This window comes from Microcaecilia unicolor, chromosome 11 (assembly GCF_901765095.1).
Source record: "Microcaecilia unicolor chromosome 11, aMicUni1.1, whole genome shotgun sequence".
Classification (NCBI taxonomy): Eukaryota; Metazoa; Chordata; class Amphibia; order Gymnophiona; family Siphonopidae; genus Microcaecilia; species Microcaecilia unicolor.
Window position 1 is genome coordinate 203,103,954 of NC_044041.1, and position 67,855 is coordinate 203,171,808.

Here is a 67,855-nt window from a genome sequence, read left to right on the forward strand (position 1 = left end):
GTACCTCATAGTCTATCTCAAGATACCGGTGCAAGACACACCAGTGACACTTCAGTGTTTATTTCTGAGATACAAGTAAAAGTTAAGATACTGTCCCATAAGTGTGAGGTTTCCTCTTTTTTATTTTAGCCTACATATCAATCAGCTCCTGGCAGGACCTGCCATTTTTTAAACTCGCTTCAGTGTATTGTGTGTTAGCAGTTGATTTAAGCAAGTCTGGTTCAGGACTGAAATACTGAAAGTTTTTTTTTAAGCTGGTTCCTTATAAGCTGAGAATGTCCAGCATCAAAATGCTTGGGTGAATGAAGGCAGGAAGGAGAGAGGCATACAGCTGGTGTGGAGGGAGGAGGAGGAAAAGCTGGATCTGTATGGATCTTACCAGCTAATTGATAATAAGCTGCTTCACCCTCCTGACACCCTTAAGAAACAGCTGGGTCCCCTCCCTGCTGAAAACAGGGTTCTGGGATGGCTTGTTAATTGAATCTTTGTTAGAAGATTTTTGTGATTTATTGGTATTTTATCAGACTAATTGCTGCAGGAAATACAATAGTAAGAAAGCCTGGAGCTAAGTAATATGTAACTGAGCTTCCTCGGAGCGATTTGTGCCTAGCAAATCCGTGTGGGAAGCTTTGTTTAAAAAAAAAAAACAACTTTATTCAGGAGAAATGTTTAGTTGTGATGTCTGGTGTAGAGCTGAATGTTTTTATAACATATTATAACACTGCAGGAACTCATGTTTAATAAATGAGAAATTCAAAGAATAGCTGTTTAATAGAATCAAATATTCCTTTAATTAACAACAGGAGTTAATGATGACTGCTTCCTTTTTAAAATTTTGCTTAACTGTGTTTTCTATATTTTATAACTTTAAAAAATTGTTTTAGAATTGTTGCCTTTTTGTTGTAATATGCTTTAAATGAAAATGTATTTCTAGGAAATGTGAGCTATTAAAAAAAAAAAAAAAAGATAAAGCTAAGCCTGCTGGGTAGGATGTTGCTGTAACATGGCATTCTAAAAGAGCCTGTGGAAGACACATTGGGGCCCTTTTATTAAGCTGCATAAGTGTCTACGTGCGCCCAACATGTGCCAAAATGGAGTTACTGACCAGCTACCGCGTGGCTCTTGCAGTAATTTCATTTTTGGAGAAGAGACGGCTGAGGGGAGACATGATAGAGGTATATAAAATAATGAGTGGAGTGGAACAGGCGGATGTGAAGCGTCTGTTCACGCTTTCCAAAAATACTAGGACTAGGGGGCATGCGATGAAACTACAGTGTAGTAAATTTAAAACAAATCGGAGAAAATTTTTCTTCACCCAACACATAATTAAACTCTGGAATTCGTTGCCGGAGAACGTGGTGAAGGCGGTTAGCTTGGCAGAGTTTTAAAAGGGGTTAGACAGTTTCCTAAAGGACAAGTCCATAAACCACTACTAAACGGACTTGGGAAAAATCCACAATTCCAGGAATAACATGTATAGAATATTTGTACGTTTGGGAAGCTTGCCAGGTGCCCTTGGCCTGGATTGGCCGCTGTCGTGGACAGGATGTTGGGCTCGATGGACCCTTGGTCTTTTCCCAGTGTGGCATTACTTATGTACTTATGTCTGATACATGCAACCGAAAAAAAATGTATTTTCAGGCACGCTTATCGGACGCTCGTCAAGTGGTATTTGATGCATGTAGGTAATTACTGCCTGGGTACTGTGTTAGACTTTACCGCTAGGTCAATGGCTGGTGGTAAGGCCACAGAGCCAAAATGGACAAGCAATTTTGATTTTTCCACATGTCCATTTTCGGCAAAAATGTAAAAAGGCCTCCCGGTGGAGGTTGTGGAGACGAGGACTGTGTCAGAGTTTAAGAAAGCATGGGACATGCATGTGGGAGGATGGGCAATTTCTGCCGTCTTATGTCTATGTTTCTAGGTGAACTTCCTTAGTATCCAAGGTGAAGGAACAAGAACTTTGGAACTCTGTGTCCATACTTTCCCGTGCAAGGAGCCAAAATTCTTTTCATAAAGGAAATGGTCTAAAATGAAGGGACATGCCTAGTTTGATCAGTAATTTCTTTGCACCAAATGTGTTTTCTATGTACCAGTCTTCAATGGAAAGCAGCCACTCAGGCTGACTCTTGAAAGGACAATCTTGTTCCACCCCCAAAGGCATCACTTTAAACTTGGAGGGTCCTGATTTTTGGTGATTTTCAGCGTAATTTCTAATGGAGCATTTCTGTACATCAGAAAATCACCAAGTCTGCATGGGTGTAGTGAGTGATGGAAGGCAGAGCCGTGTGTGAGGGTCTTGGTGCTGGAGCAGATGTGAGGTGAATGAGTACAGCTTGTGTGTGTATGTCTGAAATAGGTATTTGGTGGGGGAGGTACAAGTCTGCGTAGACTGTTTCACTCTTTGCCTGACGTGGGTAAATTATTAATCATGCACTTTCATCAGTAACAATTTTAAGAAAGGATGCGTAAACACCGATGGGAACTGAAATCTTTTATCTTAAGTGATTGCACTAAACCTCGCTTCAGACTCGGGATGAAGGAGTCTTTTTGTGCAGCTTTTCTAGCACAAATGCTGATGAGTTAAATGCCACTGGCAGCTGCCACAACAGCATTTAATTGGTAGGATCCAGCAACTCACCTGTGCATAATAGGCAGAGAGCTATTACCACCCAAGGGAAAAAAACAAAGTAATTCAGAGGGTAGGCCTCACGCTGCAAGGTGAGCAGGTTACCTATTAACAGGTAAATGGCAGCAGAGCACTGAGGGTGATACAGACTGCAGAATCAAAATTAGACTTTTGCTGCACCGATGTGTGGGGGGGGGGGGGGAGGGCAAGATTCCCTGGGCCCGACCTCCAAGGGGGGAGGCCATGTGCCGTGGTCTGTCTCTCTCAGGACGGGCCCATCCAATTTGGGGTTAGGCCCACCTGAAATCAGTGCTTTGTAGGGTGGCTGGCAAAGATCCACAAGCCCCACCAGCTCAACATTTCCCCCCAGCAGAAAGAACACTTACACCCTGTCCAATGCCAGCACTGTCATTGAGCCATAGCCACTGCTGCTATACCCCTTGCACATGCTCAGAGTCTGGCCATGTCAGGGGTTCTCCCGAACACACACTACCAGCAGCTGCACAGGGTCTAAGGATTTTTGCTGCTGGGAGGAGGTCTTCGCCTGGTGGGGCTTGCAGATCCCCACCAGCTCAGAGTGGGGAGGGGGGGAGCTCCTTAAGGGAGATGAGGAGGGCAGGGAAGAGATGAGTTTTGGGGGCCATGCTGTCTTTGGGCTCAGGTGGGGCAGGGGTGGCAATGATGGCTGCCCAAGTGTGTGTGTGGGGAGGGGGGTGAGCGGGAACAGTGGCGGCCTGAGTGGCAGAGGCAGCTCTGCCTCTTGACGGCCCTGTCGCTAGCCCCCTGCAGCACTCCAATGCGTGGGGCTGACCAGGTCCGGGCCACTGCTATGCCATTTCAGTAATGGACCCTTAAAAAAAAAAAATCATTTAAAGCTAGAATGGGAAATTAAAAAATCACCCCCCCCCCCCCCCAATCCCCTTCTTGAGTTGCCAGAGTTTCAAGCCAATCTGGTCCTCATCAGGGACCTAATACCCTCTTTTTAAAGCAGTTCTTTCCTTACCTAGATCACTTAGCAGCAGATCTTCCAGTCTCATCCTCCTCCGGTATCACTGTCATTCATTAAACTGTACAAAGGCCGTCTCCTATAGAAAAAGAAAAGGCAAAGGGGGAAGTTCTACACCGTGATACCTAAATAAGGGTTCCACAATGAGGCAAACTTAGCGCCAATTCTGTAACGGCATTGAGACCCAAACCATTAAAGAATACAGGTGCAAAGCGGCTTGGATAGAAATACTTTTCAAACAAATAAAGGAAATATTTTTTCACTCAATGTACAGTTAAGCTCTGGAATTTGTTGCCAGAGGATGTGCTAACAGCATTTACCTTTTTGAAGCTGCTTCTAACTCCTAACTCCTATTTACTTGTTCAGTGTCCATGTCTGATTTATCATTCCCACCTTAAGTAATTCCCTTGTCCTTTTATTTGTCTGGTTTAGATTGTAAGCTCTGTCAAGCAGGGACTGTATCAAACCTATAAATGGCAAGTGACCGACTCACCTGCAAATGCGCAGTAGAGACTTCCCTCTCTGTCCCGCCCCCGCGTCAAGACGTGATGACGGGAGGAGGGGGGCGGGACAGAGAGGGAAACTGCGCTGAAGGGAACCGCTGACGTCGCTACCGCTCCCCCCCCCCCCCCGGAGTCGCCACCACCCCCCCTTCACCCGGCCCGGGCCCTCTCTTCGTTATTCAACTTACAGCAGCGCCGAAACAGCAGCAAGCAGCAGCTCCCGTTGGCCTTCCTTCACTGCCTGTGCCCCGCCCTCGCCGACGTGACGTCACACGAGGGCGGGGCACAGGCAGTGAAGGAAGGCCAACGGGAGCTGCTGCTTGCTGCTGTTTCGGCGCTGCTGTAAGTTGAATAACGAAGAGAGGGCCCGGGCCGGGTGAAGGGGGGGGGGTGGTGGCGACTCCGGCGTGGGGGGGGGGCGGTAGCGGCTACCTTGGGGGGGGGGGGGGGGGGGGACATGGGGGGTCTCAGAAGGGGGGGGGCCTTGGAACTGGGAGGGCTGGACTGAAGGGGGCCTTCCAGCTGGCTGGGAAGAAGGGGGGGCCTTGGAACTGGGAGGGAGGGAGGGAAGGAAGGGGGCCTTGGGAGCTGGGGGGGCCTTGGGAGCTGGGGGGCCTGGGGCCTTGGAACTGGGAGGGAGGGAGGGCCGGGGGCCTTGGGAGCTGGGGGGAGGGCCTGGGGCCTTCGAACTGGGAGGGAGGGAGGGAGGGAGGGCGGGCAGGCAGGGGGCCTTGCAGCTGGGAAGGGGGGAGGACTGGAGCCTTGGAGCTGGGAGGGAGGGCAGGGGGCCCCTTACAGTTGTGAGGGAGAGCAGGGGGCCTTGGAACTGGGAGGGAGGGAAGGGGGCCTTGGGAGCTGGGGGGGAGGGCCTGGGGCCTTGGAACTGGGAGGGAGGGAGGGAGGACAGGGGGCCTTGCAGCTGGGAAGGGGGGAGGACTGGAGCCTTGGAGCTGGGAGGGAGGGACAGAGGGGGCCTTGGAGCTGGCAGGGAAGGAGGATGGCAGGGGGCTTTGCAGCTGCAACGGGAGGGGGGCCTTGGGGAAAAAAAACATTCCAATACCCGCCCGTTTTTACGGGCTTAACGGCTAGTCTTACATGTTCAGTGTACAGTGCTGCGTATGTCTAGTAGTGCTGTAGAAATGATAAGTAGTAGTAGTAGTAATCTTTGGGCTTCCGGAATCTTGCCACTCTTTGGGATTCTGTATGGAATCTTGCCACTCTTAGGGCTTCCGGAATCTTGCCACTCTTTGGGATTCTGTATGGAATCTTGCCACTCTTTGGCATTCCGGAATCTTGCTACACTTTGTCCTTATCCCGTAGAGCTTACAATCTAATCAAGACAAACGGGACAAATGTCCATCAGGGACTGTCTCTTACATGTTCAGTGTACAGTGCTGTGTATGCAGGGGTGTGCTGGTAAATTTTTAACAACGGGCTCTCTCTCCTGACATAGCCTGCCCTGAAATTTGGGGGGAGGGGAGAATACATGCCTCTGTCTCCCCTCCCTTGTGCGGGCACGCTAGGCATACCTTTGTCAAGCCCCACCAGCCAATAAATGGACTGCCACCATTCTCTGCTGTTTGTTTCTGGCTCTGAGCAGCATGCTGGAACCTTCTTGTGCTTGCATGAAAAGTCCCAGCCTGATGCTCAGAGTCAGAAACAAGGAGCAGGGAGCAGCAGCAGTCTATTTACTTGGCTGCTGGGGCCAGCATCACTGCCAGCAAAGTAAAAGAGAATTCAGGAGGGGGCCCAAGCCCACATTTTGGGAGTCAGTTGTTAAAGTAGCCATGGGGAGGCCTACTTTAACAACCGACTCCCAAAATTCTTAAAAACAAACGGCTCTCGCGAGCCCTTGAGAGCCTGCTCCAGCACACCACTGTGTGTATGTCTAGTAGTGCTATAGAAATGGTAAGTAGTAGTAGTAATCTTTGGGATTCTGGAATGTTGCTACTCTTTGAGATTCTGCATGGAATCTTGTCACTCTTTAGGATTCCAGAATCTTGCTATTCTTTGGGGTTCTACATGGAGTGTTGCTACTCTTTGGGATTCTGTATGGAATCTTGCCACTCTTTGGGATTCTGGAATCTTGCTACACTTTGTCCTTATCCCTTAGAGCTTACAATCTAATCAAGACAAACGGGACAAATGTCCATCAGGGACTGTCTCTTACATGTTCAGTGTACAGCGCTGCATACGTCTAGTAGCGCTATAGAAATGATAAGTAGTAGTAGTAGTGGTTTAAAAAAGGTTTGGACAAGTTATGGAGGAAAAGTCCAAGTCTGCTATTGAGACAGACATAGGGAAGCCACTGCTTGTCCTGGGATTGGTAGCATGGAATCTTGTTACTCTTTAGGATTCTGGAATGTTGCTACTAATGGTGTTTCTGCCAGGCACTTGTGACTTAGATTGGCAACTGTTGAAAGCAGGACACTGGCTTAGCTGGACCATTGGTCTGACGCAGTATAGCTATTCTTCTGTTCTTAGCTTAGGCATGAACACTTATGCCAGGTCAACGGCTAGCATAAATTGCCATAGCTAAGTGCGCCATGCAGTGTGCGCAGCTAACTATTCTCTAACCTCAGGAAAAGTAGCCCCACATCTACAGGAGACAGAGAAGATGAAAGACGAAACCAGTTGCTAAACGTAGCAGAACACTCACACGGAACCTAAATTCGTCCTGATAAAAATCGCAAAGGTGTCATAATAAATATTGATCTTACATAAGCAATTATGCTCAACCATGTCCAGCTAGTTAGTAAGACGTAATGTAATATTGTTTACTGGATACTGAACAGTTCCACTGTAAGTTATTACTAATTAATGTTAACTAATCTTTTCATAACATCATGTCAGTAAAGTGGGTTATAAATGCCAAATTAAATGTGTCATGGCGACACCCCCCTCCCCCGCTCTGCCCACAGGTACAGCACACTTCTGGTTACACATTTTATAAGTTGGGCACCAGTTTTATAGCATAACGCCAAGCAGGGCCATGTGTATTGGGCAATTAATGGTACCACTCTTCCACATCGTTGGCATGCAGCTGTCAAATAGTTTTAGGATTGCCTTTTAAATCAGCAGCCTTGCTAAACCAGGATGATTGAAAACACTGCTATGTCTCATATGCATCTGATTAGCTCACTGTCCAGGAGACTTTCTGGAGAGCTAGAGATGTTTTATTTGTACTTAAACCATATTTTGAGACAATTAATAGGGAAAACCCCACCATCCTGCTTTAGAGAGGATATGACGTTACATGGCAAAGTATTTTCATTGACTGGTTTTCAGTAATGGTGCAAATTGGGGGGGGGGGGGTGATAAACATAATGGGCTTGCATCTTCCCAGCTCATGCTGTGAAACTTCTGTGAGGCCATGTACAGGTACCAATGTGGGCAAGAGCGGTCTTCAAATACATGTAATTTAAGAGCATGAGATGGGCATTCTTCGGACACAGCTACTGCAGTCTCAGATCCACAAACCCAGGGTGTATCATGGCTTGTATTCTCTGTTACGGCGCTGGGGCTCCCAGATTATATTTTTCTTTCCACCCCCAGCATGGAATTTTTACTTCATCCCATCCTTTGATTCAAGGAGTCCAGGGTGGTATCCTGGAGTCCAACTAGAGCCATGAGGGTACAGGTGTGAGAGTGAAGGGGAGCCTTGTCTTCCCTATATGTTCAAACCATAGAAAATCCAAATGGATTATACACCTTTCAAAAGAAAAGTACCAAACCCAACACAAGCAGATATAAATACCTTGCACTGGACATGTTAAAACATTTTGATTTAATTACACATAAATAAATATTTACATGACTTTGTAACAGTTTAGTCCTTTCTGTGCTGGTGTAGAACCTTTTCTTTCTAACATTGTAAAAGACAGGGGCCTTGGCTGCCACCCAAACGGGTTCTGAACCCAGATTACAAGCTGCACAAATGTGAAATCAAGGTTTCCTTTCAAAGAGTTTGACGGCGTGAGACCTTAGAAACCTGTCCGTATACAAGAGCCATTTTTCCTGTCCTCTGTTCTGGAAAGAGATGTTAAAAAAAAAATCCATAGCCAAAGAACGTAATGTGCGTTGTATTTGTATAATTGCTTTCTCTTTTGAAACTGTAAACAGTATGAAAGTGCCTGATCCCAAAGTGGTACAAGTTGATGCTCTCTCTCTCTCCTCCTTGGAAGGGAAACTTGGTTAAAAGTGTTGTCCTTGTTTCCTGGGTTTGCTGTTTCCTCCCAGGTTTAATCTAAACCATCCTCCCAACCACCATCTGTTTCTAATTTTGTCTTAAATAAAGAGAGACAAAGAATTTGTTTACACATCTTTCCAATAGATCTTGCTCATGACAGAAGCTTCTCTTTGTAAAGAGCATTTTGCACATGACGGTAGGTGAACTCAGTACTCTGTGTTCTGTCTTGTTCCATCATCGGTCCTTTCCAGTTGAGTGTGGCCTTGATAGTCTGGGATTCAATTCAGTTTCATCTTATATGCAATGTGTTCATTTCTTAAAACACAATTCATGGGTTTTTTTGTGCATTTTCAAGCTGGATTGTTTTTAAAGTTCAAATTTATTGTCACTTTCTGTGTTTTGTAGGTTTGTTTTTTTTTTTTAAATATTCTCCCCCCTCCCCAATGTTTTTGGCAGGACCAGGCCTCTCCTCTTACAGACTGGAAGATCTGATTCCCTCCCCCACCCCCTGCCTTCCCAGTTGTGGATGCCCCAGGGTGGAGGGGGGTTATTTTCGATGCTTCAAATCCTTATCTGAGGTTTTGGAGTCTCCGACCACATGGCCATTGCCTGTGCTACTCAGGAACATTTTATCCACACCTTTCAATGACTCCACCAGGTAGTTCTGGAAGGCTGTGAGAGCTGCACAGAGCGCTGGTCCCCCAAAGCCATGCGTGATCAAGCTAAAGTGAGTGAGGCAGCTCTGTACCCCAGGCTCCAGGATCAGAGATGGGCGGCTGTTCCCCAGTGGAGAACGATCCTGAGCCATAAGGTCTGCAAACTCTTTACAGATTTGCCTAAAGAAGAAAGGAGGAGAAAAAAGGAGATCAAAGTGAGAAGGTTGCACTTGGTATTTCTCTCAGCTGCATCTCTGTTAGCTAACTTTAAGTGAAGGGCTTCAGGCTGCCAAAGTGGCTACACCTGCCTTTGCCATTGTCACCTCTCCCTGAGGATGTTTCCCATTGTACTTCTACTACTTATCATTTCTATAGTGTTACCAGAGGTAGCCTCCCCTCACATCACTCTCATCCCAAATACTGTGCTACAATGGGTCTCTCCTCCCACCACTGCCTTTATGCTGCTGACTGTAATAATTTGCTGGACTGCTCATGTAAGAAAGCAAAATGGTTTACGATGTATTATAAAGACAGAGAGAGAAAAAAAACTCCTGGCAGCATTCTCTTATTTCTAACTCTAACCTCCCACTCCCCAAATTGTATATACCTAGTTACTGTCAGACATAACATGCTACGAGGGTTAAGGAGATAACTATGCACAATATTCCCCGTACAGTTTTCTGTATAATTTCAGAGATCTGTCAGTATAATACGTTGCATGGCATTGTGGACCCTGTCACTGCAGCGTAAACACAGAATAATGCGGCACAGGATACCCCCCCCCCCCCCAGATGCATTAACTGTCCACAAGTCAATGAGTCAGCAGGCAAAGATACTGGCCAGAGGGCTGTAAGTTCAATGCTTAATATTGTTAACATGGCAACATTTAATAAGTAGAAAAGAGCTGGGAGATCCAAAAATGATTTGGGGGGATTCTAAGGGGTTAAGGAGGAGCTTTGCTTTATAGGTAAAGAAAAAGTTGCTGCAAATGAGAGGGGTAGGATAGAGAAGTGAAAAATGTAGGTACAGTAAAGAGATGATAAAGAAAAGGATGCATGCAGTTGAAATGTGTTAAGAAAATTCTGACGATTATCTAAAAGGAATGACCACAAATGAAGGCGTACTTGAGAGGAAGAGGGGAAAGGTGCCTGATAAATCTGGTCAAAGGAAAATGAGATGTGCAAGTTAACTATTCTTATACTGGAGGGCAGGAAAGAGAGCAAAGCAAGAAGCCCAAAGACATTAAAAAGGTGAACGTCTAGAAATGTGGACAAAGAGCTGCCCAGTGTTGCATTGAAGACAGCAACTGCTCGGAACGAGTATTCACTTTCTAGGAAACTCTGTAACTTGGAGCCTTCTGAAACTGTAGGGTGAAGCTGAACGTGACTGGAGGACTGTCCCCCGTGTGCAAACGTCTTCCCACTCACTTGGTAGCCAGCAGCATGTTTTTCCTAGCGTGGAGCTCTGTGGGGTCAGAGTGCTGACGGCACAGGTATTCCGCTGCTGCCTTCGCAGGGAATTCTGTCTCACACACATAACCAAAATCCCGGGCGAGATGAATGGCTTCCCCTGGAAAGGAGACAGAAATGAAAGGTCAGTCCACAATTGAGACCTCTTTGAAGGTTTTGGGGGGTTGTATCAGATCCCCTACCAACAATGGATGGTCAAGTTAATGCTTTGATTCAGAAGACATTTTCGAAGCTTAGGCAATTACAATGAATAATAAGTTCTTTTCTATTTGACCAATTCAGGATTATAGTACAATATTACATACTAAATTCCATTCCTGTATATAAGCTCAGATTGGTCGTGTATATTACGTTCTAGACAGTCAAGCTGCAGTATTCTGAAATGGTGAATATTATATAGTGTTAACATACTGCTTCAAGGACTGCATTGCTTACCTGTTAATCTTATACAATATTCCAAATTAAGCTGTATGGTTTTTAAAATATTACTTGGAAAGGCACCGTTTATACATGTCTCATTTATTATTAGTCTCTTCCTCCTTTAGAAGGTCATGGTTTAAAGAAAAATTGTCTCTGAATGAATACAATCTTTTCCACAGAAGAACAACCATACTGAGTCAGACCAATGGTCCATACAGCCCAGTATCCTGCTTCTAAGGTCACCAGTAGTTGGCAGAAACCCAAATAGTAGCAACATTCCATGTCTGTCTCAATAGCAGACTATGGACTTTTCCTCCAGGAATTTATCCAAGCCTACTGCAAAATAAATAAATATAGTAAGCCTTAGGTGGGGATACTTGTCAATCCATTGGAAACGTGTGACATTTTGTAGATTTCAGATATAGATTTAGTGACCTCTGCAACATTGGTTATATCCCTGGTTTGTTGTGATTCCCTATTCTGTATCATGTGAGGGTCTGTCCATATTCTGCTAGAATGTAGTATCTGTGTGGGAATCTAACAGTCCAGATTGTTCTAGTTTCCCAGCTGCTCTGATCTGGAATGGACTGCCATCTGGATTCAAAACGACTGCGTTTTGTTTCATGGAAAACTGAAAACTCATCTTTTTAAGGTATCTTTGGATATTTAAACTCATTATTACATAATGTTATTTAGCTGATATATTTTGTTTGCGACATCCTAGTAACGTGGATAAATTTGTTGTGATCGGCATGGAACCTGGATGGTGATGATGAGATACAACTTTCTGTGTTAATACAGTATCTTACAGGCTGAAGATACTGGGTGAAGACATTCACACAGACCTAAGGAATGAAACTGATCCATCCATATTCTAGCACCAGCGTGACACATGCTGCTATTAGGCCAAACTGAGCAAATTCCAGCTTGCTGAAACAGGGATGACCAGCAAAATCAGAGCAAGCCTTAGTAATTCACACACGTTAGCACTGTAGGAATTCTTTTGCATGAGAAGATAAGAAGGAATTCCGCCTACATAGAATTTCTTTTGTAGTTAAGAATAAGTAATTTGTTGAAAAGCCCATCAAATGTTTCCAATTTCTACGTTGGTTTCCAAACACTCACACCGTTTTGGTGAAAGGGGATAATACTGAAAATGTGTTTTTTTAAGAAACAAGTTGGTCAAAGCCCATGGACAGGTGAACAATGCAATTAAAGATGGCCATTACACGGGGCAATGTGGAGATATTCCTGCATATCCAATAAAAACATTAATCAATAAGTAGCAGACACAGCACGGTTTGCTAAGGTATTGTGTGTGTGTTTGGGGGGGGGGGAGGGGTTTACTGTGCTATAGCTAGTTGTCTTGGCTTTCCTGTCCTCAGTCCTTCACTTTTCTTTCCTTACTTCCCCTCCCACCATCCCTATCACTGGCTGAAGATGTGACATTAGAGGAATCAAGTCTATACTGAGACTAAAATGACTGTTTCATACCAAAGAGAGCAGAAGGAGAGAGAATGACTTGTTTAAAAAACAAGGGGTTATTTATCAAATCTATTCTTTAATGAGGAGATGGGGGAGGGGAGAACATGAGGGAAGGTTTCTTGTCCCCCACATTGAACAGTATAAACTGAAGTGCCTAAGGGGGCTTGTAGTAAGCATCCATCATGGCACAGCAGTGCCCACCTATTGATTAATTGATTGGTCCGCAGGCACCCCCTGAAAATAATCTGAGCTGATAGGAATTGATTGCCCTGCATATCCTAACCCCACTTCAGACAGACAAACTCATTTGGTTTTCCCCTGCTGCTTCTCCATATTAAATCATCCATCCTGATGGCATTAAGCTAGTTCTGAGAATCATCCCGTCTTCGGGAATGGATGCAGGGCACAGTGGCATAGCCTTATTTGGAATGCCATGAACCTTGGCAAACAAGATTCCTCAATTAGCAGCGATCAGAAGTGCCCATGTGGGAAGGCAGTGATGGCTTTTGCTTTCAGCCATGATTTGATAAATATATACAACGGTTTTCTGTGTAGGGCAGATTATAGACAACAGTTGGCAAAGAGATGGGCACCAATGGTTGAAGTCAAAGTTATAAGTCAATATTGGGTGAGTGAACTTAAACTTTGCAAGATTCAGCTTAATATGTAGACTTGGTTAAGAGGCATCAGAATAGTGGGTTTTTCTTTTTTCCTCCCTTTCCTTCCCTTTAAATGCCAAGACAAAGCAGCAGACAGTGGTTTAGACAGTATCCTTTCCTGAGAGGTGGTGGTGGTGGGTGTTTTCAGATATTGCTAGTTGGCGTGGGGCATGGGGGAATAGAGAATATCATTGGTAGCCTATAGCACCAAGGAGAGAAGAGGATGAGAGGTCAGCCTAGTGAGACCAAAACGGACCATGTAAGCACCTTGGACTTTCAATGGAGATTAGAAACTGCCTGTTTACTGGCTGATCTCTGTGCTGGGATCACTGAGCCAAAGGTGTGGCTTTTGGTACATGACAGAGTGAGAGGCCAGCAACTTGCAATTTCAGGAGAGCTCAGTGGACATTAAAAACCAGGAGAAAGGGAAGGTTGGAAGGGCTGCAGAGAGTCACATGCCATCACCTACTGATGAGTGTACTACCACAGAGTAAGGTGGTTTGGGGGGAAGGGAGAGAAGAGGGGGTGTTGAAAATGAGAGGGTTGGAAGGGGTTTTATGGAAGGGAGACATGGGATAGAGGGTATTACACACACTGGAAGGATATTTACCTATATAGCATTGGGCCCATGAAACAGCCACTTGTTTGGATTACATTTTTTCCCATCAGGAATGATTTCCTAGAGTGACAACAACAGATACTGGCCAACTGGTGATCTCCAATCATACCCTCATATGGGTAGACATTGAGTATTCTCAAAATATCTTTATAATGAAGAAAGTGTGCTGCTGCGGCTAGGAAAGCGAATAGAATGTTGGGTGTTATTAGGAAGGGTATGGAGTCCAGGTGTGCGGATGTTATAATGCCGTTGTATCGCTCCATGGTGCGACCGCACCTGGAGTATTGTGTTCAGTACTGGTCTCCGTATCTCAAAAAAGATATAGTAGAATTGGAAAAGGTACAGCGAAGGGCGACGAAAATGATAGTGGGGATGGGACGACTTTCCTATGAAGAGAGGCTGAGAAGGCTAGGGCTTTTCAGCTTGGAGAAGAGACGGCTGAGGGGAGATATGATAGAAGTGTATAAAATAATGAGTGGAATGGATCGGGTGGATGTGAAGCGACTGTTCACGCTATCCAAAAATACTAGGACTAGAGGGCATGAGTTGAAGCTACAGTGTGGTAAATTTAAAACGAATCGGAGAAAATTTTTCTTCACCCAACGTGTAATTAGACTCTGGAATTCATTGCCGGAGAACGTGGTACGGGCGGTTAGCTTGACGGAGTTTAAAAAGGGGTTAGATAGATTCCTAAAGGACAAGTCCATAGACCGCTATTAAATGGACTGGAAAAATTCCTCATTTTTAGGTACAACTTGTCTGGAATGTTTTTACGTTTGGGGAGCGTGCCAGGTGCCCTTGACCTGGATTGGCCACTCTCGGTGACAGGATGCTGGGCTAGATGGACCTTTGGTCTTTCCCAGTATGGCACTACTTATGTACTTATGTACTTATGTACATACTTGGTTAGGAGATGAAAGGAACAGCCTAATGGTTAGTGCAGTAGGTTCAGAACCTGGGCAACTGGATTCAGTTCCCACTGAAAAAAATTGCAAGTTGTTTGGAGATCTGACTCATTCGAATGTCACTGTGCCCGTATTACAGTGTTTAAAGTGTACTTGTTTAACAAACACTTTCTTCCTGCCACGTTGGGTTTCTAGCTCAGAAGGAACAAGGGCTAAAATCTGGAAGATGAACCTTCATGCGTAATTTCATGGGGTCCCTCCCCTCTTTTATAATCCTCATTAACTTGCATCAGTTTTTTCATCACGGTGGGAGTTTTTGACTAGGGATAACGTGCCAAGACTTCTTCTGGGTCCTTGGGCTGCCTCTGCAGCAGTTCCACTTCTGGCTAACACTGGGCGTGGGAAACCTGAGCCTGTAATCCATTTCCCTCTGGATAACAGCGCAGAGCACTTCCACTGAGCCAACTCAGAATGTTAATTTCTAATCTTTCAGCATAACATTATCAGACAAGGAAAAGGTATGTCTCTTGGATACAAATGCACACGGGAAGCCATGATTATACAGCCAGAAAACAATCTATGTTCTGCCAGGAAATGAGTCTAAGGTAGAAGAAAATACTGGAGAGAGAGGAGCAGGTGTGCCAGGGTGGGGAAGGTAAGCAGACGTTCTTCTGATGCTCAGGGATAAATACATTGCCCATGAGTGAAGAAGCTATATGGAGAGATGTGTTTTCATTCATCACATGTGAACAGAATTGAGTCCTAATCTAAAACTATCAGCCCTTCTTATGATTCATTTACTTTTTCAAACTAACAGAAATCTGTGGGATTGTGCCCTGCTGTAGCAGGATGGTCATGTTATGGTAGCACCAGTGGAGATCAGAAAAGCTGGTAAGAACCATCCTGGGATGCTATATAGAAATGATACTACTGAAAAAAAAGGTGTCAGCAAAAAAAATCTAATTAAATCCTGTGGTCCTGATAAAAAGTCTACTTCAGAGCACAGAAAACAAAGCAAAAAATGTTGAGCACAATCTAAAATAATTTTAAAAAATAATAATTTAAGAAATGTATTGTTAGTCCCCAAAGAAGTATTTCTTTTTATCACCCTTTGTTTCTGTTAACTTCCTGATGTCAGGATTTGCTGAAAGGTTCAGTTTGCATCTGTGCCGTCTGGAGCTGGTCTGTTTTTGTAGGTTCTGTTCTTGAATTGTTGCATTACTTTTTTCTCAAAGGGCCAAAAACAGCTTACGTAAAATTCAAAAATACAATAAAATACATAAAAGGGTCCAGTAAAAGACATCACAATTTCTGTAATAATGCACAACACACTGTATCCAAAGACAATCCCTTCTTTTGGTTGAGGGTTTCAACCTACAAGGAATCCAGTTCTCTTGAGAACCATCAGAGCTACTAGAACATCACTCACGAAAGAGAACATAGACCAAGGTCCGTCAAGCCCAGCACCCTGGCCAATTTAGGTCACCGGGAACTACCTTTCAGATCCCCCAAAATAGATCCAGCTGAAATTTAATATGGGCAAGTGTAAAGTGATCCACTTAGAGAAGAACAATCCATGATGCGTGGTTCCATATTAGGAGTCACCGCCCACAAAAGGATCTAGGTGCCATCGTTGGTAAGTTGAAACCCGCTGCTCAGTGTGCAGCAGTGACTAGGAAAGCACATAGATTGTTAAGAATTATTAGGAAAGGAATGGAAAACAAAACTCAGAATATTATAATGACTTTGTATTGCCCCATGGTGCCACCACACCTTAAATACTGTGTGCAATTCTGGTCACCGCATCCCAAAAAAGATATAACAAAATTAGAAAAGGTAGAGATGGGCTATGAAAATGATAAAAGGGATGGGATGACCGGTATAAGGAAAGGCTAAAGCGGCTAGGGCTCTTCAGCTTGGAGAAGAGACGGCTGAGGGGAGATATGATAGAGGTCTACAAAATACTGAGTGGAGTGGAACAGGTAGACGCACTTTTGAAAAGAGTAAAACAAGTGGTTCACAAGGACTAGGGGACGGACACACAATGAAGTTACTAAAAAGTATATTTAGGACAAATTGAAGAAAATGTTTCTTCATTCAACATATAATTAAGATCTGGAATTCATTGCCAGAGAATGTGGTAACAACTGTTTAGCATAGCAGGATTTACAAAAGATTTGGACAAGTTCCTGGAAGAAAAGTCCATAAACCATTATTAAGGTAGACTTGGGGAAAATCCACTGCTTATTCTTGTGAGCACAAGGCATACCAGGAAGTTGAAACCGATTATCCCTTGACAAAGCAATCTGGCGAAACAGGTCCTGTCGGGATAACGAAGGTTCCTGGATGCTCCTCAATATATATATAAGACGCACAAGATAAGTTATTTTGATAGTCAAACAGTGGCAGTCTAAATAGATAACTTCCTACTGTTTTATAAGTGTGTGCCCTAAGTACTTTCCATACCAATATATATTTTCATCAAATTTGGATGGAGGGGGTTGTCAATGATTAAAGACCGTTATGGCTGACAGACAAGAGTACTTTGTCATACATACAGCCAAATGATAACATATGAGACATCCCCAAGATTCAATTTGTATAGTACTGGGTGACTCTCACTTTTCTACTTTTTATTTTTGTATATGTTTGCTGAGTTTTGAGAACACAATAAGTAGAACGCCTAATTCTTTTGACAGTATTCTTGTGATAAGCAGCATGGATTCTATTCTACTGTTTGGGATCTTGCCAGGTGCCTGTGACTTGGATTGGCCACTGTTGGACCTTTGGTCTGCACCAGTATGGGAGTGGTTATGTTCTTATGTGCTTCTTGCATTTCCCTCAGGGATGAGTTCTAACTCTTCAAGGTCTACTTGATTCTTAACTGTTTATGGACCTGTCCAAACCCCTTTTAATGACAACTAGGTGCTCTGGCAACAAATTCCACAGTTTCATCATTGACTTTAAAAAAAAAAAAAAGCAACTTTCTCCAGTTTGTTTTAAACAGGGGCAGCAGAACACTTTTGGTTGGAGGGGCCAAACCAATCTCCAGCCCTGTTGTCCCCAGTCTCGCTAGTTGCTTATATTGTGTTGGTACAGTTTGAAGGCAGAAATAGCTGTTCCCTATTTACCTGTTCCACCCCCTCAAACTTTTAGAAACCTTTTTCTATCTCTGTCTGCTGTCCACAGAGGCAAAATCTGTTGCGCCTTTCTTCATAAGGGAGCTGGTCCACCCCCTTTATCGGTATCTTTTCCAATTGGACTAAACTTTTTGAGAGGGGATGACCAGACGTGCATGTGATATTTCAGATGCCGGTTCAGTTGCACCAAGGATCAATGCAGCAGGTTTCTCTGTTTTTATATTCTGCATCACTTTCTAAATCCAGACTTTTTTGACTGCAGTGACAGTGATTCCAAGATCATTTTCAGCCATGTAGAAAGTATAATTAAAGCTGTGCATCACTTGTCCACATTAGAAAAGGGAATGAAAGCAGAGGAAAATCAGATGGGAATGTCCAGGCTCAGAAAGCCCTGGACCAAAACAGGACATTCTCGTCGCCCCCTCCCCCTCTCTGCAAATGATAAAACCTATCTTCCTCCCTAGAGGCTGAAGACATTTCAGGTACCACAGCAGCAGTGACACTATACTGTTAAAACCCAGGCCTCGGTTCTTTTGTAGACTACAAACGAACAGAGCTCATTCTACAAATCCGTCTTTTTCCGTAACATGTAAATCAGCCTTCTATTAACTGTACCCCTCCCACCCTGTCCTTCCCAGCAACCTCAAGTTAATGAAGCGACTAATTTAATTTGTTGCCAACAATAGGGATGAATCTCTATTCAAACTGCAGGCAGCTGCCACAAACCCAGAGAACAATGGTTTAGGGAGCTGAAGTCAGTACCAGAGCAGGAATGGGTTTCTCACCCATTCCTTTCCCACATGGAAGTCTTAGTTGTGGCAGGATCAGCTTCAGAGAAGGGCCAATACCACAGGTGAACCTTCAGTCTTGTACCCCACCTCAGGGTCAAAGCTTCCGCCCTTCTTTGCAATATTATGATAATTAAACTCAACAAGCATTGCTAGACTATTTGAAAGTTGCCTACACACTGATGGTTATTCAAGTTAATGCAGCTGTCAGGACTGGAAGTTTTCCTTTCAATGCATTTACTCTTCGCCGCCCTGTAGAAGAGATGCCATCTTAGGTGGCTGCCTAATCTGCTAATGCTGCCTTAGGTTGCAGGTATCAATGACCTTGAGATTTACAGACCTGGATGGAGCTATGTCATTATCAGAAATGGAGTGTACAGGCACATTTACATATAAGAATATTTATGTACTCATCTCAAAAACTGTAAAAATATATTAGACAAAATATTACTAAAGTATACAGTGATTACAAAAATATACTTTCCATTTTAAGTATCAAAGAGAATCAAAATGAGTTAGAGCCAGAAAGTGTCGTAATATGGAATATATATTCAACACTTATTTTAAAAAACTTAATTCTCCCTCATAATTATAGATCTTAGTGGCTTTTATGAAGTAAACAAATATATGTTTAAAAAAAACACAAACAAACAAAACTCCCATCAGTGGCAGACTGTAGACTGAAGTGCAAAGGAAGGGGTGCTGAAGGGCAAGACACCTAGTCTTAAGAATAACCAAAAGTAATGCAAAGAGAGAGATCTGATAATAATCCTTGGAAAAGGCTTTTGAAAAAACCCTGGTTAATTCAGGATTATCTTATAAAATGAAAGGGAAATTAATAAACAGGGATCCTGAAATTTCTTGGAAGAATACATTGTTTGGGGGTTGATTACAGATAGTGAAGAAATGAAATTTTGAATATGATTTGATGGGTTTGCTTCATTTATTCATTTGCAGGGGTTCCATATGCTGCCATTCATACCCTGGTACAACAAGTCAATATATAATAATTTTAAAAAAAGTGATCAATTTTATGATAAATGTTTGTTGATATCTGGGAAATGACTATAATCCACCTCAAACTCATCAAAGATAAACTGCAAATAAATACCACACTTAAAATAAAATGTTTGTGTAAAAACAGCAAAAGTAGAAACCGATGCATGGAAAGGATTCACCAGAAATGATCTTAAATTTGTGAAGTGTTCACAACGTCAAACTACAGGACGAGTTTGGCACAGTCCATGTTTCAAAAAGATTTCTTTTGGCACTTGCTCTCGTTGACTGTTCACTTGGAGCCACTGGTCAAAGAAAGTGGGTCCCTGAAGCAGATCGTTTCAAAATGCAGACTGTTCCTACAGTTTGACATTCTGGTGCTTTGTGACCACATGATAAATTTAAGTTCATCTTTTATGAACTCTTTTGACACATTCATTTGGAATTTTTGCAAAATGTATCTTAGGTAAGTCCTGTGGCTTCAACTCATTCTATCTCTATCATTGATATTTAAAGTCTATATTTTTTTTTAATCACTGTATGTTTTACTTGTTTATTGCTTGATAAATGGGCACCATTCCATGGTCCCTGAAAATGGGCCTGTATGTAAGATCTTTAGGAAGGCAACTTGCTGAAGTTGCAGTGTTTCACACAGACTCATTTTGGCTAGAATTTCTTTGCCTGTGAGGTGAAATCACCTCATATGATCCTGAAAAAAGCCACAGCAATATGGCTGAAATGTTGCTCAAGCAAACTCTCAGACCACCCAGACAACTGCAGTAACTCCCCCCTCTACCTAGGGGGTCTCAGATCCAAGAAACCTCGGGGAAATAAGGCAAGAAAGCAGGGAAACATCCCCACCCAAACTGCAGCCTGCAGAATCCTGTGTTATCATATCTGCAGCACCTTCCCAGCAGCTCTGGCTGTTGAGAAGCCTCTGAAGGCTGATGAGGGCCTCCTTCCTCTATTGTTGTAATTACTCTACAAGATCCTTACCCTCTACCAGGGAGGTCAGCAGAGTGACATTGGCCGCCTTGCGTCTTCCTGCAGGTAAGTTGAGCCCAATTTTCTCCAACCTCTCTCTTAAACATCGTCCACCATTTTTTGATTTTGCCCTAGAAAAGAATGAGTAGTGTGGTCAATAAAAAGATCTCAGCTTGTACTTTTTATTGACTTGTTTCTTTTCTAGAAAAAAGAAAACAAAGATGAAGAACTTTGAGTATTAACAGCTGACCTCAAACTTCTCAGCTCTCTATCAGGCAAGGAGAATAACGATGATTGATCCAGATACAATACAGAAAACTGTTCCCAAACCTCCACCCTAAAGACCTCACAGTCGGCAGGGTTTTCAGGACATCCACAATGATTATGCATGAGATCAGTTTGCATACAGTTGAAACCCAGTGAATACAAATTAATCTCATACCTGGTCCTTGTGGAGGTCCTGAAATCTCAGCTGGCTGTAGGTCTTTGGAACAGGTTTGGAAAACCTAATTGTAATTATATTCTCTCTTTTTTTTGCCATTTATCTGGTTGTAAAATCACAATTTACCTCTGTTATTGAAAGCAAAACTATCACCGAGCCCTGGTGTCAAATAAGAGGACATGTCATTGGTTTAGAACAGCGGTTCTCAACCCAGTCCTCCTGATACACCAAGCCAATTGGTTGGATCTTGTGGTCCCAGAGTGGACATTTGTTAAGAGTTCCTGGTGTTCAGGATGTTCATCGTTCTAGATATTGTGAAAAAGAATTTTCTGTAAAGGCTTCTCATCTTTGGAATATGCTGAGTGAGATTTGAGGAATTCTAGTGAGAATTTGAAGACTCATCTACTTCATGTGCTTTTGGTTGAAGGGGTGGAAGAGGTTGTATCTGTGTACTATGTATCTTGATTTTTAAATTGTTGTATACTGTGATTTTAACTAGTAAACCACAAAGAAAGTGACTTGGGTATTGCATTAAATGAATGGGAATAATAAATAAAAATATAATATTTCTCTAGGAGGTGTAGTGGGGATGGCTCCCTCACTAATTAAACTACCTGAAAAAGATCCAACCAGATGAGTAAAGCTATTATCCTCCAAAACAGAGAAGGTACCTCCTGCCAGATATGGCTTATCATTCTCTTCCCTATGGGCTAAAGAAACATCCACGCCATGTCTTACTTCTTGCTTTGTGGCATGGACAGTGAGTGGAGTGTTGGGTTGATGTGTGACTCTAATTCACAGCCCCCATAGTTTAACTGTAGGGAAGTCTCCAAGCCCATCTCTTCTTCATTCCCAGGAACCAAAGGCATTTATTGGTTTCTGTGTTACTAGTACATTCACCTTTGGAAAATTCTTTGCTTGCCTCTTACATTTCACCATACTAATCACTCGTAAATTCTAACCAGACAATTGCCCAGGACTTTGCCTCAGCTTCTCCTTAGTTCTTCCAAAGGGGCATCCAAAAGGACAGGTCTTTCTGCTGGCACCCCATCAGGTGTGGGCCTAAAGCCACATACTACAAATGGCCACTCTTCCTTAAATTCACCTCCGAGCATAGTAACATAGTAAATGACGGCAGATAAAGACCTGTACAGTCCACCCAGTCTGCCCAACAAGATAAACTCATTTTACATGGTATGCGATGCTTTATATGTGTACCCAAGTTTGATTTGTCCTTTCCATTCTCAGGGCACAGACTGTAGAAGTCTTGTAGTAAAAGCTCTGAAGATTCTGGAATCCTAAAGAGTTACAAGATTCCGGAATCCCAATTAGTAGCAACATCCCATGTAGAACCCCAAAGAGTAACATAGTAAATGACAGCAGATAAAGACCAGTACGGTCCATCCAGTCTGCCCAACAAGATAAACTCACTTTAAATGGTATGTGATACTTTATACCCAAGTTTGATTTGTCCTTGCCATTCTCAGGGCACAGACTGTAGAAGTCTGCCCAGTGCTGTTCTTGTACTAAGTTCTGAAGCTAACGTCAAAACCCCTTAAAAGTTACACTCCAGCCCACCATTTCACCACAGGGCTAAGTGCTGCTGAAGCGTCTCTGGATCTGGTCTCCCCTGCTAATTCAAGCAGCTGCAAGGGAGTACATCCCAATAATCTGCACGACCACCAGTTTGTGGTTCCTCAACCTTCCCTGTAAAGATGCTTCTGGTCTGTGAGAAAATATGGGTGGAGGAATGTGGAGCCAAGATGGTCCACTGCCTCTGTGCTGTCATGTTGTCTGTTAGCAGCCTGCTGCATTTTGGGACTTTCTCAGCAGTTTCCCATCTCTCAGAACTTGTCCTACTGTCACCAAGGCTCTGGGGCAGGACAGTGTTCTTAGAGTTTCCAAAGTTATTAGTGAGCCAGAAAAGATTCTCTCCTCCTCTTCTTATCATCAGCCCTAACACCAGAGGTTTTCTTCCTGGTTGTATGGCTGGGACTGATGAACAGTAATGTCTGTAACACACTGAGGGGCATAATTGAACAAAAACGTCTATCTCCATGGGCGTTTATCTCCGAAAAAAATAGACGTCCATGTTTTATTCGACAATTTGTGAGCTGGGCGTTTTTGTTTTTCAGTGATAATGGAAACCGAAAGCGCCCAGCTCAAAAACGAATAACTCCAAGACATTCATGGGAGGGGCCAGGATTCGTAGTGCACTGGTCCCCCTCACATGCCAGGACACCAACCGGGCACCCTAGGGGGCACTTTTACAAAAACAAAAAAAAAGGTAAAACAGCTCCCAGGTGCATAGCACCCTTCCCTTGTGTGTTGAGCCCCCCAAATCCCCCTCAAAACCCACTGCCCACAAGTCTACACCATTACTATAGCCCTAAGGGGTGAAGGGGGGCACCTACATGTGGGTACAGTGGGTTTGGGGGGTTGGACGACTAATAAGCATTAAGCAGCACAATTGTAACAGGTAGGGGAGGGATGGGCCTGGGTCCACCTGCCTGAAGTCCACTGCACCCCCTAATAACTGCTCCATTGACCTGCATACTGCTGCCAGGGAGGTGGGTATGACATTTGAGGGTGAAAATAAACAGTTGTGAAACGTCATATTTTGTGGTGGGAGGGGGTTAGTGACCACTGGGGGAGTCAGGGGAGGTCATCCCCGATTCCCTCCAGTGGTCATCTGGTCATTTAGGGCACTTTTTGGGGCCTTATTCATGGAAAAACAGGGTCCAGGAAAAGTGCCCTAAATTCTCGCTAAAAACGCATATTTTTTTTCCATTATCGGCGAAAGGCGCCCATCTCTGATCGGCCGATAACCACGCCCCAGTTCCGCCTTCACCATGCCTTCGACACGCCCCCGTCAACTTTGTCCGCATCCGCGACGGAGTGCAGTTGAAAACGTCCAAATTCGGCTTTCGATTATACAGCTTTATTTGCTTTTGTGAGATAAACGTCTATCTCCCGATTTGGGTCACAATATAGGCGTTTTTCTATTTCGATTATAAGCAGGACTGTCTATTAATTCAACAACATAGAATTTTGATGCCAAATACAACAAGATAAGTCATCAAGTTTCAATTCCTCCCCCATTTATAAATATAATTGAATGCTTGTTTTCACCCTCTCTGTTGTGAAATTTTATTTTGAGGTTAAAGAAAATAAAAACTGATGTTCAAACATTAGCTATCTGTTCCACAAAAGGAATACAGTTGCATACTGATGACATCATAGGAGGAAGCCAAACTATAACATTATTATAAAAGCAGGATTTCTCAATCCAGTCCTCGGGACACACCTAGCCAGTGTGGTTTTCAAGATATTCACAATGAATATGAATGAGTCAAATTTGCCTGTGCTGCTTCCGTTGTATGCAAATGTATCTCTTGTATATTCATAAGAACATAAGAATAGCCATACTGGGTCAGACCAATGGTCCATATAGCCCAGTATCCTGCTTCCAACAGTGGCCAATCCAGGTCACAAACACATAGCAGAAACCCAATTAGCAGTAACAATCCTTGGGCTAGCATGGGGCAAGCAGTGGCTTCCCCCATGTCCATCTTAATAACAGACTATGGACTTTTCCTCCAGGAACTTGTCCAAACCATTTTTAAACCCAGATAAGCTAACCACTGTTTCCATATCATCTGGTAACTATTCTTTGAGTGAAAAAAGTTTCCTATTTGTTTTAAAGGTATTCCTATGTAATTTCATTGAATGTCCTCTGGTCTTTGTACTTCTTGAAAGACAGAAAAATCGATTCACTTGTCCCTGTTCTACACAACTAAGGATTTTGTAGACCTCTATCATATCCCCCTTCAGCAGTCTCTTTTCCAAGCTGAAGAGCCCTAACTTCTTTACCCTTTCCTCATATGGGAGGGTTGGGTGGGGGTGGGATGGAGAAGGAAGATACAAGGCTGGAGATTGGCCTAGGATACCAGTACCCTTGCATTGCCCCTGCCCCAGAGGCTAGGCAACATATCTAGCCCCTAAAACCTCTCTCCCATGGGCACTGAAACACAAACCATGGGAGATAGAGAACAAAAAGATAATTTTATAGGATGAATTATTATTATGAGGGATCTGCATATATCAGGATGCTGCCAAGGAGACCCACCTGTTCTCAGTGGAGCTTCTATGCCTTCAGATCCCTTCAGCACAAACATGGGAAGGGAAGGAGTTCAGTTCATGGGCTTCGCCTACATGTTCTGTGCACTGCATGGAACTTGGAGACATTAGCAAAGTTTTGGGGTCCTGGAAAGTCATGCATCTAGTTTTCCATTAATTTATTTGTTTATTCAACCCTTTGCTTTGATATCTATTGATGATTAAGCAGTATAACAGTTTGCAAAATTTTGGAAGGTCAAACAGAATATAGACAATGGACAAACAGTGCCCGTTCCCCTCCCCCCCCCCCCCCCCCCATCTGTTCCTTAAGTTCTGTTCTGTAGGTGACATGCTCTGGGCTCCTTTTGTCCCCCTTACAAAGTCTAGTTCTCTTCCACTGGTCAGTCGCTGAATAATCAGATGCAGCTCGAGTCCTTACCTCCTAAGAACTCCTCCAAGAAGAGAGGCATTAAGACATTCTGGAGGTGACAGCCGCCTCTGGACTTCTCCCACTGTCACTTTGTATTTGGAGGTGGAGCTGAGAAGGGACAAGCGTCCAGGAACTGAGCAGAAAACTTCATTTGGATTTGAAACTCCTCCAATCAAGCTTTCTTTGTTCATAGACAGTGAGGAGATGGTGTTAGCATTCTGCTTGGAGGAAATGGGCACTGAGATAAGGAGACAGAAGTGACATGAGTTAATTTTAAGGTTCAGTTCAAACCACTTTCACTGAAATAGATTAACTGTGTTATTTATATCTTCCATTTATCACCACCCAAAATGAAGACACAAAATCAAAGCATCACATACAGAAAAACTGAAAATCTGTCCCACTCAAGAGATGGCCTGATTAAAAGCCAGGTTTTACAATATTTAGGGAAGCTCAATAATGAATTAGTGGTTTTAAGTATCTTGGTCAAAGACTTGCACAAATTAGGACCAGCACAAGAGTAGAGAATTGTGGTGGTGACCACTGCGATCAAGCAGTCTATCCAACGCCCAAATAAATAAATAATCAAATTGCTACGTTAGTCCACTTAGATATGTGGAAATAAGGGTCAACAATCAATTTGTAGGTGGGACATTTTTATTGCACTAACTTCATACTTTTGAGAGTTCTCCTCTCTTCCTCAGGTCAAGTAATAAAACAATGAACTTCCACTGGGTTTTAACATTGGGATCTGAGAAGGCCTCACTTCCTGGGCATAACCCCCCTCCCCCCCCCCCCTCCAGCCACATCCCCCACCTAACACTTCCCCAAAGCCCTCTGCTGCTCTCTTCCCTCCTTTACCTTGTAAGTCAAGAGCAGACACACTCATGGTCTTGCATTAACAGTTGCATAACAGTTAAGAATGACACATTTATGGTACAATGTGGCCAGGAGGTATTGCTATGCTGATTCTGTGCATCATCCAACAACGCCATTTTTCGAGTGATAGTAGCGCTGTGTCAGATTGACATGCAGTGAATATGTGAAGAACACGGAGACGTTACAGAAATCACATGAAGATGCAATTTGCATAAGACAAGCGATATTCTTTCTTCAGTTGATGAATCAGAAGGTATGGAAATTTGGTAATGAGTCTATAACAATTTATACATGAACATATACTCAATATTTAAGAAAATACAAAAAAATGAGGACCAATGAGGAATACAGGTGCTGGTTGGAGTTGGTGAATATCTTCCATTTATATCCGCCTTCTGATGGTCCACTAAAAAAATTGAAAACATAATTTGGAGAACTGTTTATTGTGTGTTTGCAAGTTCTCGTTATAGGAAGTATAGCAACCACATCAGTTCAAACAGTTATTGGATTTAAGGTAGCAACATGACACTAGAGACGACAGATGTGTATAGTTACACAGTGGAGCAATTTTCCACTATAACTCAAAAAACGGCATTTGATGCACAGAAGCAGAATAGCAATAGCTCTTGGCCGGACCTTCAGAATCTACATAAAAGATTGATTAGAGCACAACGTCATGGTGATACTTTAGTACAATACATTTATGATAAGAACAGGCCACAGCTTCATGTATTCTATTGAAATCGAGACAAACTTTGCATATCAAACAGGACCACATCTCAGCTGGGTAAAGGATCAATATATTAAAGAACAAGCCCCTCCCCTCATGCTACCTGTCATAAAGCTGGATAGACAATGAATACCTTTGATAGTTACAGTAACCCTCCTCCATTGCTCTTCAGGACCTGCCTTGCCATAGCTAGGGCCTGAGAGAGCTGCATGGACATCCAGGCCATAACACTGGTCAAGTGACCCTTACCTCAATGACTCCACCCCAAACAACCCATAAGCTAGGGTGCCCCCCCATCTATGACAATACTTCCCCAAAATATTTAACTGAACAGGTAGCCACTCACTGCCATCCTATTAATAGAGAGTGGGCAGGTAAGACACCTCCCAGGAACAGGAAAAAGCCTGAGCTTGAAGGCAAATTTTTTTTTTTTTTATTATGCTAATCCGCAAACGAACCTTTTCCGGAGGTGCGAAGGCGGTAAAATGAGAGGACATGAAATGAGATTGAAGGGGGCAGACTCAAGAAAAATGTCAGGAAGTATTTTTTCATGGAGAGAGTAGTGGATGCTTGGAATGCCCTCCCGCGGGAGGTGGTGGAAATGAAAACGGTAACAGAATTCAAACACGCATGGGATAAACATAAAGGAATCCTATTCAGAAGGAATGGATCCTAAGGAACTTAGCCGAGATTGGGTGGCAGAGCCAGCCGGTGGTGGGAGGCGAGGATAGTGCTAGGCAGACTTATACGGTCTGTGCCCTGAAGAGGACAGGTACAAATCAAAGTAGGGTATACACAAAAAGTAGCACATATGAGTTTGTCTTGTTGGGCAGACTGGATGGACCATGCAGGTCTTTTTCTGCCGTCATTTACTATGTTACTATGCTAATCTGCTCCCCACCTCCCCGAGCACTCCCCCACCAGCCTAGAACCAGGAAATTCACACCCTGTCATTTTGATGGAAAGTAAGCTGATCATGGGTTGCCACGAAGCCAGCCACTCTCGAGGAGCCTGCAGAAGTAGGCTGCCTGCCACCCCCATGTTAACATTACGCTCATATCGGGGTCTCTCACACTGGATTCAAATAGTACAAATCCATCAAGGTTTTAGGTTGTCTGCATATGTTAATACAGCTCAGAGAAAAGGGGGTGGAGGGATAGACAGAGGTGATGAGACAGTGACACTACAGTTTAAAGATCTGTCATGCCTAAGAAAGCCAATGTCCCTGCTGAGTCAGTCTCAATGTGTTTCATCATTCTGATTTCAAATATTTTCTGTCCCTCTTGCTCTTGAAGTTTCCTTTAAGTGCCATTATTATAATATTATTAAGGGAGTGATCTTTCTTTGAAAACTGTTCACTTACTGAGTTGCCATTCTGTTTCTTTTCTGATAGTTTATATTATGTTTATAAAGATTGATATGTTGCTCGGTTTTTGGCTTGTTTCTCCGATGTAGCGTCCCTCCTTACATTTTTAGAATCGGATCATATATATTTCATTCATGGAACAGAATGAATGTGAGCCATTTATTCTGAATATCTGTCCCATGTGGGTGGCTGTGGGGTTTTGTGATATCTGCTGGCATATCTTATAACTTGGGGGGGGGGGGGGGTCATCAAGTAGCATTAGGGCCTTAATGTAATGTAGCCAGGGGCTGTAATATTGCTTTGTCTTAAAATACCACAGCAATATTTAAGTCGCCGTGGGTTAGTTAGTAATGAGATGCAAAATATACAAATGCACGGTTTGCAACTCATTGCTATGCAAATACCCTAACACGACTTGCGATGATACACCACAAGTTGAGTTAGGGCCCAAAAACCAAAATTAAAATAACCTCAGATTTTTGCTGGGGTTATTCTACTGCCCGGGAGCATCAGGCAGCAAAGCCGCAGCCCGATGCTCCTGGAATGCATGTCGAGGGTTCCCCAATCCTGCCTGCAGCTCCCCCCCCCCCCCCAATTTATAAGATACGCCAACAGATATCACAAAACCCCACAGCTACCCATATGGGACAGATAATCAGAAGAAATGGCTCACATTCATTCTGTTCCATGAATGAAATATATATGATCCGATTCTAAAAATGTAAGGAGGGACGCTACGTCGGAAAAACAAGCTAAAAACTGAGGACACATGTCAGTATTCATAAACAAAATATAAACTATCACAGAAAAGAAACAGAATGACAATTCAGTAAGTGAACATTTCTCAATAGATCTCTTCCTTAACAACACTGCAATAATGATGGTTAAAGGAAACTTCAAGAGCAAACAGGAACAGAAAATATTTGAAATCAGAAGGATCAAACAATCTGAGATTCATACAAAATATATGTACTTTTGATGTATAGTTCCCTCAATTAAGTAGGCTGCTTCCTTTGTTAACTGCTATGAATCCTTTGGGAGAGTTCGCAGTATATAAAACACAGATGGAATGGGGAAAAAGGACTCAGTAGAAATCTTGCCACATGATCAGGTAGATAAAGGGCCTTTGAACTCTCTCCCCACTCCTTTCACTGAGCTGAACTAAACATAGGTAGAAAACAGAGACCTGAATGAGTTTGCACTGGCCTGAGGAAGAGAAGATATATCACATTTATTATAAAACATTGCAAAACTGCAGCATCATAAGAGCACAGGAGTCCTTTTTTCTAAGCTGCAACAAAATCTGAGCTCGCAAAGCCCAGATTTACTGCCGCAGTGTATTAAGGTCCCAGGCCAATTTTTCCACTAACATGTGGGACTTGGAAAAAAAAATAAATTAAAAAATAACACTGGACCACTTACTGCCTCCTATTTCAGAGGCTCAAACAGCTCCCGCATTAAGTCCATGTTATTCAGTTAGCACGGCTAATGTGACTGCGCTGTCTGAATAACGCTTCCCTGCCCATGCCACGCCCTCTGTTAAAAAATATTTTAAAAATAATAATTAATGCATGATTAACGAACGCTAAGAAACCAATTACCCTATACCACCTTGACGCATTTCACGGTAGGCTTAATGCGATTTAGTAAAAGGGCCCCATAATTTGGAAACAATCAACAGAAAAAAACTCTCTAATTTTACATAGTAACATAGTAGATGACGGCAGATAAAGACCTGATCAGTCCATCCAGTCTGCCCAACACAATAAACTCATTACATATGGTATGAAGTGATACATCATATGTATACCTGATCTTGATTTGTCCTTGCCATTTTTAGGGTACAGATCGTAGAAGTCTGCCTGGCACTCTCTTTGTTCTAAAGCTTCAGAAGTTGTCATCGAAGCCCCTGAAAAGTTCCACTCCAACCCATCCATATCTATTCAGCCATGATCAGGGCACAGACCGTAGAAGTCTGCCCAGCACTGGCTTTGCTTCCCAGTTACCAGTGTTGCCACCTAATCTCTGCTAAGCTTCTTTGGATCCATTCCTTCTAAACAGGATTCCTTTGTGCTTATCCCATGCATTTTTGAATTCCGTTACCATTTTCATCTCCACCACCTCCCACAGGAAGGGCATTCCAGGTATCTACCACTCTCCCGTTGAAAAAATACTTCCTGACATTATTCCTGAGTCGACCCCCCCCCCCCTTCAACCTCAATTCATGCCCTCTAGTTCTACCACCTTCCCGTCTCCAGAAAAGGTTTGCTTGTGGATTAATACCTTTCAAATATTTGAACGTCTGTATCATATCACCCCTGTTTCTTCTTTCATCTAGGGTTTACATGTTCAGATCATCAAGTCTTTCTTCGTACGTCTTGCTACGCAAACCCCATACCATTTTCGTTGTTTTTCTTGGAACTGCTTCAAGTCTTTTCGCATCATTAGCAAGATACGTCTACTCAGGCTAATGCGGGATATAAATGTCATAAATAAATAAATTGTTTCCAACAGTGGGTATGACGTTTGATGTGCTGAATAACACAAACTTCTTACACTCAGTAGTGGGTCAGACCAATGGTCCATCTAGCCCAGTATCCTATTTTCCAAACAGTGGTCAAGCCAGGTCACAAGTACCTGGCACAAACCCAAATCGTGACAACATTCCATGTAGAACCCCAAAGAACAGCAAGATTCTGGAATCCTAAAGAGTGGCAAGATTCCATGCAGAATCTGAAAGAGTAGCGACATTCCATGTAGAACCCCAAAGAACAGCAAGATTCTGGAATCCTAAAGAGTGGCAAGATTCCATGAGTTAAGGGCTGTGTCAGATTCACAGGAGCTGTGGAGACTTAGCTATTTACTCAAGTATGTCTTTGTGTATGCCAGTGCAGAGGAAGCAGCACTAATTTGTACTGATGTGTGGAAGCATTAGAGTGTGCAAATGGAAGGGGGGGGGGGAACATGTGGGTGGAGCATGGGAGCCTCTAATTACGTATGCAATTTACAGATTACTGTAGGTTACACGCAGCCTTCCTGCATTGCCATTAAGTCCCTGGCCATTAGCATGTGGGGCCCTTTAATGCCACCAATTTTGTAGACGATAAGGGCTCAAGCGTTAATCCGACACTAGTCAGCACAGAGCAATGCCGACACACTAACTGATTACCATAGATGCATCCACTCTCCAGGCCCAGACACACCTTCTCATCGAAAAAAAATTTAAAATATTTCTTAGCGCATATTTAGTGCACGTATATATGAATTTTAATCCAGGACACCTCAGTTCATCGCATGGTGGCAAGCACAAACAACAGCACAAAACACTGCACAAACAGCTGCAGAAATCACTGCACAAACAGCTGCAGAAAACACTCCACATTCAGCAGCACTTGTTTTAACTACATACAATTAGTTTTTTGGTGACAAAGGCTGGCCGATACCTAAGCACCTATAATATATCTCTGGCTGGAGTTTAATTCATAAACAGTCCTTGGGAGATAATGTTCCTAAGCAAATTCTTGTAATACTAGATGACAGACACCCGGGATCTGCCTATCCTGCTTTTCTGTACCTGCCTGGCACTTTCCTCAGCCTCGTTCACAAGCAGAGCAGAAACGTCAGGAACATCAGTCACCAGGCTTGCCTGGAAGCAGCATTTCTCTCCAGATTAGACTTAGATACAAATGACTGAGCCTGTATGAACAGTGCTGGAGGCTTGATTACTTCAAACATCAACCGATATCTCAGCCTTGTCTTTAGATCTTATTCTTTTAGCCCTTTTATACTTTTATGTCTTGCCTTAAAATCAAGAAGCAGCGTTCTCTGTCAGGTGCATGCATGGGAGTCCGCTCTCCGTGTTTGTGGTGTTGGGGTGGTGCAGGGACCTCATGACTTCAGTCATGCAGGGCAGGAAGGTCTGCCCCGCATAATGGAATCCATGAGATCACAGTACTACCACCGATGGTACGAACGCAGGTTTCAGACATCAGGGCAACTTAGAGGGAATGTTGAAGTAGAGCATGGGTTTCCAACCCATTCCTTGGGACACACCTAGCCAGTCAGGTTTTCAGGATACCCACAATGGATATGCATGAGATAGACTTGCATAGAATGGGGGAGTAGAGCATGCAAATCTATCTCATGCATATTCATTGTGGGTCCCAAGGACCCCTGAAGTAGAATGGTTGAGCGGAGATGACTCTGTTCCTTAGCCTGGAGAAGGGCTTCTCAACTCGGTCCTTGGGAACACATCTAGCCAGTCAAGTTTTCAAGCTGCCCATAATGAATATGAATTACATAAATTTGCATGCCCTACCTCCATTGTATGCAAACGCAGTGGCGTTCCGAGGGGCGCTGACACCCAGGGCAGATCGCCGATGCGCCCCGCCCCCCCCCGGATGCACGCCGCTGGGGGGGTGCCACGCGCCGGTCAGCGTCGTTGGTTTCCATGCTCCCTCTGCCCTGGAACAGGTTCCGGGGCAGAGGGAGCATGGAAACCAAAGACGCTGACTGGCGCGCGGCACCCCCCCAGCGGCGTGCACCCGGGGCAGACCGCCCCCACCGCTCCCCCCTTGGTACGCCACTGCGCAAACGTATCTCATACATATTTATTATGCATAGCCTGAAAATCTGACTGGCTAGGTGTGTCCCAAGGTTGAGAATAGGAAATGAAAATAAAAGGAATGAGGACATCTTGGCCTGTTCTATTTCCTGAGGAATCCTTTTCATTTGAAAAGAAAAATTCCTTCAGTATACGTCCCAGTGTGTGCGTGTGCATGTTCATGAGTGTGGAGTTCCCAGGGACTCTTGCTGCAGGCATGTCTCATGTTTATTTGCTAGTGGTAATAACCAGAAGGTATCACTAGCCCCTCCGCCTGGCTCTTTTTTCACATGCTCTTAAAAAATCTTTTGTGTTCTACGGTCTTTCTTCAGATTCAGTTCAAATTAAGCTTCACAGGGGGACTTGATTCCCCTGCGACTGCTTTTCCCACTACCGAGAAGTGTTGGGAAATTGCAAAAGTCCATATTTGATAAATAAACATTTCTATCTCCTTAGCTTTTTCTTTTATTTAGGACAGAGGGTGCAGATGCAATGGGCGTGATTCCTCCAGAACCGTACAAAGCCCAGGACCCTTTTATAACTAAAAGTGTAATAACCATGTAGAGTTACATAAAGCGAATATTTACATTTTCCCATTAAATGAAGAAAATAATGTGAATTTGTAGTTCTGAACCTCCTGTCCTCATAGACTTCATATATGAGAGGGGTTTGTTTGCATACCATTAAGACAGCACGCATGCAAATATCTCATATGGCTTTTGTGGCCCATAAGGACTGCTGATCTCACCCAGGCATGGCCTTTAGTCACCAGTACTGATGCATTGTGGTAGCTGTAGTGCCGAAACATATACAAATGTAGGCAGATAAAGACCATATGGCCTATCCAGTCTGCCCATCCGTGCCATCTACTCTCCTTATCACTTCCATAGAAACAGAAAACCTGTAGACTGAACTAAAGGTACCACAATGCACTGGAATGCTACCTTATAAACCAGAAATGGCCAAAGTCTCTCTCTCTTGAAACAGGATCATTTGGTAGCTTTGCAATGCCAAAGACAGAGCTGCCAAGTTACCCATTCCAGGAGGCAGACTTTTTGACCGGTCCTGGATTTCTGCCAACCTCATCCTGGTGCATTATGGGACCTGCAGCATTGACTTCAATGGAAAGAATCATGGACCACAAATACCACACTGCTCTGGGATGTAAGTTTAAAACTAGGACTGGCCAAAAAGTCTCCCTCCTGGAATGGGTAACTTGGCAGCTCTGCAAAGATATTTAAATTTGGCAAAAAGCCCTTTGTCAAAAGCTAAGCTCTAAATTCATACATCCTAAGAAATAAATAAACAAGGCCTTTAAAAACATACCCCATTATACATAATTCTGTGAGTAGGGTTACCATATGGCTCCGGAAAAAGGAGGACACATTGAAAGCAATGGAAGTAAAACCCAGACTGGCTCAATCTGGAGCCATATGGTAACCCGATCTGTGAGCCAACTTAGAAAAGGCAACACCTTTTTGAATGGCCTCAGTGATATACATCCCATTTTTTTCATGAAGAAATTGAATCTACCAGTCCAGGGATGTGCAGGGACAAAGCAGAAGTGACTCAGCCTGCTGGGAGGGACTTGAAGACAATTAATGTCTGACCCTGGGGGATGCCTAATGAAACAATCTTCTTTTCTATCAGAAGAGATGAAGTTAAAGTGAAGCCAGGATATAACCTGGAACAAAACCAACCTGGGAGGGCACAGGAGGCGGCGAGACAACATTTTGAGCAAAAGTAGTTTGTTTAAATCAGCAAATTACTTTTTTTTTAAATAACATCCAGCCAGGGAGACTCTTTCTGCTTGTTAAAATGGCTATAAAGTGAAGCTCTGGAGACACATCGCTTTGTAAAGTAAGACTTGCTTTTTTTGGGAAGCAGATCTCTGACTTCCAGCTTTTTGTGTGCTCCATTTAATAGTTAAAAATCCCTTTAATAGTCCAGTTAGTGCACCATAAAGTTTCAAAAGGACTTAAGCTGAATCTTTCGGGAGCTGACATCATGAAATGTGGCCTTCCTATTACCTGATGCTATCAGTTTGAGTTTTACATTTCACTGCAGTCACTGCTAGTAGCTTCCTGGGCTTCTTTAAACTTTACCTAGAAGGAGCCCTGAGGGACTTGTGTGGGTAGTAAGCTCCCAGTTCAGTTTAATAAACCAGTCTCCAGAGACATTATGATACTTGTACTTGACTAAGCTTGGGTTTTGCACTTACAACACAGTGTCTTGTGGAATTTGCAGTCCTCCTTTGTACAACCCCCCCCCCCCAGTACTGCAAATACCAGAATGCACTGGAAGAGGAACATAAAAAGAATAGGTGGAACATAAGGGCTTCCTCTAGAGACAGGGTTACTTGGCAGCTGGATGCAGCTTTAAAATCATGGTGCTTAGGGAAGGGGGTGGGATTGAGACAGTGTCCGGGTACTGTGATGGTACCCAAATGTCTGTCCTGTACAGAGTCTTTCAATAAAGTAGGAGCCAAAGTCAAACAGGGCCCTCTTTGAGATTCTGCATGGAATCTTCTCACTCTTCAGGATTCCAGAATTTTGCTATTGTTTGGGGTTCTACTTGGAATCTTCTCACTCTTTAGGATTCCAGAATTTTGCTATTATTTGGGGTTCTACATGGAATCTTGTCACTCTTTAGGATTCCAGAATCTTGCTATTCTTTGGGGTTCTACATGGAATGTTGCTACTCTTTGAGTTTCTGCATGGAATCTTGTCACTCTTTAGGATTCCAGAATCTTGCTATTCTTTGGGGTTCTACATGGAATGTTGCTACTCTTTGAGTTTCTGCATGGAATCTTGTCACTCTTTAGGATTCCAGAATTTTGCTATTCTTTGGGGTTCTACATGGAGTGTTGTCACAATTTGGGTTTCTGCCAGGTACTTGTGACCTGGCTTGGCTGCTGTTTGGAAAATAGGATACTGGGCTAGATGGACCGTTGGTCTGACCTAGTATGGCTACTCTTATGTTCTTATGAGATATGTGGCTCAGTGGCAGCAGGAGTTGATCTGCCAGGCTGGATCGGGTAACTCCATTGTTGGAAGATGGTAGGGCAGCCAGAGCTGCCATGCTCTTTGCTCTGTCTCTGTTCCTGCAGTGCACAGGTTGCTCCTCCACCCCCACCTCCCTGACTGGTTGGATCTTATTTACACTACTGCTTCCAATGAACCTCACTCCTGCCCTGCAGCACAGAAACCTTCACACACAGCTCTGCCAAGGTGTTATACGCTTGTCCCTTCAATTTGTTCTCTTCTGGAAATATATTTCCAACATGCCAAGCTGTGCAGTGTATTTATAACATGGACACTTGCCAAACCATAGAAGACAACAGCTCCAGGGGTGTGACCTTTGAACCCATGGGTCAATTCATAAGGTCCCTCTCTCCTGTCCATTTTCTACACTCAGAAGGTGCCAGGCTGCCCCATCCCCCTCCAGGGTTTTGTGTTGCATTGTTTTATCAATGCTCAGGAGATGGTGGGCGTCATTAGAAGGAGGGGTGGCCATGTTATAATTCTCTCTCTTTTCTCTACAGTTGGACTCACTTCAAAGCAGTGCCCTAGGACAGCTCTGATTAGGGCCTGCAGTCGAGCTTAACGCAATCAACTGGGTCCAACACACAGGAGCAGGAGAGAGGCAGACCCCAGTGCCAGGCCATCTTGCCTTTCCCACCCCTTCTCTCAGCAGCCCTGCCCCAAGCAATGTGGGATTTGTAGTGTCTGATTCTGCTCATTCAAGTCAGTGCTGCAATTCCCATAATGCAACAAGATGGGGTGGTCAGAAATCCAGGACTGTCCAAAATCTCCAGCCTGGAACTAAGTAACTTGGCACCACTGGAAATGGGGTGGAAAAGTCTGGGTTTCTCCAGATTGAAAGGAACAGTCAGAAAACAAAACCCCCAGATTCTTAACCACAGTACCAGTTTGCAAAAATTAAGAAATCCAATAGCAGAGGAAGGAGTACCAATACCCCCTTCAACCTGTATCCAAAACATTAAAACCATCAGAGATTAACTGCAGAGAATACGAAACATCCTGAGCATTTCTAGTCCCTCTTTCTCACTGAATCACATGGTGCAGGGAAGAAAGACCACGCTCAGCAATTTTTAGGCTTTCTATATCACTTTAAAGAGCTCATTTCTATTTAAACATTGTGGTAATGTTGGGCCTGATATTCAAAGGATTTATGCTCCTAGCTTTGAGAGTTATGCTCATAAATTGGCCTCTTTGAAAATTTAGTAGGGCTGAGTGCCTAAATTTATGCTCAAAATGTCACTAAACTCTTACATTTAGGAGCATAAAAAGTGGGTGACAGCAGGGGATGGGTTTGGGAACCAATGAGTTAGGAGCTTGGCACTGATTTTCAGAACTAGGCTCATAAATCTAGGAAAATGAATGCCAAGCCTAAATTTATGAACACAACTTTTAAGCCCCTAAATTAAGATGAATTTTCAGCTGAAACTAGAGCATAAATTTAGGAGCTCAGCATTTTCTGAATATTTGGCCCACTGTATCTATGAATAACCTTCACTCTAAGGTGCTCAGAAGCCCGCCACCATGTTCCTACCATCAGCTGTGATGCAGGCACAATTGCGGTTTCAATCACACAGGGCAGAGGCAAGATCTGTGGAACTCTCAGGTGACCTGCGCAATCCCTCACAATTGAAACTGTGATATTGCTGCACCACCCCTGATGGTAGGAATGTAGCAGCAGACACCCACATCTTAGAGAAAAGATTGCCCCTGAAATAATGACATATTAAAAATTAAAGGAATGAGGGAATGGTTTGCCCTCAAGAGCTTATACAGTAGCTCCATTTAATGAACTGGTGAGAAGCCTGGGCTCTGGTGTATTGTTATTAACTCAGATATTTTACTGGATGTGCTATATTTAATTATACTAATAAGGATCTCGGGGAAAGGCAGGTAAAAGCCAAATAAATGCATTTATGTTGCTTGTAACAAGAGGCTTTATTGCAAGATGGTTTTACCTTGTGTTGGGGCCATTTTATTTAAGCTTAAATATGCTCTATCCAAAATCCATTGTACTTTAAATATACAGCTGCGGCTAAGGTGTGAGGATGTTATAATGCCGTTGTATCGCTCCATGGTGCGACCGCACCTTGAGTATTGTGTTCAATTCTGGTCGCCGCATCTCAAGAAAGATATAGTAGAATTGGAAAAGGTGCAGCGAAGGGCGACTAAAATGATAGCGGGGATGGGACGACTTCCCTATGAAGAAAGACTAAGGAGGCTAGGGCTATTCAGCTTGGAGAAGAGGCGGCTGAGGGGAGACATGATAGAGGTATATAAAATAATGAGTGGAGTGGAACAGGTGGATGTGAAGCTTCTGTTCACGCTTTCCAAAAATACTAGGACTAGGGGGCATGCGATGAAACTACAGTGTAGTAAATTTAAAACAAATCGGAGAAAATTTTTCTTCACCCAACGTGTAATTAAACTCTGGAATTCGTTGCCGGAGAAATTGGTGAAGGCGGTTAGCTTAGCAGAGTTTAAAAAGGGGTTGGACGGTTTCCTAAAGGACAAGTCCATAAACCGCTACTAAACGGACTTGGAAAAATCCAAAATTCCAGGAATAACATGTATAGAATGTTTGTACGTTTGGGAAGCTTGCCAGGTGCCCTTGGCCTGGATTGGCCGCTGTCGTGGACAGGATGCTGGGCTCGATGGACCCTTGGTCTTTTCCCAGTATGGCATTACTTATGTACTTATGTACCACCCTGTGCATGTTATTTAAATATCTAAAAATGTTTATCCAAGTGCAAAACTGCCTATTAGCTAAGAGTGAGGCACTGCTAACTCTTGTGTTTCCACAAGGAAGGTCTTCCTCTTGTTCCCACATCAGATGAAAAAAAAAAAGTGTCAGGGGGGGGGGGGGGGCGGGGACTCAGTCATATTATTTTTCCAAGGGAGTGTAGAAGAGTTGATATGTGGTTGGTGTTGAGGTGAGGACAAATTAGGATTAGAATACCTCTGCAGGCAATAATTTTCTCCCCCCTTGCCAACTTTCTTTCTTCTTACTGCGGGTGGTACATATCAGAAGGAAAAGGACTACACTACTTCTGTGTTTGTCAAACTATGGGGTCCTTTTTACTAAACGGTGGTAAAAGGTGGCCTTAGCGCATCCGCACCAAGGCCACAGCCAGAAAATGGCCAATTTTCCATTTTCCCAATTAATGGCCATGGCAGGAGAAATCCTTAATATACACGAGCTAAGCTGGTGCTATAGGTGATTTAGGGGATGGTTCTTGAGACAGCCTGGGTAGGTGAAACATGACCATGTCTGATGTTGTGTCCCCCGTCTGAAATCACATGTATATTTTTAAGATGAGTATTGAACTGTAAGAAATATATATATATATGCATACAAATGTAAAAATAGTATTGAAAAGAATTGATAAAACTGAGAGCCAATGACGAGGTTGGTGTTATATAGTCTTGCAGCTGTAGCTGGCAAATTACACCACTGAGGTTTTCAAAAATTTATAATAGATATGTTTTGACGGTGGGATTAAATTTGTAATTGGATTTATTGTGTCCCATTGTAAATACATTGCCTTGCTCTACAGTGTGATTACATGTGCTAACGTTGCCATTAGCAAAAATTGGCACATGACCCCTTACCGCAACGGTAAGGGCTCACATGCTAATCGGTTAGCACTGGTAATGTGATTGCGCTGACACCCACGCTCCCCCACCAGACATGCCCCCTCCAAGAAAAATTCAGGAATTTATTTAGCACATGGTTTGTGCATGTACATTGAGATTTTACTGCAGGACACATCGACGCGTCCCTTGGTAAACCCTTTTCAGTTGCGGTACGTGTGTCCTGGCGCCTACTGTAGCTTAGTAAAAGGAACTCTATGTTTTTAAATGTCAAATTAGGGCTTATTTCTCTTTAAAGGGTCTAGCATGTGCTTAGAAAATTGGCGATTTTCTGGCTGTGGCCTTGGTGCGCAGGAAAGACCTGCCCAAGGATGTGCTAAGTCACATTTCCCCTTACCGCAGTTTAAAAGGGCTTACCGTATGGCGCACTCAGGCATTTCACAGTAAAATCCCAACGTGCAGGCAAACCACATGCTGAAAAGATTCTTGCATTTTTCGTCTGAGGTGGATAGTGACAGCACGAATCAGTCAGCGCAGTCACAATACCGCATGCTAACTGATAAGTATATGAGTCCTTAACACCTATAAAATATATTGCGGTAAGGAGGTCACATGCTCATTTTTGTTAGTGACTGCGTGCGAATGTCAAAAATACAATATCTACAGAGGGAACACGGCCAACTACAAAATAATTCTAAATACCCTGCTCAACTTGCTGACGTACACGTGACCACTACACAAAACCAAATAAAGTGCAAAAAAAAAAACCCCAGCACAAACAAGAGAAAAAGAAAAAAGGCAAGGGGTAAAGCCTCAGAGCTAAAGGCTCCCTCCAAGTTTCAAGGAGCAGAACCTATCACAGCCCAAAATGTAATACAGGTGGAGAAAAAAGTCAAATGGCATAAAAAACCCTCCACTATCTCAATGTGAACAGTCACAACCTACAACCTCATCCTCTGGCCCCACCTAGGGGCATCAAAATCTTCTGACCACAGATCAGCGGCAGAGACCTCTACAGCAGACGCCTACAACTGTCTTGGAGTCTCCAGGAATTAGGATGAACAACAATCCTGAAGAAAGCTCCTGGGGAACTCCCAGGAAGAGAAAGAAGAGAAAGATACAGATTGGTGGTCAGATTATCACAGGGAGGTCCAACCCTGGCTCTCAAGGGGCGTAACCCAGTTGGGTTTTTCAGGATTTCCATAATAAATATGTATGAGATCTATTTGCATACAATGAAGGCAGTGTCTGCAAATAGATCAGATTCATATTCATTGGAGAAATCCTGAAAACCTGACTGGGTTGTGGCCCTACAGGACTGAGATCGGATACCCCTAGATTATCAGCTTCTCACCGGTTTTATACAGTTTTGAAGACGAGAATCCACCCAGTATTTGCAATCTCGGCATTTAGCAGAAGAAAAACGTTACGATGAAATTAACAAAATAATGTGGCCAATCATAAGTACATAAGTATTGCCACACTGGGCCAGACCAAAGGTCCATCAAGCCCCAGCATCCTGTTTCCAACAGTGGCCAATCCAGGTCACAGGTACCTAGCAAGATTCCAGAAAAGCTCAATACATTTTATAATGCTTATCCCAGAAATAAGCAGTGAATTTTCCCCAAGTCAATTTAATAATGGTCTATGGACTTTTCCTTTAGGAAGCTGCCCATACCTTTTTTAAACCCCGCTAATCAAATCTCAATAAAATAAGTATGCACACTATTTTGTTTTCAAGGAATGGAACACACAGAAACACACACACTAATGTGAACCAAACAATACAATTGATTTCCCTGAAACTGGTTTGCTTAAGTAACATCAGTAAACTGATTTCTTTATTACATCTCAGACTCCAGCAGAGGTGGCAGGAGGCAGAGGAACAGCTGCAGCTCCTCTGCCCTCTGCCTCCTTGTGCCTGAGCTGTACCAGCTGGCTGTGATAAAATGTAGAAGGACAGTCTGTTCTTGGCTGAGACTGAGACCCTGAAAAGTATAAGAGTTTTGGGAGCCCCACTACCCACCCGCTCTTGCGACACAGTGATGTAAGAGTGACTGCCAGGCAGGAGGAATAAAGCTTTTCTGCTACAGCTGTGTAATAACTGGAGATTTTCTTCCTACCTCTCTTCAACAGTTGTGCGTAGAGATGGCAGAAATGCGCTGCAGTCCAGAAGTGGCTGCATTTGTTCTTCTGCAGTATTAATTTATTCGGTTTAGATGAAAAGTTCTTTATAAACCCAGAAGACTGTTCTTTGACGGCAGAGGATGGAAGAGGGAGAAGACAGACTGGGGAATAGGAGGGCTGAGGGAGGGAAAGAGATGGAAATCTGAAAGTAGACACAGTGAAAAGATAGATGTAAGATGATATGCCACTGATCTCTGGCCAGTACTACTCAGTGTCAAGGTTGTGGGGCGGCTGTATTAATGTTTCACAGACTATGAAACAGATTAAGAAAAAGGTCCCCGCTTTATAGGAAATGCCATTAAAAAATCCAGAGGAAGCACCGTGACAGCAATTAAATGTTCATCAATGTCTCACGTGGACAGGAGCAGATTAAGACCCTCTGGGAACCTTAAAGTCCAAGATCTTTGAGACTTTCCTCCTTGAGTGAGAGACATACAGGCAACGAAGCCACATGACAATATATGATGCACACGTGAACACGCCTGCACCATGCATCAGCCAGCAGAGACCAGGGGTTGACGAGCAGAAGCTTAAGAATGAAATGAACAGACCAGATAATAATGTTGGGGGCAAAGGTCGCTAACTGAGGAGACCCCACTCAGATACCGACTGCACCTATCAGGTAATCTGGCACTGTGTGTGCCTCACAATTTGGTTTCCTCTGGCTTAGAGGGTCCTTTCTCTACACTGCACTTAGAAATGGACTTAGCGTGCTCTTCTGCTGCTCTTCCATTTATAGCATGGCCGCAACGTTCACCTTTTTCCGTTTTTTTTTTTTTTTGGCCAAGCTTTAGTGTCGGCATCAGCGTGTGGCCATTTAAAAAAAAAAATAACAGTGGAACACTTAACACTTCTTGTTTAGGAGAGGGTAAGGGGCTCCCGTGTTAAGTTTGCGTTATCTAGTTACTGCACGCTAATAGCGCACTAGGGGGGCTTCTTACAGAGCAGCGGCACGCCCATAGCGGGCTTACCGTTTGCTCTTTCGGGAACTACCATGGCCCAAAGTGGCCACCCCAAGTGCACCATTTCCAAGGGAAATGGCTTGAACGGCAATAACCTGGCAGTCATCGGGCATCACAGCTTGCTGACCAGTTACCACCGGATTAATGCGGGAGCCCTGAACGCCAGCTCAGTGGGTGGTGGAAAGAGCTCCCCGTCGCATGGCCATGCATAAAGAGTTCTGTTACTGCATGGCCATGTGTGCCTGGGGTCTTTTTACTCCCTGTAGTAAAAAGGGCTCTGGTGCACGGGAAAAATGGCCCCCACCGCCAGCGTAGGGTCCTTGGTAAAAGGGCTCCTAGCACAGCCCATCCATACCCCCTCCAAAAAAAGTTTTTAAAAATAAATAATTATCACATGTCTACAAAATCCTGAATGGAGTAGAATGAGTAGAAGTACAAAGACTAGGGGACACTCAAGAAAGTTACATGGAAGTACTTTTCAAACAAATAGTTAAGCTCTGGAACTCTTTGGCGGAGGATGTAGTAACAGTGGTTAGCATATCTGGGTTTAAAAAAGGTTTGGTTTCTGGAGGAAATGTCCATGGTCTGGTATTGAGACAGACATGGGGAAGCCACTGCTTGCCCTGGGATTGGTAACATAGAATGTTGGAACTCCTTGGGATTCTAGAATCTTGCTACTCTTTGGGATTCCGGAATCTTGCTACTCTTTGGGATTCTGGAATGTTGCTACTATTTGGGTTTCTGCCAGATCCTTGTAACCTGGGTTGGCCACTGTTGGAAACAGGATACTGGGCTAGATGGACCATTGGTCTGACCCAGTATGGCTATTCTTACGTTCTTATGGTTACCGCACACATGGGTCCTTTTACCAAACTGGAACCCACTGCAGTAGCAGCGGGAGCCATTGGTACCACTCGCTAGGGCCCTTTTTACTGCAGTGGGTAAAAAGCCCCTAAAAAAGACATTGCCTTGCAGTAAGATTATTCTTACCATGTGGCCAAGTGGTGGGGGGGGGGGGGGGGGGGGAGCACACCACCACCAATTGAGGTGGTGGTAAAGGTTCCTGCGGTAACCCATCAGTAACTGGGATTACCGCCGGATTAGCACCGTGTTAGAAATTACAGAATTATTTCCATACACCAGAACTGGCACATGCTTGAGCCAGAACCAACGCCAGCGGCCACATTGGGCCACCGGCAGTTCCGGGGTTGCTGTGCAGCAACCCTTTAGTCAAAGATGGCAAAACTAATGAGGAATTGCTTTAGTGCATCAGCACCTAATGGAGCACAGTAAACGGACCCTTAAGATACTTTTGTGATTCTACCTTGAATGGCCAATTCCCAAACACTGTGAACAACTAGAATTATTAACACGCTGTCCTGCACTGGCATGCATTAACCGCGTTAATGCATGTTATTTGACTGCTAGTCCCATTTTATGCACTGGGATCCAGTTACTGCAAAGATGTTGCAACATGGTTCATGCATTAGTAATAGCTAAAGTGGGTCTGAGCATTCCTGGCATCTCCACCCTAATCCTGTCACCAGAAGCAGTTCTGGATGCAAGGATCCACATCAGGAACTGCTGAGCAGCCACAGAAAGACACCTTCCAGGGGCAAAGAAAACGTCACCTTAAGGAGTGGGCAGATAATGGAATTAAACACAGCTGCATGAGGAAGTCTTCCCAACATGAAACGTTTCTATTACATTTGCATAGCTACATACCTGCCTATAATGTCTTAACTTCACTTGGTCTTGTTGCTCTATAATTGGTTTACTTCATCGTTGAATAAGTTTGTTTGGTGTCAGGCACTCGACCGTAGTATCAATTTGTGCACAAGGGCTATAATTCTCAGCTCCCGCTCTGCTTCTGATTATAGTGGCAACCCTGAAGAGGCTAGGAGGAAGCCCCAAAGGGACTCCGGAGGTGACAGACTACTCAGGCAGAGTTACTGTTTCAAAGCAACAAGAAAAGCAGTGCCTGCCCTTCCTCACTGAGTAGCAAGTCCATAAATCAGAAGGAAATTCAAGAGAGGAGCTGAGTGGAAGCAGAACAGGTTATCCTGGCCAACATTTGTGGCGTGAGGCCACCCCCTGTGTAAAAACTGAAATTCTTTTCCAATTACACAGCTCAAAATAGGGCCACTGATTAGAAGCAGGTTCTGGAAAAGCTTAAGCATTTTATAAAGTGAGAAGGACTTGATATGCATGGGTGTGTATACAATAGAATGTAATATATATGTATTATCACATGCAAACAATGCATAAGGCAGTGGTGAAAGTTAGAAGGATGATTGGGTGCATAGGAAGAGGGGAATGGCCAGTAGGAAAAAGGAGGTGATGATGCCCCTGTATAAGACTCTGGTGAGACCTCATTTAGAATATTGTGTACAATTCTGGAGATGCACCTTCAAAAAGATATAAACAGGATGGAGGCGGCTAATCCTTATCCAACCAAGGACTTAACCCTTTCATCTATGCAGACGATGTCACAATATTCATTCCTTACAAATCTAAACTGACTGAAATCACTAACGAAATCAAGATCAGCTTGAACATCATGGACTCTTGGGCAAATGCATTTCAACTAAAACTAAACAAAGAAAAAACACACTGTCTCATCCTCTCATCCCTACACAGTGTGGACAACCCCACTATTATCAACACCCCAGATTACACCCTCCCTATCTCAGACAACCTGAAAATCCTCGGCGTTACAATGGACCGCAACTTAACACTAGAGAGCCAAGTGACATCCACAACAAAGAAAATGTTCCACTCAATGTGGAAACTCAAATGCGTGAAACAATTCTTCCCGCGGGGAACATTTCGCAACCTGATACAAATCAATGGTACTAAGCCATGTAGACTACTACAATGGAATTTATGTGGGATGCAAAGAACAAACCTTAAAGAAACTTCAGACTGCTCAAAACACGGCAGCTAGGCTTATCTTCGGAAAAACACGATTTGAAAGTGCAAAACCCCTTCGCGAAAAACTACACTGGCTCCCAATCAAAGAACGCATTGCTTTCAAAATCTGCACTCTGGTTCACACAATTATCTACGGTGAAGCCCAGGGATACATGACAGACTTGATCGACCTACCAACTAGAAACACATCTGAATCAACACGAATGTACCTAAATCTGCACTACCCAAGCTGCAAAGGACTCAAATACAAATCAACTTACACGTCCAGTTTTTCCTACATAAGCACACAACTGTGGAACGCATTACTAAAAGCCTTAAAAACTAAGAACGACCACCTAAACTTCCGGAAAACACTAAAAACTAACCTGTTTAAAAAGGCTTACCCTACCGATCCAACATAAATGCCTGCTCTCTGCAACACAACAAAACTAAAGAACGTAATGGACATAACACAACTCTTCCGTTGTACAATTCCTTAGTGTGGCTGTGACACATGAACTTTATCTTACCACAACATCACTTTGTATTTGTTTACACTGGAGTCTCCAAACGCCTCTCCGGTACTATGTAAGCCACATTGAGCCTACAAATAGGTGGGAAAATGTGGGATATAAATGTAACAAATAAAAAAAATATTTAAAAAAATAAATACTAAAATGGTCAGTGGTCTTTATCATAAAGCGTATTATTATTATTATTTGTATCCTACATTTTCCCACCAATTTGCAGGCTCAATGTGGCTTACATTCGCCGTAATGGCGGTTGCCATTTCCGGGTAACAAAATTACAAATGGTATTTCGTTAAGGTGCATGCATACATGGTAACATACATGGAACATGTATGGGGTCAGATTTCACTATGTATTCTTTGGAAGAAAGGCAGGAGAGGGGAGATATGATAGAGACATTTAAATACCTATGCGACATAAATGCTCAGGAGGCGAAGCTCATTCAATTGAAAGGAAGCTCTGAAACGAGGGGAGCATAGGATGAAGGTGAAAGGGGTCAGTCTCAGAAGTAACCTGAGGAAATACTTCTTCACGGAAAAGGTGGTGAATTCACGGACCAGCCTCCCGGTGGAAGTGGCGAAGATGAAAACGGTATCTGAAATCAAGAGAGCATAGGATCTCTAAGGGAGTGATAGGGAGAATACGTGGCATACCCGGGCAGACTGGATAGGTCAGATGGTCCTTATCTGCCTACATTTTTCTATGGCTGATTAACTGGCTCCCTTTTGTTTAGTGCAAATTGATCCAGTGCTGGTTTTACCTCACTGCATTTGGACTTTTCGGTCCTACTTTGTAGGAAAACCAAAACTGCAAAGCCAAGGCATCTCCATAGGGACAAAGAGAAACAGGTTCAGCCTTTGCGGAAAAAAATGGAGGAGTTGGAGTTGGCAAAAAAAAGGGGGGGTTATTAGGATATATAAAAAAAATATATGTGTTATCTAGAATGAGCAAATTGATAGATGGATACAGAAGAAGGGATCTGCCAGACCTGGAATTTCAGCAGACCTGGGTATATATCAATTTGACCTTGCATGCACATCCTGAAGTGTGTCAGGGTGTCAGAGCGCTGGCCAGCAGAAAGTGTCGGCTACTGTAATCCCTTTAACATAGGTTTTACTGGGTCTTTCTGTCCCTCTACTGGAATTTCCCAGCACATGGTGAGATCACTACCGGGCATCATACAAGGCCCTGTTTACTTACTAAGCTGCTTTAAGGGGTTGCAGGTACCATGTAGTAATTGCTGGGACACCCCAGCAATTAAATACATAGGTTTTTTTTTTTTTACAGTAAACCCTCATTCACTTTTGCATTAAGTGAATGAGAAACTGCCAAGAAAGAGTTTTAAGCAACACAAATGAATGCAGTTAAATATATCACGTTAGTTGTAAGACACAATCCAAGCCCTTCTCTGCCACATCCAGCATTAGCTGAGAATCAGTCGTTACCAGGTATTTCTCTATGGCGTCACATTGACTGGTACCAACATCTGACACAACTGAAAAAGATTTTGGGGCCTATTAAGGTTTCATCATGAATTAGAAAGTTTCATTTTTTCTAAACCACTTATAATATACAATTCCATCTCCCTGTACTCAAATAAAAAGATACCACATCCTCCAAAATATCAAACTTTGCTTAAGACCTATGCCTGGGTTATATATATATATATATATATATATATATATATATATATATATATATATAAAACTGCCTTTCCCAATAATGCTCAGGGCATCTTATGCTGGGTTTTTATATTTTCAATGTTTGATATATATCCAATATTTGAAAATGTAATCAAAAGTTGACTTGAAAATATCATTCCACATTTTTTAATAGAACAGGTGGAGGAGGATCCTTGCAAAGTAAAGTTGGAGATCCAGTGGGGTCTGATCTAACCAATCAGGTCAGGACAGTGGGAGAAGGTCTTTATCTCTTGCTTCTATGAATTTAGTACTTTATTTTGAGAGGGGACCTTCCCAGACCCCCCCCCCCCCTCCCCATTCTTGGTTTATTTCATAAGGCTTTGGGATTGTACTAAAGACTTTTCCCCATTTCGTGTGTCTGGGACATGGCCCAGCCTATAAATGTGGAATTCTCAGTCTGGGCTTCAGGTTGGTTATTGTTTTTCTCTGACAGTCCAGGGGGTATTTATAGAGCAAACAAACGCGGTGTAATTAAAACACTTCAGCCAGTAGAGGTGAGTGAAAGATGATGCAATCATAAGTCAGGATGAATCAGACAAGCTCCTTAATTAGGGGTGGCGATGATAGCAATTACTCTCTGGGAAAGGTGTAGGATAACCAGGTTTACTATGCATGGTCTTCCAGCAATGACGAGAGCCCCAAACTAATACAAGCACAAGAATTAAGGTCGCACATCTGAAATCTTCAAGAGGGGGGTGGGGGTGCACTTTTCCTTTTCCCAAGCAATTGAGCTAATATTCACTTTGCAAGAAATCGGGTCTGCTGAAGTTCTTGGCTAGACTAGTCACTTTAAAACCCTACAGCACCCTGGCATAGGAGCTGACTCTGTGTCCAGGGAAGGGTTAGTTCCACTGGGCTTAGCACCCCCAATAAGTTTGAAAAGTTGGCTCCTATGCACCCTGGCACAGCTAATCGGGCAAGATGGGAAAGGAAGGCCTGTGGCCCAGGTCACACCTAAGTTATGCAGCTGGTTCCCTCTCAGTCAGAAAGGGTCTGGGCGAAGTTACCTTACTTCTTGCAGACATTAGTGCATTAACAGCTCGGCATGCAGTAAGGTGTTGAAAGGAAAAGTGGCTTAAAGGGAAGCCAGGCAGCCTGAGGAAACCTGTATCTACATGCCCTGGTGCAGCTCAGAAAGCCCCTTGGTCCCCTGCGGGAATAAGCATCTCTTAACCCATCAGAAGGCAGTGCTGCTTACAATAACATCATACCTACATTTATGGGATACATATCTTCCAAGAAGCCATAAATCTAGGAAAGAAAAGACAAGGAACGCTATAAGTTGAATCTAGAGTTTTCCAAAAACTGATTTTACTTTTAACCATCATAGACTTTTGCTCCCTTTTTTCTTGGGGGAGTGGGGGGAGGGAAGAACAAAAATGCATATAATTGAAACGGAGCGAAATTATCAAACCCAGTCACCAGTCTTTAATGAAATAACTGACATATCTCAGTTTAAGCTGAAATAAAGTTGGCTAACTTCAGTTCTAGTGGAATTGCTTCTTAATTAGGGCTCTGTTTTTCTCTTAAAAGTTTTTACATATTGAGAGGGGCGGGATGTCCTTGCTTTCTGCATTGTGTGTGTTCACAGGGTGCAATAAATTGTGGAGTGTTTGCAAGAAACTGTCTTAATCGGAGCCAAAAAGTCCTCCTTCCCTCTGTTTTAAACTTTTCTTTACAGGACACTGCAGTCGGCGAGGCTTTTAATCCCAGCTTTGTCCAGATTGCACGCTTGACACACGTGAAAACATCCACATGCATAACTAGCAATCCGCATATTTTGTGTTATATATGCAAAACGCAGAAGCGCAGACAGCAAAGCTTAAATATTTCATACGAGTTATCGGATTGCGGTATAAATCTGTCTTGTTACAAATGCTCTCAATAACAGGCAGTTGAAGGCTTTATTAGAATAATATTTTACAGAGCTGAGGTATTTTAACCAGAGGGCTTTGCTTTGCAGGCAGACGACATGTTCAGCAGGTATTAAAAAAACCTGTACATTATGGAGAATATTTTAAGCAGAAGCAAGAGGTGCAAACTCGCTTTTCTTTTTAGCTTTCTAGCTGTGTCTGTCTACAAAATCAAATATTCCTGGCACATATTAGTTTGATTATAAAGGTGGGCGTCGGCTGGTTTCCTGGCTATAAATGATAGATATGTTGGGCGGGTTAAGGGACCCCCCTTTGGTCTTCCCCTAGGTTCTGGGCCAGAATTGGCATATTTAGTGCTTTTCAATTCTGATAGTTGGTTAGGATGTTCGAGATCGATGGGATTCAAGCGCTGCATCTTTTGTTTCCTGTATTTTTCCAATTTTAGAGCCTATACTTGGGGGCTGCGGACGAAGGGGCCTAAGCTACAAAAATATATGTGAAAGAAATGCTTACAGGAAAGGGACTTTTCCCACGTGCAGGCTACGTCTTCAAAAAGATGCTGCAGCATTTGAAAGAAGTTTTTCTGAACTATTTTAGCTTTTCCCCAAATGAAAGAGAGAGAAAACTGACAGGGTGTTCGGCCTTCACTGGATTTACCTTTTCCTAGGTCCGCCTGGCCACAGGCTGGTAACTTGATCACATGAAAACTTAAACTTCAGATTAGGAATTGGCCGGAAGAAAAGTAAATTCGTTTAAAGTCTGTTGCTTTAGTTTTTTTTAAACAAAAAAAATGCTCTTATTTTACAGATGGATGTTTTAATACATGTTTATAGCTTTAAGGCCCGTCACCCATGGTTTTGGATTAAACCTAAATAGAGGAGAAAAACTTCTAACAGACACAGATAAAGCGACCAAAGCCAAAGAGTTTTCTTTGAAAAAAAAATAAATATATATTTATATATATCAAATTTCAACTCAAAAGTTTTCCCTTACATTTTGAAATGAAATTTTTGGGGGGTATCTGGGTCTTACATACAGTAAGAGAAATTACTTTGACAGTTATGTAGGATTTATTATAATGGGGATATATAGTTGCCTGGACACGCAGGTTAATTCATATAAAACATTATTCCACCTCTTCAAGGAGGAGTTTGCTTGGGGGATGGGGGGGTCTAATATTCTGCTCTTGATAAACGACCCCCCTCCTGTTAAATGTGAAGAGTGAATCCGATTTGGCTGTCTCAAAAATGAAATGCTAAAGAGAATCCATGTCTGTGGAGAACTCAATAGATCCCAGGGGGGCAGCAAACAGAAGTAAAAGGAAAAGTGAACCAGGCTTGTCCAAATAAGTGCCTCACGTTTTGACACATCGGTCTTTTTTAAGACCAACTTTATGTTGCCATTTCAAGCCTTCTGTTTTTCAGCCTAAATGCAAGATTAGACCAGGAAATATTAATAAACTGTGTTGATTTTATCATTAATTAATTATTTGTTTGGTTCCAATTATTTGGACAAGCCTGGTTCACTTTTCCCACTTCAAAAATGAAATGCCAATGAATGTCAATCTAATCGGATCTAACGCTGTCCTCCAAGACTTGTATCTTGTCACTTTAATTTCACTCCTGCTCTAAGAAATGTAAGACCAGGTCTGAGGTTGACTTGAGTCGAACTAGTCTTTTATTGAACTGTAAGCCCAGACCTGTGCTTTCTGTTGATTTTAGTTACTTCTTCCTACAAATTCGAGTGGACACAAAATTTCCCCGGTATCCGCCAACATAATTGGTATCCTAAAAATATATCCTTAAGATGTAATGGGTTATTTGGACAAGAAGTAAAATGCTGTGTAAAAAAGCAAATATGAACCTACAAGTGTCCTCTCGAACTATTTACAGTATAACGCCCCGATTTCCCCCCCCCCCCCCCCAGTCACAGCGCAGAGATCCTGGGAGGCACCGGGGGACCTGGGCTAACTGGAGGGATGAGATTCATCATATGTAGCCCACCCCATAGGAGCCAACTTTTCAGAATTATTGGGGGGTGCTAAGCCCAATGGCAATAACCCCATCCCTGGGCACATACAAGGAATCCTCTCAATATTGGGGGGTGCTCAAGCACCCACAGCATCCACAGAGCTGGCTCCTACGGCCCCCACCCTGAATCTCATAAGTGGGATCAGTTGTGTCCTTGCTGCAATTCGAAAAGGAGTTCGTTGCTTTCCTGGGTCCGACAGGGTCCCTGATCTTTCATATCCTGCTTAAATCTGACATTCTTCGACCCTCCAGGAAGGTAAAGCCACCAAAGCCTCACTTCCCCAATTTCACCTATCTCTGTCTGAAACTAATTCTCCCCTCTTTTGGTTTCTTTCCCATGTGTGTACCTAGTAATGACAGTAACCTTCAAAGCCCCACCAGAACATAATGAAGGCAGATTTAGTCTAATTCTGCCTTCCTATGGATTGTCTTTCTCCTGTCTGGCTTCAAAAGTCAGAACAAGTAACAGAAGCAACGTATGTACACCAGATAGTTTTCTTACAAAATCCCCCAAATCCTACTTCTGGTTTATTCCTGAACTAAAATGTCTCCCTCCTCCAGGATTCTCATAGAATGCCCTTTGCTAGTAAATATTACTTTTGCACGCCATTTCCCTGCTGTACAGTTCGTGCTCTGCAAAGGGAAAATAACAGTGTGCCCTGGACAGATACACATTTTCCTTCTCGGTCCCTCTCAGGCCCTTCCTTGCACTCTTCATTCAGCTGCTGTTTTTTGCAAGAACTATACATGCACGAATACATGAGCTCCCGCTAACGCTCTGCTGAGAAACTGGAGGTCTTCACCCCTCCTATCTGTAGGGTCCTCATTCTGAAAAGAGAAGTAAAGGACCTCGATGTCTCCATCCCACCTTCCCTTCAAACTTTGGTCAACGTCCTAAAAGTGTATCTCAAGCCTAACCTCCCCCCCCCCCCCCCCCACACACTTACATAAAGGAGATTGTATGGACCAGCCGTCACTGCAGCTGCCGTCTCCCCCCCCCCCCTCCCCCCATCATTTTCAGGGGCCAGGAAGACGCCCGAAGCCTCCGGGTTAAAAAGATTTTCCTGCATTCTTGGTGTTTTATGAGGCAGTCAGTGCAGAGGAAGAAGGCCTGGCCTCCAGTAATTAGTTTGAAGAGGGAAAGTTGCAGGGGTCTCTTTCGTTCTGATGAGACCGGAGATTTGATCAGCCCCGGGCCGGAAATTGGAGCAGGCACCTCGGATCCGCAAAGTCCTCCCCGACCCCTTGTAAAACGTGTCTGCAGGGGTTTTTTTTGGGAGAAGTGTTCGCCTGTATTAAAGGGGAGGGGGGGGGGTTCTTTATAGCTGTATATGAATACGAGCGGCATTTATAAACGTCCGTATATATCTGTGTACGTGTAATGCACCTAGAAATACCGGCTTATGCAGATCTGTATTGTAAGTAGGTCTGCGCATCTGTGGAAGCCAATTTGAAGCGGAGTATAAGGAAGGGGGGACTTGGATTTTTGGGGCTCTACTGCTCCGAATGGCACAGGCTGCTACCACTCTTAAAAGCATCGCTCACGCTGCTAAAACTTTAAGGTTTACTTGCGATTCAGGGTTACTGGGCTTAGCTGCTGCAGCTGTTGATACAGTAACTGCTTTAAGCCCAACAAGCTTGATCCGTTTGTGATATGAATTGAATAACTGACACACACACACACACACACACACACACAAAAACAAAGGGTTTTTTTTTTTTTTACCTTTTTTGATCACAGACTGGTCCAGCAAACTCATCCCGGAACTGTCATCCATAGCCTGAAAATACACATGGAGAAACGAGTTTCACAAAAGTTGCCTCAAATACAGGGCAAACCCCCCCCCCTCCAAGAAGTGGCTGCATGAATAAAGGTCCCCACATTTCCCAAGGGGAGCGTCTGGGTGAATTGTTGAAGAATAAGTTTGACTATAACTAACCACTGGTGTATTTTCCCCTGGTGCTTCTTTTGGAGATCTTTCCTTAGGGCAACCTTCAAAGCTAATCAAGAAATGTATTAAGTTATGTCCAATAAAAAAGGTCTCATCTTATTTTCTTTTCCATGTTTTATTTTGTTTGATTTCTATTGATAACCTTAAGAGTGGACTAACACGGCTACCACACCTCTCTACATGTAGAACCCCAAAGAATAGCAAGATTCTGGAACCCTAAAGAGTAACAAGATTCCAGGCAGAATCTCAAAGAGTAGCAACGTTCCACGCAGAACCCCAAAGAACAGCAAGATTCCGGAATGCTAAAGAGTGACAAGATTCCACGCAGAATCTGAAAGCGTAGCAACATTCCATGTAGAACCCGATCTGGAAGAAGGGCAACCTTCGAAAGATAATCAAGAAATGTATTAAGTTATGTCCAATAAAAAAGGTATCATCTTATTTTCTTTTCCATGTTTTATTTTGTTTGATTTCTATTGATAAATTTTGAAACTAGAAATCTCAGGGTAAAGACGTAGCTATAGTTTAACTTTTTAACCACTTTCACGCTTTCTGCATCCATCGGTTTTGTTTCTATATTTTGGCATTTTCTACGTTCTATTTTTTTTTTTAATGAAATACTGTGCATATATAGCCTTGAAATAATGCACATTTCAGCACAACATAGGTAGATCTAGAGTTCGGATACCCTGGTGGAGTGAAACTTCCTTCTATGCTGGAGGTAAACCGATAAATAAGCATTTTACAGACTAAAGTGTGTTTCACTTGTCTTTCGTCTTAAACGTATATAAATTAAAACCAATATTTAGATTTGGGAGAAACAGTGGCAAATTACTTGCAGCGTTAGGAGCGATTTATTACATCTAAAAAAATGGACTTGTTAAGCAACTTAGCAGAATATTTGTGATTTTGGAGCGTAACGATTTTTATGGGGTTTTAAATCGTCATGGCAGGTTTTTGTTTTCAAAGTGCTTTTTAAAAATGTGCCCAAAGCTCAAACTAAAAATCCGACGCCTGCCGAAAAAATTCTTTGTGGTTTTTTTTTTTTTTTTTTGCAAATATCTTTCCCCCCTGAACCCTGAACCTGCCGGCTATTTCCATACTTTATAGAAGTGGACTCTGAAATAAATTTGAAACAAGCTGAACACAGAGAACTTACGATCATTGGTGACTTAACAATTCGATGTAACGATACCACAGACATGATTGTACATTATGTTGCCTTAAAGGTAAGTAAAGTTCCAGGGAGTTGCAAGCAATAACCTTTGCACAGTGTCTAGAAAAAAATCCTCTGTCTTATTTAAGAAAACCAGTATTTCCCTCTTTTTGAGTAACAGCTGTGAGGTGCAAAGTGTCCCTTTCAAGGGCACCAATTAAATCTGTACATAGTTAATTCATCTTCTGCTCACAATATTAAAGAAACATTCAACATATTTACAAAAATATATATAAAAAGAACATTTACAGAGCGGCTAAAATAAGCCGTTCGGAACCGGGTGAAAAGAATCTCAGCTAACGTAGCTATCTCGGTAATTAATTCTCAATTCCCTGCTCCTCTGACGGGGTTTCCTGTCCCCAAACTCTGCCTACCATGGATTTAAGCTGCTAAAAAGCACTGGGCACTCCAGAACTTTGCAGAAGCTGGTTTTCGTCTGCAATGCCAAGGTGCCAAGGGGCTCGTTTCCTGTGGGGAAAGTGGCCTGAGGCCAGAGAAATTGTGCAGCATCGCTTCAGTACCTGGATGTCCTCAATGCTGTGGTGTGCCAATCCGTGAAGTCCCAAGGGCACATCGCCCAGCCCGTGCCCACCGTCCCCCAAGCCGTGCAGCAGGCGGGGCACCCCGGCGTACTCCCTGCGGGGGTCCAGGCCCAGGGCCCGGTGGGACTGAGACAGCAAGCCCGCTTCCTCTTGCCGGGTTCGCTGGGAGTGCCAGCTGGGCTGCTGGTGCTGGTGCATGGAGCTGATGGTGGTGTAGGGATCTGCCAGGTGGGGGTAGCCGGGCTCCTGGCTCTGGGAGTAGGGCAGGGGGGGCTGGGGGTAAGGAGGAGGAAAGTAGGGAGGTTGGAAGTCTGAAGCTGGGGTGTGACAAAGAGGGGGCGCCGAGGAATAGGCAGACTGGTTCAGGGAGGAGAGCTGGGACAGTCGCCCCCCCGCAGAAGTCCCGTTTAATCCATCAGGGCGCTCCTAAAACCGGGAAGAAAGCAGAAAGAGTTCAGAGCACGTGGTAGGTACAAAGTTACACAAGCAAAAAGTGGAAGAATCTAATCCTTCCTCAGTGCACTCAGAAATGCACACAAGCTCATCCTTAGCCCGGGTTTGGCTCCGTGCAAGTCTCACCTGGTTGCAAAAGGTGTCTCTTTCTGTCCTTTTCCCTGCACAGAAAAGGAGAGGAACAGACCCCAGAGCCCTGAGAAACTCGGTCAAAAATGCTCTGTGAATGAGTTTCCTCCTCCAATTCTCCAAAGGAAAATTAAACCATCAGAAAACACCAATTAGGACCAGTTAAAGCTGCCATCTGGCCAACGTTAAACGCTGAAATCTATTACAATTTGGAGGTATAAGGTTACCTCACTGTGATGCACTAAAAGTGCATTTCAAATGAGGTCACGTCGCTTTTGCTTCCAACTTACCATGGCTGAGTAAGTGTGAACTAACATTTGTGCGAGGCGAGAGGGGCCCTGCAGGAAGGGTCCAGAGTGGATGAAGAAATGCAAGAAAAAGAAAATCCTTAAAATCTGCTGGGAAACATCAGATCCATGGAAGAGAAGGTCCCAAATCCCCGTGCGAGAAAGACAGTCTGGGTTCTTTCCAAGCCCTGCTCCTGCTGCTTGTTCCCGGCTCTTAGTTCTTGTCCCTCTGAGCAAAAACCATTTCCATGCACTCCAGTTATAGAGCCGGGAGCGCGCAGGAGACGCCGGGAACGCGCCTTAAAGGGAAAGCACCCGTTGCCTTCTCACTCTTTTGTGGCAGAACTGCAAAAGTCGGGGTTTTAAGTGCTTCTGTTTCACGCATCCCTCGAGAGCGAAGTAAGGAAATGATCTGCTCTTTCCTTTTGTTTACCTTCTCCCTGTTTCTCGTCTTGAGTAAATATTCATGTTGCTTTCTCTGGAGGAAAGGCCAGAAGATCTCCTTTAGCCGTTTATCTTTCTGTATTTCTTGCCCCTCTCTCTCTCTGCTCTGATCTCTGGAGTCCAGGTGGAAGCAGGTGACTCCCGGGGTATGTCTCTTTCAAGGGAGCGCTGGGCAGGCCTCAAAGTGATTGTGTCCATGGAGGGTTACTTTGTATTGCCTTTGGCATCCCCAATGATAAAAAACCCCTGGCACCCGTGTCCGGAAGAAATGTTTCATACAAGTCTCATTTTTGGGGTTTTAAATACTCTTCACCCATAAAGTCTGCCTGTACTGAGGCTTCACCACTGGTATACTGCCCCCCACCCCCTCCCCCAACTTGGGTACCAAATTGCTGAGCCCATCACTGGTCAAAAGCAGAAGCAGAAAAATATTCTAACCGTTTTAAAGCAGAATTAGCTTTGCAAGTCTTAGAAGCTTCCCTTGTCCCACCTTTACCAACATTATCCTTGTTCAGATTTTTAAAACGAAAGTCACGGTGGAATCTGGGCTCAATTTACATCCAGTGAACGTATTCCCACAGCTTTCTCACATCTAATTTCTGTTTGCTTAAAACAAATATACCAGGCCCTACCCTTCTTAAGGATCTATATTAATAAATTCCCCTCTACTTCCTAAATCTTATAATTCATGATACCTGCTTAACAAACTGGTTTACACGTCTCTGATGGCTTAAGGAGTGAATAATTCATTAGAGCGTTTTTGACCTGGAGACGAAAATAACATTTAATAGTTTTCAAAATTAGTTCGTTTTGAACGAACAAATCTTGGTCTGCGGGGGGTGGGTGGGGGGTGGAAATCTGTCTGATCCCATTGCTTAAAAGAAAATGGTTTTACAGCTCTCTAAAAAATTCTCCTCTGCTAGTTTAGAAATTGAACCCGCCCGTAGTCTCCTCTGGAGAAACCGCCCTCCCCCACCCAAAGCCTTTGATCTTTATCGTTAGCAGTTCACCTATTTAGCACTCGCAGGTATCCCGGAGGGGTTATTTTAGATTAAAACAGAAGATGAAGGTGCTGGAGCCTGTGATTTCCAATTCAGCTCAGGACAGGTTTAACCGGGTTAGCCATTTTTTTGTGTGCTTTCTGAAGCCGACATCAGAGCGACAACTGGGGGGGGGGTGGAGGGGGGGCGCCAGTCAACCCCACACTTTTGGTGCCCCTCGGTTTGGGAAGAGAAACAAAAATTCCAAAGGCGTTAAAAGGAAAGGGATTGCATGAAGTCTATGAGAGAAAAAAATAGCATCGACCTGAATTAATATCGACTGTACGGAAGCAAAAAAAACAAAAAAAAAGACCTGACAGCACGGATTAAAAACGTGTGAGGAGTCATCCACAAAAAAACTATAGAATCAGAGAAATAATTCAGCCTGGTATAGCTCATTTCTGCTCTCAGGCTTCCGTTCGTTTGATTTAAAATGACGTTCATTTGATTTAAAATAACCAGAAGTTATGCACAGAATTTGCACGCGTATCCTCTTTCCATTCCGCCGTCCCTTCTGCTGTAGTGAATCCTAGAAATACGGCTTCACAGTCACAGTGTGTGATATGGGTTGAGCGTATAAAGATTTCCCCTGCAATCCAGTCTCGTGCAGTTAATCAGACTATTGTGGACTCCGGGGAGCAGACGGACGTTCAAGGCAGGATTTCACAGCCGCGCTTTACTTTGCTCAAATATAGAAACGTGTAAGCAAATTAGAGCATTTTGTTTTTCTCAAAGGAAACATGAAATGACTGTCCTTGGGGCACCACAGAAAGTTTGACACAGGAAGTCCAGGCTGTTTATTGCTCAGTGAAAACCACAACATCGATATTTTCCCACTAAATTTATTATTTGATTTACACATGACTTGGAGGTGAGCTGAAAAATCCAGGACACCCCTTTTTTCCCCCCCAGTATTCCTTAACTACAGCGTGGTGTCCAGAAAATGACATTGTTGCCAAACGTGAATTTCTGATTTTAAGAGGCATCTGGAACATTGGCAATGGCATTCTCCTCACACAGAAAATGGACTCGAGGGCTGAGGTGATTTGGTACCCGACAGCAACACAGAAAAGCGGTTCTGAGAAGCCTTCAAATATAAACGTTTTACTCACGTCTCAGTTTCTTAATCTCCAGTCCCCAAATAAACGCGCTGCTATTGGAGACACACAACAAGGACACACAAAATCCCATGCTTTTTGTTTACTGTGGGAAGATGGCTTTTTGCAGGCGAATAGAGATCCGAAGGGGTTCGGTGGAAACAAATCTCCAGTGTTTTCCTGCTCACTTTCTCTCACCGCTGTCAGTCACATAATATAAGCGAGTTCATTCACTTTCTCCTTGTTTTAATCTGTAATACCGATTCAATAAATCATCGGACAGCTCCAGGACATGGCCAGGGGGCACTGAGGTCCTCAGCAGAACAGGCCTTTCTTCTGAAAGGGAGCAACACTCACACATCCATCAACAGGATACGTATCCCCCCCCCCCCCCTCCCAGGACATATAGAAATAAGTAAGAGTAACTCCATACTTTAGAATAATAAAACAAACTTCTCAATTTCCCTTTACAGACCTCTAACAACTTGTGCGTTTATTAATTTCTCCTACTTAACAACTAACAGCTGATAGACAAATTTCTCCTCCGATTCTACCTTATCTTTGTAGTAAGTCAGTAGGTTTTTAAAAATAATTTCATCCCTTGAAGTGGAATTCTGTTTTTTTTTTTTTCCTGATGGATTGATAAATATTCAGATCTTGGGGCAGAAACGATCGGTCTATCATTCCAGACAGTGGTAGGCGGAGAAGCGTCAGCAAAATTATCTGGAAAAGAACAGTTTTCAATTTTAGGCAAAACTGTTTAAAGGAGAAGAGGCAGAATTCGAATTGTTTGAGAATACAGGAGTCAATTAAAAGTATTCAAACAGTAAGTCTATTAATAATCCTATCTTTTAAAATTAAAAAAATAATAATCTTTTAAATTGGGTGTGTTTGAAATGATTCGTTTTCCCATTGTAGGAAAACTATTACGCACAACTCATTCACATTTGAGGTTTTTTTTTTTTTTTTTGGGGGGGGGGGTCCTATCATTTCAATAAATCTTGATATCATATTCCTTGCTCCTGTGCAGAGGTTGAACTAATATTGTGAAACTGGATAATGCAGTTAACAGAAACAAGGCGACTTTTTAGACATCCGTTTAATCATTTTGGAAAGAGAAAAGGGGACGGAAAAAATTTGCAGGACATCAGCAAAAACAGGGTTAATGCTGTATTATTTATGTGCAAAATACAATTCAGCATTTTATTTACTAAGGTTGGTTTTAAATTGGATTTTATCCTTTTTTTCCGTGTTTTTCTATCCATATGTACTTGGTCATACTTTTTGCATTTTGGACTATACAATTAAATAGTATTGATTAATAGTCATTCTTTCTATACCTCCTTTTTACCATTTGTTTTTAATAAAAAAATAAACTCCATAATTGTTTTCCTGGGTCAGTCGTTTTTCTAGAGATTCAGACTCCTACTATGAATCTTTTGGAGGCTGGTTTTGATAGTGTTGTCGAATTTTTCGTCTGTGCAACAGTAAAGAAACACTTTAAGCTACACCATGCTATGTGATAGACATTAACAAACAGAATCCCACATTAAATGTAATTTAATTCCTGAATTTCTGCCTGAAGCTACAGCCGCTTTTCATTTTCATTTTCCTCTGAATTCCCATAACTTGAACCTCTTTTGATTTTCAGCTTTAATTAACCATGCTCATTAAATGAATTTTATTCTTTTAATATTATTCTGCCACCTGTCTTTAGAAGACAGCGTATTATCATTTATTCTAATTTATTTCTAGGAAAAAGTGCCACCAGAAAGGGTTGGTTTAGCCACCAATGCCTGGCTGTTTATTCGTATATTCTCACTCTTTGAGTGGCACGGTTGCTACAAGTTATTAGTACATCTCCTCTTCTCAATTCCGTTTTTATTTGCTAAGAAAAATGGCTTGGCTTTTGCAGTGCTCCTGTTCCTGCTTAAATACCCTTTCTCCACTCCACTCTCGATTCTCTCAGCTTCAGAAAGAACAGCAGACTGCATATTGTGAGCGTTTAATTCGCATCTTTAGCGATTTATTTGCTCCAAAAGCATCGCCAAACAAGATTCGGTAGATCATAACAATGCAAGTATCAGTTTTTTATAGCTTCCCTAAAATTGCTACTTTTCCACTTTCTCAGGCGCCAGCTGTCCAGGCTTATTTAAAGGTTGCCCCCCCCCCCCAATCCACATTAGATAGTTCTATTTACATTCATTTCTTTTTGTTTCTCTGTGCAAAGAGCAATTTTTGTCCTTATTACTGGAAATCATCAGGAGTAATTGCTTACACAAATATGTAAAACAGTCACAAACTACGTTACCAATTACAAGAAAAATGTAAACATACTCACTGCGGACAAAAGGAGCTTTATTAACAAAGTTAGAGACGCACATGACACAAAAGTCCATTCAATAAAAGGCGGATGCACCAAGTAAGCTTCTTCTCCACTTTAGTGCATCTGGCTCTAGTGACCTCTAGGGGTGACATGTTATCATAGCAAGTTGCCTGTCCCCTTTCCATATTTACCAAAAATAGGTCATAATACTGACTTAAACCTAAACTTTCAGAGAATAACATGGCATTTACAAAGCGAATGAAATGTTTGCTGCAACATCGAGCATTGTGATTGGCCGCTCCAGGGGCCCCCAGACACTCATTGTTTCATATAGACAGTATATAAAATATGACGTATAATCTCTATAAATCCCAGGCCAGTGAAATCACTTACAAAAAAGAAAGAGGCCAATGTATTCCCACTATAATCATAAATTTAAAAAAAATAAAGACAACCTGAGTAGCGTGATCTGAACTGCTCGGTTTTTGGAATTATAAAAGGTTTTATGTTTGTTATTTCTATTGGTTTTTATTTGGGGTTTTTTTTAGACTGTGTATGTTGTATGTAATCTGTTTAGAATTAATCTGCTCAGAATAGTAAAATAATGTAGAATATAAATACTTTAATAAATAAATAAATAACTACAACTCAACTATTGGATTGTATGTCAACTTTATATCAAAACATTTTTGAGTTAGGGTCGATATCACAAGTGGTGGAAAATACATATTTGAGCCACAAATAAAACTGAATGCTTTTGCAGGATTTACCAATCCACTGTCTAGCTTCAGGAGGATACTTACGGTTCCTTTTGTGTTGCAGACCAAAGGATTCCCCCAGAAGCAGCTGATCACACATGTCAAAAGCATTCACCACCCAAATAATCTGGAGGGTTGGATCCCAGCATGGATGTGGCACCGCTTAAACCAGGGCTGTGGAGTCCGTGATTCCATTTTTCTACTGTCCAACTCAGACTCCAGCTCTCACTGATATATCTCTTAAGTACAAAATGATAAGTTTACCATATATTTATGTTGTAAGTTTCATTTTGAAGCTGGAGTTCAAGTCGGTCCATTTTTACTGACTCCGACTCCAGCCGAAGTTGCTTCAGACTCAGATTCCACCAACCAACAGCACACACTGGACTCCTGCCCGATCTGTCACAAGTGCTCCCTTGATATTCTGTACTGTTTTATTTGAATTATTTCATATTACATATCGGAAGGTCTGGCAGAAGAATTCAGTGACCGAAATAAGGTGTTTCATACCACACCTGAGGATGACTTGTCTAAAAGCATTTTGATGGGAAGTTGCTATTCAATGCAATTCATTTTGGCTTTGGTATAATTACTTCCCAACTTATCACTTCCTGAGCAGATATAACCTACGGGGTACATTTTCCAAGGGGTTTAATTAGGCAGGAGAAGCTTCTGACCCTGATCAGACCATTCCTTGATCAACATCACTAACCACACAGTGCTTTCATACATTTTTCATTTATTTACATTTTGCTCACGCCTTTTTCAGTAGTAGCTCAAGGTGAGTTACATTCAGATACCCTGGATATTTCTCTGTCCCAGGAGGGCTAAGTTTGTACCTGAGGCAACGGAGGGTTAAGTGACTTGCCCAAGATCACAAGGAGCAGCAGCAGCAGGATTTGAACCAGCCTGGTGCTCTAACCACTAGGCCACTCCTCTGAATATCCTCTCTGACTGCCTCACAGCACTGTGGTTAGGGCTGAGTACACCATGGATAGAAGCGGGGAGGACCAAGCAGTTCCACTGGTGTGAAGAAGTTTTTGGCCCCTCCTGATATCAGCTATTATTCCATAAAAGTCACAGTGAATGGTTTCCAACCCTTTAAGAAATATTAGACAAAGGGAGCCTTACAATAGGGTGTATTAGATATATTCTACCACCAAAGGACAGTTTGGAGCTAGGAGGGCAGGGTCTGGAAGGAAAACATTAACCCAATCCCCAATCCTACACATTCTCAATCTCAAACAAAAGGCAAGAAGGAACAACCCTTACCTTACAGCTCAGATCTTACATTGATCTAACCCAAAAAGATGGTCAGGAAGGATTTCGTGGGTTAATGAGGGCAGTGCTACCATGAATTGCTGATGACAAACACAACAACAGCAGCTAGATCTACCATGGTCCATGGGAGGGGTTCTGATAAAAAATCTTTGGAGAATTACACCTTGGCAATAGAGAGATGAGCAAAATGCCAATGTATAGGTTCTCTAATGTTGATATCCTGGTGCATTAATCTGAATGTACAAAATTCCTCATGAACATTTGTTAAAAAAACACGAACTAACTTTCTCTTGGCCACTTTTTCCCTTAGCTAAAACGGGAAGAAGAACCAAAGTGCTGCAGGTGACACCTTGTGGACATAGGGAGTAACAGCAGGATAGTCCTGAAAAGCTGCATTTAAAAGAAGTCTGCTACAAAGAACAAGCACAAATAACAAGGGGGGGGGGGGGGGGTGCATTCTTAGAAGAGTAATAAACCCATTTCCACTGGCCCATGAATTCAGCCCCTCCTGTCTTCACGTGCGCAGTTTCCCAGATATATAACACAATAGAAAGAGTTGAATTCTTTTATGAACTTCTGGAGAATATACAACAGTGCCTGGACGCCTTGCTTGGCACGATGCACAAGAATGTTAAAGACTAGAATAATATCTGTAACAAAGCTGACAATGTCAAGCACCACAAGATTCTTCAAAAGGGGGCAAAAGAAGAAATTAGGGGTGTTACCTGATAATTTTCTTTCCATTAGTCCTTCCCATTATTCTAGAACCTGTGGGATAGTTGTGTCCTTCAACCAGCAGATGGAGACAGAAAACTGAGCTGAGACATCTATCTCTTGGCATCCAGTCCAATATCTACATAGGAGCAACTCAGGTTAACGAGTTGTTTAAAGTTGTATTTATTCTAACACTAATGAGCAAACATGTGTGGACCTCTCTCATCTCTGGACAACTTGTAGAGAACAAGAGATATGCAGGAAGCACCATGCAAGGTGACAGTCGTTAATCTGACTCATTATTTTGCACTGACTAAACATCTCAGAAACCGCAGGCAGGCCTCTGGAATAGTGGAAAGGCCTAATGGAAAGAAAATTATCAGGCTAAGACCTCATTTCTCCTTCCATTACATAGCTTCCCACTATTCCAGAACCTGTGGGATCCTGGTGCCAAAACTGGCCTCTAAGCACACCACAATGTCCACATTGCAGTGTTTGGCAAAGGTAAGCAGCGTCGACCATGTCACCACCTTGCAAATAATCGCCAGATACAAAAAGGTAGTCTCTGCCCAGGCTGCCACTGTACACCTTGTAGAATGAGCCTGCAAGGCCTGAGAAGCCGGCTTCACTGCAAGCAAATAAGTTGTCATGATAGTCTCTCTCAGCCATCTAGCAATTGTGGGCTTGGAAGCCATGAGGCCAAACCTCTGTTTACCAAAAAGCACAGTCTGTCCGATTTGAAAAAACTCATTCAAGATTTCCAGATATCTAATGAGGACTCTACACAAATCAAGAAGTTTCAAGGAAGAATACTGAGCTTCTTCATCCTCTCTGTGAAAGGACGGAAGCGCCACAGATTGGTTGAGATGAAATGCTGATAGCACTTTTGGAAGGGAAGGAAGAAACCATGCACAGGGAGACCCCCACCATCATTGATCCTAGAACCTAGCAGTCCCAAACCCTGGGGCTACCTTGACTGAGAAGACGACAAATCTGCTGAACCAGCTTCAACCTCCTGCACTTCTGAGGAAGATTCTCTCCCGTGCTGTGTCAAATAGAATGCCCAGATACTCCAGCGTCTGTGAAGGACTTAAGTCTGCTCAAAATTGATCATCCAACCCAACAACTGCAAAAGACAGACAACTCCATCACCACCACGCTGTCTGAAAAGGATGACGCACAAATGAGTCAGTCATCGAGATACGGGTGAACTCTGATTCCCTGGTGCTGAAGGAAGGACATGGCGCCACCACCATGACAACCTTAGTAAACATTCTTAAGAGCAATGGCAAGACTGAAAGGCAAAGCCCTGAACTGGAAGTGACGGCCCAGCATTGCAAAATGTCACAACCTCTGATGTGGCGGCCATATGGGTATATGCAAGTACATCTTCTTGAGATTCAGGGTGGTAAGAAACTCTCCCACTTGAACCGAGGCTATGACTGCTCTTAGTGCCTCCATGTGAAAAGCAGGAAACTTGGAAGCAGCACTTCAGACCTTTGAGATCTAAAATCAGATGAAAGGTGCCTTCCTTCTTAGGGATAATGAAGTAGACGGACTATATGCCTTGTCCCTGTTTGCCAAGGGCAACTGGAACAACGGCCTGGAGCGTCAGCAAGGAATCTATGGTGGCCTGAACCTCGACCACCTTGGTTCCCTTTCGACAAAGAGATTGCAAAGAGAGAGAAGCAACCAGACGGGAGAACTCCAGCTTGTAATCTTCTGTAAGAATATCCAGAACCCACTGGTCTGACGTGATTTTGGCCCACTCCTCCTGAAGGCATCTCGCCTGAAAGTGGGACTTCTGACCATATTGCCAACAATCAGGCGGTACCATCTACTGTCTCAAAATCAGATTGAGAGCCCCCTAAAGACGGATGGCCAGAGGCTTTCGGCTTATCCTTTGGCAACCACTGTGGCTTAGTTTCTTTTACCAAGTTACTGAGATCTTCTCCAAATAGCCACTTGCCCTGAAAGTGAAACTAGATGCGACTTTGACACTGCATCTACTGCCCAATGCCACAACCAGAGTTGCTGACATACTGTGACAGCCAAAGACATACTGCGGACCGTAACCTGTAACATGTCATAAATAGCATCCACCAATTAGGTCAACTCCGCTTCCAAATGGGCGTTATGGCACTCGTTTTGTGTTGCCAACTGCTAATGCCACTTCAGGCATGATCTTGCCATGAACGAGCTGCACACCTTTGTCGACTTGAAGACCCAAAGCTGCTTCAAAGGCTTGTTTTAGCAAACCTTCTAGCTTCCTATCCTGTAGCTCTTTGAGGGTAATGCCCCCTTCCACCGGCAAGGTGGTCTTAGTCACCACTGTAACCAAGAAGCCCGTCCTAGGAAGATGCAATTTACCTTTCTCCTCAGGAACTAACAGGCAGAGAAGCCATGGCTTTTCCCACTCTCAGCCCTGCATCCGGTGAGACCCATTCTACTGTAACTGAAGCACCTTGCAGCAACTCCGACTGTCCCTACTTTGGCTGTAAGATGGTGGATATGCTCCACACGTGATCAGACATTGGCTGCTCTTCACCGCCAGTCAGCCCCGACAAAATGGCACCTATTCCTGCGCTCTCCTGCATCAAACTGTGCACCAGCCCTGCCGGAGAGCCCGTAGTCCCCAGTATATTCGGATGCAGCGCCAGTTCCAAAGATGTGCTGCTAATGACCGTTTCCTCCACATCCTGCACAGATTCCCTGCTTGAACGCACTGCAATGCCGGCCAACAGGTCCCACAGCAGGAATACTGCTTAACAGCCTCCGTGGGAGTTGTTCACCCTGTCACAAATGTAGCACGTCCCCAGCGATGAGTCAGGATCCCTTCCCTGCACTAAGCAGAATTTGCAGACCTCCAAATGGTTCCAAGTCAAACTTTAGTCGGACTTGCCACTGCCAGCTGTTCCCCTGAAGCTCACAGCCTCCACAAGTCTTACCACAGATAAGAAAGGCTCAGGACTCATATGTCCCATGCTCTCCAGCAAACCTCTTTCCTCCCCCACCCCCCCCCCCCCCCCCCAGGCTGTTGTGCTGGAAAAAGCTCCATAGGAACCTGAGGAGAGGTGAAAAAGTAAATTTGTGGGAAACCAGAGACAGGGATCTGAAGACCTCCAGATATGACTCTGTAGACTCAAGCCACCCACAAAACTCAACTGGGGACCACAGGAGCAAAGCACTCAGAACCAGAGGCTAAAAAGTGTGTCCATTCATCTGCTGGAGAAAATACTGATGAGAGCTGGACTGGATGCCAAGAAAGAGAGGTCTCGGCTTAGTTTTACAGTTCTCTATCACCACCTGCTGGTTGGTGGACACAACCATCCCACAGGTTCTGGAATAGTGGGAAGCTACGTAATGGAAACTAACTAGCGCGTGGCTATGCCTGCCTCCAGCTATCTGTGCTGACTTCCACCTCTCCACATGAAAGAGGGACAATGCAAGATTTATTAGAGAATGGTCTCTGAGACAGCCATTAAGAACCACTCGTAGAGGCAGAAATGGGGTTTAGTGGAAGTTTACTGCTGTTTATTACCCATGAGAGAAATGGGAAAACAACTAACCAAATGGCCTCAGAGTTTCATTTTCTAGAGTTACATGTTCTATCTAGTCTCTCCTTCCCTATGAAAAATTCTTCATACAATTGATCTGAAAAGGTCTGCAACGGTGACTAGAAGAATTGTGTTGTTTTGGATATGCACCGGCATTTGTGAAAACTAAATAAAGATGAAGTTAAATTAAAAAAAGCAGGAGCCAAAT

The 67,855-nt window shown here is 43.3% G+C and overlaps 1 protein-coding gene across 2 annotated transcripts; it reads right to left on the minus strand.

Moving 5' to 3' along the window:
* Positions 1 to 7,910: 7,910 nt before the first annotated feature.
* Positions 7,911 to 56,648, minus strand: TFAP2E (transcription factor AP-2 epsilon). Of its 2 annotated transcripts, XM_030219200.1 has the most exons (8): positions 56,434 to 56,648; positions 55,541 to 55,987; positions 53,578 to 53,632; positions 49,163 to 49,198; positions 25,449 to 25,677; positions 20,461 to 20,579; positions 10,411 to 10,552; positions 7,911 to 9,163 (listed from the first exon to the last, which is right to left on the minus strand). In XM_030219200.1, the coding sequence occupies exons 1-8, from the start codon at positions 56,458 to 56,460 to the stop codon at positions 8,875 to 8,877; spliced, it is 1,344 nt and encodes a 447-aa protein (XP_030075060.1). In that variant the 5' UTR covers positions 56,461 to 56,648; the 3' UTR covers positions 7,911 to 8,874. The 2 variants fall into 2 exon arrangements, with proteins under 2 accessions (XP_030075060.1, XP_030075061.1); XM_030219201.1 differs by lacking the exon at positions 49,163 to 49,198.
* Positions 56,649 to 67,855: the final 11,207 nt, after the last annotated feature.

What these genes read in the sequence shown, in the direction of transcription:
- TFAP2E (XM_030219200.1), bottom strand. Translation starts at nt 56,460, where the DNA reads ATGTTAGTTCACACTTACTCAGCCATG. An exon ending in TTCACACTTACTCAGCCATG is followed by an intron (nt 55,988 to 56,433) that starts GTAAGTTGGAAG and finishes TCCCGGTTTTAG; the next exon opens with GAGCGCCCTGATGGATTAAA. An exon ending in AACATGCTGCTGGCTACCAA is followed by an intron (nt 9,164 to 10,410) that starts GTGAGTGGGAAG and finishes TTTCTTCTTTAG; the next exon opens with GCAAATCTGTAAAGAGTTTG.